Source organism: Momordica charantia (genome assembly GCF_013281855.1).
Source record: "Momordica charantia cultivar OHB3-1 chromosome 6 unlocalized genomic scaffold, Mcharantia_2.0 BLBB01000006.1, whole genome shotgun sequence".
NCBI lineage: Eukaryota > Viridiplantae > Streptophyta > Magnoliopsida > Cucurbitales > Cucurbitaceae > Momordica > Momordica charantia.
Genome location: NW_028275164.1, coordinates 15,563,638 through 15,635,726, shown reverse-complemented (window position 1 = coordinate 15,635,726; position 72,089 = coordinate 15,563,638). Strand labels below are relative to the sequence as shown.

Here is a 72,089-nt window from a genome sequence, read left to right as displayed (position 1 = left end):
GCTGCAACGTACTCAGCCTTCATGGTGGAGTCAGCGATGCATCATTGTTTGATGCTTCGCCAAACTATCGCTCCTCCATTAAGAGTGAATACTGACCTCGAAGTAGATTTCCTTGAATCCTTGTCTATTTGGAAGTAAGAGTCAGTGTATCCTGTAAAGATCAAATCCTTAGCACCATACACGAGCTTGTAGTCCCTCGTTCTCCTTAGATACTTGAGGATTCCCTTAACAACAGTCCAGTGATCATATCCTAGGTTGGATTGATACCTACTGACCATCCCAACTGCATAGCAAATGTCAGGTATAGTGCACAACATAACGCACATCAGGCTGCCCACTACTGAAGCATATGGTATACGTCTCATATCATCAACTTCTTGAGTTGTCTTAAGACATTGGTCCTTAGACAGATGAATTCCACGCCTGAAGGGCAATAAGCCTTTCTTGGAATTCTGCATCTTATATCGAACAAGCTTCTTATCGATATAAGTTGCTTGAGACAGGGCTAGCGTTTTGTTCTTGCAAAACCTTCGAATTTGGATACCAAGAACATACTGAGCTTCTCCCAAATCCTTCATTTGGAACTCAGTAGCTAACCATTTCTTTATGTCAGTGACGTATCCTACATCATTCCAAATGAGTAAGATATCATCCACATACAACACTAAGAAGGCTACAGTGTTGCTGACGATCTTCTTGTATACATAAGGCTCATCAACATTTTGGTCAAAACCATAAGATTTGATCGTAGTATCAAACCTTATGTTCCAAGATCGAGATGCTTGTTTCAATCCGTAGATGGACCGTTTAAGCTTGCAAACCTTTTGCTCTTGACCTTGAGCTATGAACCCTTCAGGTTGAAACATATAAATAGTTTCTTCAAGATTGCCATTCAGAAAGACAGTCTTGACGTCCATTTGCCAAATATCATAGTCATAATACGTGGCAATGGACAAAAGTATTCTTATGGACTTGAGCATAGCTACAAGGGAGAAGGTTTGTTCATAATCCAGCCATTCTCTTTGTGTGTAGCCTTTCGCCACAAGTCTCACCTTATAGGTTTGTACCTTTCCTTTGGCGTCTCATTTTCTCTTGTAAATCCATTTGCACCCTATGCGTCTTACCCCGTCAGGTTGGTCTACAAGTTCCCTAACGGAATTGAAGTATATAGACTCAATTTTCAGGTCCATGGCTTTGACCCATTTGTCATTGTCGACATCTTCCATTGCCTATTTATAGGTCAATGGATCCTCGACGCCGTCATCAGGTATGACAACTTAGGTTTCAGTTAAACCCACGTAGCGGTCAGGTTGTGATACAATCCTCCCACTACGTCGAGGCACCACCAATTCTTGAGGTGGATGTGACTGACGTGATGTGCTGGCTTCATCAACAACTCTTGTTGAAGTGCCAGCTTGATCAACAACTCTTGTTGACATATTTGTAGCGTCTTCGGAAATCTCGTTTATCACTACCTTAGTTCGTGGTTTATGATCTCGAACGTGGTCTTCTTCCAAGAAAGTGGCGTTTGTCGATACAAACACTCTGTTTTCTTGTGAATCGAAGAAAACACCACCTCTCGTCTCTTTAGGGTAACCTACGACTAGACATTCTTTTGAACGAGGTTCTAGTTTATTTGCGTTAGTCATGAGCATGTGTGCCGGGCATCCCTAAATGCGGAAGTGACGTAAACTAGCTTTACGACCTTTCCATAGCTTAAAGGGTGTTTCAGAAACACTCTTTGATGGAACTACTTTTAAAATATAAACTGCATTCTCCACTACGTAACCCCAAAACGAGTTAGATAACTGAGCATAGCTCATCATTGATCGAACTATGTCGAACAGGGTTCTGTTTCTCCTTTCTGATACAACGTTTTGTTGAGGTGTACTAGGGGCTGAGAGTTGGAACGTGATTCCATGTTTTATCATATATTCCTAAAATCTCAAGTCCATATACTCTCCACCCCCGATCGGATCGAAGTGTTTTAATGGTTTTACCTAATTGATTTTCAACTTCAGTCTTGTACTCCTTGAACTTTTCAAGGGCTTCAGACTTATGTTGCTTTAGGTATAAATAATCATACCTTGAATAATCATCTATAAAAGAGATGAAGTATTCATACCCTCCTCGAGCTTTAACATTCATCGGACCACAAAGGTCTGAATGTATAAGTTCTAGAGGCTCTTTGGCTCTCTAACCTTTTCTAGTAAAAGGTCGTTTGGTCATCTTGCCTTCAAGACAAGATTCACATGATGGTAAAGAATCGTCTTCTAACTCACTTAGAAGGTCATTCTTAACCAGCCTTCCAATCCTATTGAGATTAGTGTAACATAATCTTAAGTGCCAAGATAGATATTTTCTTTGTGAGAAACTTTTTATCTTTTATTTTGAGTTTTAGCATTTTTAAACATCTCGATATTTAAAACTGCTTTAGTTATGGTTGGTCTTAGCACATACAAGTTGTTTTCAAGCAAAGCAGAACAAATATTGACACCATTTCTTGAAATGAATGCTTCATTTAAATTAAAAGAAATGGAATACAAATGTTCTAACAAACAAGAAACTGAAATTAAGTTCTTTTAATTTTAGGAACTACGTATACGTTATCTAATAATATATACATATTCTTGTTTGTAAACAACTTGAGCTCCCCTACCGCCACAGTTGAGACGACCTCTCCCGTTCCGACCTTGAGAGTCATCTCTCCAGCGTCAAGCTGCCTCCAGGAACTAATTCCCTGAAACGAAGAACAAATGTGATTAGTGGCTCCTGAATCCAATATCCAGGCGGAATCATTGCTTTCCACTAAAATATGTTTCCAAAACAAGTAAATCAGATTTACCTTCGTTGGAAAACTTCTTTTCGGCCAGGTATTTCGTGCATTTGCGTTTCCAATGCCCGTTCATGTTGCAGAGAAAACACTTTCCTTTCTCTACAACCTTGGCCTTGCCTTTCTTGACAGTGGCAGTAGTGGGGTTAGGTCTAGGCCCCTTACCAGTGGTCTTCTTCTTCTTGAAAGTCTTACTTCCAGAAGAGAATGACATAGACTTGGCTTTAGAGGTCAAGCCTCGGTGGAACTTTTTCGAGGTGGCAATGTTTGCCTCCCTTTCCTATCACTTATTTTTAATAAGAGATTGGTAAGTCTGTAGCTCATTTAAGAGCGTGGTAAGAGTGTATTCCAGCTTATTCATAACCGCATTGCTGAGAAATTGCAGGGAACTCTTCAGAAGAGATTCCAGAATAAAGCTGATCTGAGTCTGCTCGTCTATGACGGCCCCGTTCGACTCCGCCACATTGAAGTGGACCATCACGTTAAGAACATATTCTCGCACTGAAGAACCCTCATTCATGCGGAAGTTGTAAACGAACTTTAAGACTTAATGTCGAGCCTGTGAGGACGATTGTCCAAACATGCTCTGCAGCGAGTCCATGATCACCTTAGCGGTAACCGTATCCTCGTGCTTCTTAGCAAGCACATCAGATATGCTCGCCAAGATGTAGACCTTGGCCTTGTCATTGGCCTTGATCTATCTGTCATAGACGTGAAGGGATGTGAATCCCGGAGCGGAAGCGGATTTTCGTTGCTGATTTTTGGGATATAAAATCGAATTTCAAAGAATAAAAATACAAAGGAAACTTTACCTTTGAAGAACGTTTCTTCAACGAGTTTCCCTTGAACACCACCACTATATCTTCTTCGCTATCCTCTTGGGTCTCGGGATCGTGCTGGTGGGAGCAATCCTTGATAGAAGAGAGGGAGAGTTTGAGAGATTTTTTTTTTAGAGAAAACCAAAAATTGGCCGTTCTTTTTCTCTGTGTTCTATATTTTGCAGAACTGCAAAAACAAAACAGCAGCAGTGACGTGGGGTAACTCCCCACGTCACACTAACCTCCCACTCCCCTGCAATTTTACAGGGGAGTTTAATATTATTAATATTAATAATATATATATATATAATAATAATAATAATTAAAATATAATATATATATATATAATAATTAATATATATATATATAAAATTAATTAATCAAATTAATTAATATAATTAATTATTAATCCAATTAATAATTAATAAATATATATATACATAAATAATTAACACTTAATTATTTATTATAAAATTAGAATCATTTTCTAAAACATTTCTCTCGTATAACCTATAGTTTTAATGTACATCTTATGCACATTATTTTTAACCTATAATTTTAATATGAATCTCATTCATATTAATTTTATTTGAATCTCATTTAAATAATATCTCTCATAATATATAGTTTTAATTTACAATTAACTATATATTATAATGTATCAATATACATATAATCCCTTAAGTAATTTGAACAATTCAAATTTTTCCAAAAATTTGATCCTCGTTTTACCCGTTATGAGCTAGCAAGAGGACCTAATGGACCTACAGATCCGAAGCTCCAACGATGCAAGATTAATCTGTCAAACTCATTGACCGAGTTAATCTAGATTCGTTAACTACGGGTCATTCCACTAAAGACCCGCAGTTGCACTCTTCTCACTGCAGAATGTTTTCGTGTCCATGGATATACGACCATTAATGACGGGTCAATCCTTCACGAGTGTTCGTAACTCAAGTTGGGTCAAATTACCGTTTTACCCTTGAGTTACTTCTTACTCCTTAAACACCACTACTCCTTTAATGAACAACCCGGTTATGGTCCAACCAATAACCGGAAGTCCCTCTCGGCCAATGAGAGGGTGGGGCCCCTTGTTCAAGTCTTGGAGTCAGCATTTAAAGGAACACTCATCTACTCCCTTAAAGTCGGGGAGGAGTGACTTGCATCTTGTGAAGTTATGTTCCCAGCTTCTCACTCCGTCTCGTCCCCAAAATGGTAGGAATGTTGAGTCGGCGACTCGGGCCACTCTCACCCATACAGATTAAGGAACGAGCCCTCACGGGCAGGAGTCCATAACTCACTCAGGATTGAGAATGAGTTGCCTGGTCATCCTAAGAAATGGCAATCTATTAGTTAACGATGTTACATCTAAAGATTGCCTATTTCGCGGTCCGATCTTATACAAACTCATTGTATAGGATACCCCCACTCGCATGTCTCCACACGAACGACCTGGATCGAGTCGTCTGTAACCTTTACAGAGCGGGCCGTATCCAAAGTGTTGCCAGGATAAGGTACCCAGCCTTATCCATATACTATAGACCCTTTAGGTTATTCACGGGCCATTATCCATTCATATATCAGGGGTATATCAAATATATACCCCGTATATCAACTATATACCCAGTATATATACTGTCCCGATTACATCAAAAATAACCTTGGATGTTTAGTTTATTGGATTTTGGACAATGCAAAACTATGATTCAACAACAAATTTATTGAATAAAACTTTATTAAATAGACATTTGTTTTTACAGAATACAAACTACGAGTTTAGGGCAACACACCCAACAAGACGTTGCGCACCCCCACAGTGGCGTTAGGCGCAGGAGCTTGAGGACAATTGTCTTGTGAGACGAACCTAAGATCACCTATCACGAGAATAGTGTTTAGATTTGATTTCCATTATTTGTAATTCTCGCCGTTAAGTTTTTCCGCGGATAGGAGTGCAATAATAGAAGTAAACATGCTGAAAGTAAAAACAAACCTATATTAGTTTCATGCATTAGCCTTTAAACTCAATCAAATTTTAGCAAAAGTAATTAAGCACCCTAACAAAATTGTTTTGCAACGACGCTTCAGTGATTTAGAGCAAGAGCCACCGTAGGGCAGAGAGTTACTCCTTCACTGAATTGAGACGTTCTCAACTAAATTTTATACCATAATAACTCTTATTCTTATAATCTTTAGTCATCATTCATTTGATCAGGAAATTGCTAACTAGCTTAACAACTCCCCGTAAGTGTGACCCACCATTTTCAAACCTCAAAGGTCCGCCCCAATAATCCTGCCATAGGAAAGGAAAATATCGGAGCAAAACCTAAAAGACCCTTATCCATTTCTGGAGTTTGCCTTGGTGTTGAATCCATACAATTAACCCTCTATATGGATGGTCGCTCCAGGACGACATGCAGGTCATCTATGAAACCTCATGGTGCAAACCAATGGTGGAGACCGAGGATGTGTTGTCACACGTCCTTCACCCGCTTACTATGAATACTATCTCCATTCACCTCGATATTGAACCATGCAAACACTTTTCGTAGGGAGGCCGCGTCCAGGACGACACGAGGCCGAGCATGGAACTCACAGTGTGAATATAAAGGAGAACGTGAGAAGGAGAGAAAAGTATGTTATATATACCTTGTACATTAAACATATACGTGGTATGTTACATATTCCTTTTTACTCCCACTTAGTATTCTAAGACTAGGGTATATTACTTAGATAAATTTCGACTAAGTGAAATTAACTAAGTGAATTTTTAGTCCGTCCAATATAACTATTTATATTGGTAGTTGTACATTAATGTTTTAGTTTATTAAACATTTTAATAAACTAACGACATTATTGCATGTATATAAAATATTGACTAATTCAAACCCCAGGTCGGTTCCTATGTAGAGGTGTTCCCTTACGGTCAGCTTAAATACCTCAACCTTAGATAGAACCTTGCTTAGACAGGGTTCCCTTATAGGAAATATTTTATATTTAGTCTTTTATCATTTCATTTTAAACCTAGTTAAAACAAAATAAAAGACTACCCCTAATCATATTAGAAGATATAACCTAAGGTCTAATTAATTTAACTTAGACCATATGTTCGCATGCAATTCGTTATTAAAGTAATGTCATGCTCAATTCAACTTAATATTCATCTAATTAATACAATAGTTATATTAATCATGAAATTAAAACATGTTTTCATACATTATAATATTTATAACTATATGATGCATGATTATCAATACATACTATATATCAAAAATACATATTATGAATGTAACCAATGGTTGGATTTTAAAACTATATGGTATACAATATGCAATATACATTTAATTAAAATACACATTCATAATGCATAAAATAATTAAATAGCAAGGTTGGATCGGATTTTGGCACCCTAAGAGACCAAAATTAAATAAACAAATAAAAGAAGATAACGCCCGAAATTGCCCTCAAACCGTGAACCAGAGCAATGGATCCATGTTGGAGAACACCCGAGACAGCGCCACAGCGCCTAAGGGCAGCACTGTGGCGCTGCTGCAGCAAAATAGCAGCAGCTGCAGCGCCATGGCACTTCATAGCGCCACAACGCTATAATGCAGTGCCTCGGCGCTGTATGCTATTCTTCGGCAGCACCATGGCACTGCTGCATAGCGCCATGCCGTTTTCTGGGCAGACTGCTTCGTCTTCTTTGCTGTTTTCTACAAAACTTCGCCCAATCCGACGCAACGAACCACTTTCGAGCGACCTAGACTTACAGACTCGATAAAGAAACATAATGCCCAAAAACATCAAGCCTTTACATGATCAAATCAAGAAGGAAAATGTTATCAAAATACCAAAATCCGAAAAACTCCAACCCGCAATACCCATATTTCGAAAATGATGAAACACCCACCAAAACACCGATTTTGTTCCAAAAAATTGAGAACGTAAACACCGCTCTAATACCAATCGATGGGATGTGAATTCCGCAGTGGAAAACAGATCGAGTTCTTGAATTTTGAAGAAAAAACCACATAGTTCTAAAGAATGAAATACAGGGGAAAAGAACGTTTTCCTTACCTTTGAAGAACTGTTCTTCATCTAATCACCCGAACGCCACCACCGATCTTTCGTGCTATCCTCTGGGTATCGATAACACGCTTGTAGGAGCATTGGTTTTGAACATGAGGGAGAATTGAGAGAATTTATTTTGATTGAGAAAGAAAAAAAATACTTGGAGTTTTCTTTTCTGTATTGTAAAACCAACTGCAAAAACAGAGAAAAAATATGACGTGGGGTAACTCCCCACGTCATAAGCAACTTCCCACTCCCTTGCATTTTTGCAGGGGAGTGTTTTATTGTTAATAAAATAATATTATTAATTAATAATAATTAATATATATATTTAATTAATTAATCTTATTAATTAATATTAATTAATTAATTATTAATCTAACTAATAATTAATTAAATATATTTAACTAAATAAATAATTAACACTTAATTCTTTATTATCAAAATAGAATCATATTCTAAAGCATTTCTCTTGAGTAATTTGAACATTTCAAAATTTTCCAAAAACTTGATCCTCGTTGTCCCCGTTATGAGCTAGCAAGGGGACATAATGGACCTACAGATCAGAAGCTCCAACGATACGAGATTAATTGGTCAAACTCATTGACCAAGTTAATCAACATTCGTTAACTACGGGTCACACCACTAAAGACCCGCAGCTGCACTCATTTCACTGTGGAATATTTTCGTGTCCACGGATATACAACCATTAATGACAAGTCAATCCTTCACGAGTGCTCGTAACTCAAGCTGGGTCAAACTATCATTTTACCCCTGATTTACATCTTACTCCTTAAATACGACTGCTCCTCCAATGAACAACCCGGTTATGGTCCGACCAGTAATCGGAAATGCCTCTCGGACCAGCGAGAGGGAGCGAGAGGGTGGGGCCCCTTGTTCAAGTCCCGAAGTCAGTATTTAAGAGAACACTCATTTACTCCTTAAAGTTGGGGAGGAGTGAATTTCATCTTGTGAAGTTATGTTCCCAGCTCCCCACTCGGTCTCGTCCACAAAATGGTAGGAATATTGAGTCGGCGACTCGGGCCACTCTCACCCATACAGATCAAAGGACGAGCCCTAACGGGCAGAAGTCCATAACTCACTCAGGATTGAGAATGAGTTGCCTGGTCATTCTAAGAAATAGCAATTCGTTAGTTAACGGTGTTACATCTAAAGATTGGCTATTTTACGATCCGATCTTATACAAACTCGTTGTATAGGATACCCCCACTCGCATGTCTCCACACGAACGACTTGGATCGAGTCGTCTCTAATATTTATAGATTGGGCCATATCCATAGTGTTGCTCGATAAGGTACCCAACCTTATCCATATACTATAGACCCTTTAGGTTATTCACCGGATATTATCCACTTGTATACCAGGGGTATATCAAATATATACCTACTATATCAGAGGTATATCAAATATATACCCAATAGATATACTGTCTCGGTTACATGATAATAACCTTGGATGTTTAGTTTATTGGATTTTGGATAATGCAATGCTATAATTCAACAAATTGATTGAATAAATTTTTATTGAATTTACATTTGTTTTTACATAAATACAAACCACGAGTTTAAGGCAACACACCGAACACTCAGCCTCTGAAAGACATGATTCCAATTTGGCAATCCTGGTGTCGCGGGACGAAGCTTCAACCCAAGCCATCTCCAAATTTTCCACGACCTTTCTTTGCACGAGACTTTGACTCGACAATTTATGTAGTGTGAGACCATGCCTCCCCTTCGAGCCCACTGATGCATGCATCGACCGTAGTTGACCGGCGCCAAGTGCGGTTTAATTTAATGCGGATGTGGGCTACCCTCTCCTTCGCCGGCGAAGCATCATCCCTAGCACTCTTCCTCTCAACCTGAAGATGCTCGGCCTCAGCACATGTCACAGTGGACTGGCTAGCCTAACTCAATAGACTGCGGAGGCGTTGGAGCTCAACCTTCCTGTCATGCTCCTACACCCTTCTAGGTGCTAACTCATCCTGGAAAGCCAAAGATAGGGCATGGAAGCGACCAGCAAACTGGTGAAAACAACCAAAGAAGGGCGTCAGTTCCGTACCTCGGAGGGAGGAAGAAAAGTAATGATAATGGTAACAGGAGAAAACTGAACTCACCGTCACTGCCTCAAAGGCCCCATCATCATTCATCTCGCATGCTAAAGGCATCAGGGACCTGTCCATGGTTAAAGAGCTTTAGAGTTATCTCCCCAACTGACTCCTGTATCTCCCTCATGTGACAGTAAGGGTTGAGGGGTGAAGGCTCGACAGGAAGATTGTAACAGGATCCTAGCACGTCTGCACCAGGGCGTTCGAACCACGGTGAAGATACGTCGGAGCACGCATTCTCCTCAGCACGAACCACGACTGGATCGACAAAGCTGCAAGAAGCTTCAACCTCAGCAAGGGCAACCTCTCTTGCCTCCCCATTTGCTCCGTCCAAACCTTGTAAAGCATCCAAAGCAAGCACTGCTCTGCACTGAGCCGTTAGAGAAAGGTATGAAGAGACGCAGTCGCTCGAAGTCGACTCGACAACATCCTCAGCTCGGAATATGGACTTATCGACGTGCACCCTCATCGAGGGGCCAGTCACGCCCAACCTCGGCAAGCGGTGACACTTTAGAGGTGGCACCACTTCTTTTAGATTTAATGTACATAACCGTAACAGAAATGGCTTAGGCAACCCTTGTAAGAACAAGCACCTCCTAAACACACATGGCAACACTTAGTACACATGCAAAGAATCACCCAAGGGGAAGAAGATGGGACTTACCTTGAAGGCCAAGGCTTTGGATAGAGAGAACTTGTTCTAGATCCAAAGTGAAACACTCCACAAATTTGATGACCAACCTAAACTTGCATGTTTCAAAGGGTTTTGTGCAACTAGATCAAGATGCACCAATGCTCATGGTTTTGAGAGCAAAGAGAAAAGCTCAATGGCTATTTTCATTCATCAATCATCCAACCTCTCAAATGTACAAGAAGATACCTATAAATAGGCAACTTGATTTTTCCTAAAATGAAAGGGAAAAGACTTTAACTAAACTTTGACTAAACTAGTTACAAAGGGGCATAACTAAGTTACACAAATTGAGGGGGTTTCTTTAAATGGGCCTCTAAAGTGCATAAAAACCCCATTCTTGGGTCTATGATCTATTAAATACATTATACATGAAGTCCAAAAGAAGGTTATAAGACCTAATTGCATGAAAACACTACTTTAAGACTCAAACCCCAAATAACCCTTAAATTGGAGCTTTCATGTTTGGTGTCATCATGTTCCCTTGCAATTCCTTTCTCCACTTGTTCTCCATCTTTATGAAGTTTGATAGTTCTCATCATGTTGGAGTGAAAATCCCCTTATTCATTGGTTGGCCATAATGCCATGATGTGCATTGCTTGAAGTATATCATCCCCACCGTCTTGAAAAGGATTCGTCCTTGAATCCAACTTGACACATACAAATAAAGGAATAAAATTAATACCTTCATAAAAAAGATCACGACATTCTCACCTTGTAAAGCAACTTTGATGTCTTGTGAAGATAATAGTCTAGCTTTTGGCCTTCCTTTGCCATCTCCATTGAAAATATTTTCCCTCTAAAAGCATTTCCACAACTATCCATTTGAGTTGTTGATTTTATGCCTGGATCCTTTGGACTTTCTTTTGGAGTTTGACGTTCGAGACTTCCAATTCATTACTTTACACTCTTGACATCGGATAATTTTGAGGAAAATCTTGTAGCTTTTTTTTGTCAATATGATGGGTTGTTTTGTTATTGTCTTGGCATCTTACCTCAAGCATTCGATAATTCTTAATCTCCTTTGAATCGTGCTTCAAGATTAGCACTTTAACTACATGCAAAAACTCACAAGAGAAACTAGGCAAACAAGGCTTGAGTTCACCCATTAAAAAACATTCTTTGATGTGAAGAAGTTCGAGTATGTTATGCTTTGTAAGCACAAGAGAATTAACTTCACAATTCCTTTCAAATGTTCTCAAAATTGGTTCTCTAGGCATAATGCTCATACAAAGGCCAAGTTTATTGTTCTTGTCATTGTCATTCATTTCTAGCTCACAAACACCAACAAATGATTTTCTATGCAAGATTGGTTCAATGGGACATGCATCTCAAAGTGTATAAATTTCTTTAGTCTTGGTGTTACCATGCTCTTTCAAATCATAAACATCAAAACATGGTTCTTTATACATGAGTGGTGCAAGAGTAGTGATCTCACATGGATGCAGTGCTTTTCTAGCTAAAGAAGTAGGAATGGCATACTTTGCATCACAAACTAACTTGTTTTCATTCTCACTAATCTCAATTTCTACATTATGAATACAATCATGCATTTCATGGCTATCCAATTGAAGAGATTTAGCATCACAAATAATTTCTTTTTCATTCTCAACAACAAGTGAAGGCAAACTAATCTTTTCTAAATTTGCATTATCATTACAGAATGGTTTAGGATTAGCACACCTTGTAGACATCCTTTGGATTCTTGTTTCAATCTTTTTGGCAATGTATGCCACATCCTTAAAAGTATCACATGGTTGAAGATCAAATTGTTGAGAAATCTCTCCATTAAGTCCATTAAAAAACCGATTCATATTGGCCTTCTCGTCTTCCCAAAGATCAAGCTCATCAAGAATTAAGCACGTCTCTTGGTAGTATGCTTTCACACTCTTGCCTCCTTGCTTCAAGGCTTTCAATTTTAGAAATTTTCTTACGATCAAAGTGCTTCCTCATTATGTGCTTGAGCTCATTCCATGAAGCAAATTTTGGCAATTGATTCCTCAACCTATGCAACATCAAAGAATCCCTTCATTCTAGAACAAAATCTTCAAAACAAGAGATAACAAGTTGTACCTTTCTTTCCTCACTACGATGATAGCTTTCAAAGGTTCTTTTAAATCTTCTCTCCCAATGGAGGTATTCCTTCGGATTGGTGCTTCCATAAAACTTAGGACGTGTAGGCTTGAAACTCCCAAAGTGGTGGATGACATGTTGATCTTCTTTTGGAGTTCTCCCATGATTGCTTTGTTCATAATATCTTTGAGTATTCATTTCTGCAAAAAAAAGTTAGACAACAAGGATGGACCTCTCCATTCAATTCCTCCCTCACTCATTCACTCATAAAATTAAGGATTCACTCATGTTTAGCACTCAAAGGTTGGAGGTCTCTCACTCACATACACACAACAGTTTTTAGTTGGTAAGGTAATCGTGAGTCTGCAAACATGTCGTTAAGCAAGCAATTCCCTTGAAACACCAAGCTAGATTGCTTGTGGCAAATCACAATGAAGTAAAGATAAATTAGAGTATAAAGAAGGCAAGATACAACAATGAATAACACATAGAAGCAACAAGGACCAGTCTAATACATAATACTACAAATAACAGTCAACACAAATTTATCCAAAATTGAGGCAAATTTGAATGCATCGGTGTTAACAATCCTCTCGTGCAAATTAAATTGAAAGGCATATTCAGAAAACTTATGAAGTCTAGTTTAACCATGTAAAATTTCAGAAAGAGATCAATTTTGGTTTGTTAAGAATTTAGGAAATAAGACAGACTACTCCAAAAATCAAAGTAACAGTGAAATTTAGCAGGTGACCTGACTCGTAGCTATTGGCGTGAGCAAATGGCTGGTGTCATTTCAAAAATAAAAGCACATTCATGCAAGTAATTGACCTAAGAACATTTACTAGGGCTGCACCTCAGGTTGGATCAGTAGATTTGGACGAATTTCTCTTGGAAGGTCAAAAGGTTAAAAACGAAGAAACACTGTTTTTGAAAACAGTAACGGAAGAGTGTTCACTTCTCTTGATGGCGTGAACCGGTCTTAAATGAGATTGGTTCCAAACCAATTGGAAATGAACTTAAACTCACAAAGGAATGTTATGGTAGGCTACAACTAAATTTGCTTGAGTGAGAATGGTTGTGCAACGTTTTAAAGTCAGACAACAGTGTTTATGGTTGGTAGCAGTACATTGTTTTTGAAATGTCAGGAGTTGCCCTCTGAATCAATCTTACTGGTTGAAGATTGATTCGTAGGCTAGGTCGGAAAAGCCGATGCTACCTTGGACCGGCTTCGCGGGGTCTCCTGTGAGGCGATGACATTTCAATCTCTCATCCGAAGTAATAAACGTGGGGACCCTCTGAGTGTGGGGGATATCCTAAATCCTCTGCAACACCTTCATCAAGTTAGGTAAAGGGAGCGCCACTCCACTTGGCAATGCTGCAAGAAAAAAAATGACTTCACAATACGGCTCGTCACTGGCCAACCACCGACCATCCACGAAGACCAGTGATCCTTCCAATGTTTGTTTAAGGATGACGAATTGAAGAGTCCCTGTGACAAGAGCTTAAGCTATAGAACCCTGGTAAGCCATAAATTGACTTCAACATAGTCAATGCAGCCAATAGGCCAAGGATCATCCTTTCACCGTCGCCGAATTCTGGCTAGAGGATGACCAATGACATTATCATTCCCCAAGCATTGGGGGCGAGCTGCGCCGATGTGATTATGGTAAAAAACAGGAAAGACTGCGCAATGAGGAAAAGTGAGAGCCGGACACCGTTCCAAAATGTTTGAGGGTAAAAACTCACCCACCCAAGCGGAAGGGTATGATCCTCTTGTCCTTTGCTGAAAGACACAAAAGAACTGAAGGGATCGGATCCTGTAGTGGAAGCGTGCGAATGCGTGTGCTTCGATCTTGTTTTAGAATTGCAACAAATAAAATACACATAAGCATGAATAATAAGAAGTTAGTGATACATACCTTTGAAGACACCTCTTCAATATAGATATCAACGCCACCACAAAGTCTTCCTTGCTATCCTCTGGACGTTAAGAACTCAATTTGTGAGAATCGTCTTATAATTGGAAGGGAAATCGAGAGAGCGAGAGAGATTTTCTCATTGGAGTTTAAGAAACTCAACAACCGAGGACCGGGGACCGTTAAAAGGAATTGGGAGAGCCTCTCTTTTATAGGGAAGGAGGAGTGAGGGGAAAGTCACCACTTCCCCACTCACTTCCCCACTTCCCACCGTTAAAGGTGAGAAGTGGGAAGAGGTTACCCCCCATTTTCCTTTTCTTTTTTTTTTATTTTAATTAAAATAATAATTAATTAAATCTGCTTTAATTAATTAAAAAGAAAAAGAATTATTAATTTCATTAAATTAAATCTACTTTAATTTAACCGAATTAATATATCACATTAATTTAATTAAATAATATTCAATTAAATTAAACTTAAATTAATCAACTATATTAGAATCAAATTCTAATATTCATCCCTCTCATAATTTTGAATCCAATTCAAAATTAACTTTATATTATAATGTATCAACATACATCTCATACAATTAACCTTAATTCCCTTTAACTAATTTGAATAATTCAAATTATTTTCAAGACTAACTGTTCTTAACTATCCTTTATGAGCTAGCAAGGGGACCTAATGGACCTACAGATTGGAAGCTCCAATGATACGAGATTAATTGATTAAACTCATTAACCATATTAATCAACATTCATTAATTGTCGGTCACTCCACTAGAGACCCACAGTTGCACTCTTCTCACTGTAAAATATTTTGCGTCCATGGATTTTAACTATTAACGGTAAGTAAATCCTTCACGAGTTTTCGTAACCATAGATGGATCAAATTACTGTTTTACCCCTGTGTTACATCTTGTACCTTAAGTATCGCTGATCCTCTAATGAACAACCCGGTTATGGTCCAACCAATAACCGGAAGTCCCTCTTAGGCCAGTGAGAGGGTGGGCCCCTTGTTCAAGTCCCGGAGTCAGCACTCAAGAGAACACTCATCTACTTACCCTGAAGTTAAGAAGGAGTGAATTCCATCTTGTGTAGTTATGTTTCCAGCTCCCCACTCGGTCTCCTCCCCAAAATGGTAGGCATATTGAGTTGGCGGTTCGAGCCACTCTCACCCATACAAATCAAAGGACGAGTTCTAACAGGCAGAAGTCCATAACTCACTCAGGATTGAGATTGAGTTACCTGGTCATCCTATTGAAATATTAATCTATTAGCTAACGGTGTTATAGCTAAAGAGTAATTATTTTGTGGTCCAGTCTTATACAAATTCATTGTATAGGATACCCCCACTCGCATGTCTCCACACGAACAACCTGGATCAAATCATTTGTACCGAACTTTATCCATATAATATAAACCCTTTAGGTTACTACTAGAACATTATCCACCTGTGTATTGAATATATACTGTAAATCAAATATATATGTTGTATATTAAATATATACTATATATCTTTTATATACTGTTTCAGTTACATTAGAAAACCTCGGATGTTAGTTTATTGGGTTTGGGTAAATGCAATTCTATTAATAACAACTTTATTAAATGAATATTTGTTTTATGTTTACAAAACACGAGTTTAGGGCATAAGACCCAACAAGAACATAACCGATGATCTGATACTTCGAACAAATGTCAAGAAGGTCTTGCTCCATTGCTAGTCACGGAATGTGGTCATCGACGGACGGTTAGCCGCAAATGGAGCATTCTCACAACCGGCCATGATATATACAAAAACACGAAGAAGTTGAGAAGGCAAGTAGCGTGTGGAGCAAGATGAATCATCATCACTCGTTACTGCAGAATTTAAAGTCACCTCAGGTGCCGCCTCAGATCCCAACGACACTAGGAATTATAATCCTCAACTCCACCGTTTCGTGTAATGCGCGAGGGACGCGATCGTACGCGAAACAGCGAGAGGCATGTGTCCCCTCATAAATGCAGCTGTCAGACCATCACAACTGCTGCTCAACGCGCGCCTCACATCTTGATTCGAAAAAGATTATCTACAACACGTGCCTTGCCACCACGCGCCCAGCCTTACTTTAACGCTTTCGGACCAGGCTAACTCTTGGCCGAGCAGTCTGGCATCAAACGAGAGCTAACTATTGAGAGTAATTCGAACAAAACACGTGTCCACATCTACGAGGCGTGAGACCACAGGTGGTTACACACTGTACCCTGCGATGACAGGAGAGCGCGTCTCCACTCCCACAATACGGGGAGCACGCCTAGCCCTGCAACCTACGAGCAGCAGGCGACAAGCTCTAAGCTTGAATGTGGAGGTGCAACCCACTATTTATCGGGAGTGTACACTCTAGTCAGGTGCCATACAGCTATACGTGTCGCTACCACCCTAACCGTCGTCCTTCCTGGTCGACCATCTGAGTTTATAAAAGGGAAGGACCCTCACCTTCACCAAGTAAGTGAAAAATATGTCAATAACAATAAAGGTGTCTTTTCCTATTTCCTACTCTAAGTTCTAACTTGAGTGTCAGACTGTATTAGGCGAAACAGCAAACCGACATCGAGTTTTCTGGTTGCAGGCTCATTTGATTCTTGGCAAAGTCACTCGTTCGAGGGACACGTGGACCTTTCAAAAATTCACCATCAACATATTTAAAAGGAATCATCTCAAATACATCATTCCAAATATAACAATTATACTCAAAATAATAATGTATGATACATGCAAACTCTCTTATGGTGGTATTTTAATCTAAATAAATACTTTATGCAACATTTAAAACAATTTAAACATACATCAAACAAGCATAATTTGATTAGAAAAAAAAAACTAGCAAAATTGACCGACGTAATTGGCTTCGATGGGTCCCTCGCATCGGAGAAGTGGGAGTGAGTAGCCTCTTTTGTATAGGATCTGGTCCTTAAGGAGGTAGTGGGCTGCTCGCCTCCTGAGAACATGCATATAACATCTCTAAATAATTTGCAATATGTGGTACTTTAGGGAAAATGTGAGAAAAACGTTGTCAAAGTTGGAAGAAAATCACAAAATTCTATTTTTCAGGAAAAGTGCCTAGCGCAATTTGACATGGTCAAACCTCCAAAACGTGCGTTTCACTCAATGAAGGGCAAGAGAGTCATTTCAAATGTGTTTAAATGAAGCAAAATCGTGAGTCTAAGTCAATGAGAGGTTGTTGGGAGAATCTTAACACATTTCCTCCTAAAATGGTGGGAAGTCTAACACTCTTTGAAGGACTATATAAGAGAACCTCTCCCCCAATACTTCATCATCCTTTTTCCATCTCAAATTCAGTCTCATATAGTTTTAGTTATCGTTTTCCAGTTTTGGAGTTCATAGGAGTTAGGTTTTAGTTGTTCTTTCTTTGTATTTTCAAACCTCTACTTGTTGTTTCTATTTTAATTCAAGTTCTTACTTTCATTACAACAAAGAAAAGACATATAAGCATGAATAAAGGGAAGTCAGTGATAAATACCTTTGAAGACACCTCTTCAATGTAGACACCAACGCCACCACAAAGTCTTCCTTGCTATCCTCTGGATATTATGAACTCGGTTTGTGGGAACCGTCTTATCATTGAAAGGGAAATTGAGAAATTGAGAGAGTGCTTTTCTCGTTTAGAGTCTCGAAAACTCTATCAACCGACGTTCGGGGGATCATCAAAAGAAATGGGAGAATCTCCCTTTTATAGGTAAGGAGGACTGAGGAGGAAGACACCACTTCCCCACTCACTTCCCCACTTCCCACCATTAAACGTGGGAAGTGGGAAAACCTCCCCACTTTCCACCATTTGGTGGAAAGTGGGGAGGTTTTCTCCCATTTTTTTTCCGTTTATTTTAATTAAAACAAATTTAATTAAAATAATAATTAATTAAATCTAATTTAATTAATTACCAAAAAGAATTATTATTTTAATTTAATTAAATCTAATTTAATTTAACCAAATTAATATGGACACTTTAAAATACAAAAAATATCAATAAATAAAATTAACTTTGTTATCATCAAAACATTAATTAATTAATTAATTAAAATTAATTAATTTGAGATTAAGGCCAAAAAGCCAACAATCTCCCTTTTTTTATGATGACAAACTTCCAAAGAAAAATACATAGATATCATAGTAAATCCAAAATATCATACTTACTTAAAAATCATTCAAAGATTAATTTCTCCCCCTCAATTGATACATCCATGGATTAATAAACTAATAAATCATGAAACATTTTTAGAACAATTTTTTCTTAAACTTCTCCCCCTTTGGAATCATCAAAAAGAACAAAAAAATAATAATTAATAACATAAAAAGCTCCCCCTAAAAATATGAACACAATTTTGCATAAATGGTCTCCCTATCAATATGCATTTTAAAAAAATAACAAATACAAAATCAAGATGCATCACAACGAATAATACCAAGTTCAAGTCTAATTTTGCAAAAACATTCTTCATTTAAAGGCTTGGTAAAAATATCCGCTAATTCATTATTTGAGCTTACAAATTCAAGAGTAATATGACCGTTTCGCACATGCTCCTTATAAAGTGATGCCTAATATCAATATGCTTAGTCCTAGAATGATGTATAGGATTTTTAGTCAAATTTATGGCACTTGTATTATCACAAAATATAGGCACATTTTCAAACTTTAATCCAAAATCACAAAGAGTTTGTTTCATCCAAAGAATTTGAGTACAACAACTAGCAACCGCAATATATTCCGCTTCGGTAGTTGATAAAGCAACCAAATTTTGCTTTTTACTAAACCAAGAAACTAAGGAACTACCAAGAAATTGGCAAGTCCCACTAGTACTCTTTCGGTCAAGTAAACTACCCGCAAAATCCGCATCAGAATATCCTACCAAATTAAATTCAACATTTCTAGGATACGACAAGCCTAAATCAATAGTTCCAAGCAAATATTTAAAAATTCTTTTAACGGCATGCACATGAGATTCTTTAGGACAAGATTGAAATCTAGCACAAACACATACACTAAACATAATATCGGGTCTACTAGCGGTTAAATAAAGTAAAGAGCCAATCATACCTCGATAAGTCTTTACATCCACACATTTACCTTCACATCCTTGTCAAGCTTAGTGGATGTGCTCATAGAAGTTTTGACAATTTTACCTTCATTGAATTTGAACCTTTTGAGCAAATCCCTTGTGTATTTCTCTTGACTTATGAAGATACCATCCTTGAGTTGTTTGACTTGGAGTCCAAAGAAGAAGCTAAGTTCTCCCATCATACTCATTTCAAACTAATTATGCATGCATTTAAAAAATTCTTCATACATAGAAGGATTAGTAGAACCAAAAATAATATCATCCACATATATTTGCACTAGAAGCGTATCATTTTCTTTAGACTTAATAAAGAGAGTAGTGTCAATTTTGCCCATTTTAAAACCATTCTCAATAAGAAAATTACTAAGTCTATCATACCAAGCTCTTGGAGCTTGTTTTAAACCATAAAGAGTTTTTTTCAACTTAAAAACATGATTTGGAAAATCAAAACTTTCAAATCCCGGAGGTTGTTCTACATAAACTTCTTCCATGATATAACCATTTAAAAAAGCACTTTTCACATCAATTTGGTACAAAATAAAATTCTTATAAGAAGCAAAAGCAAGTAACATTCTAATAGCTTCTAATCTAGTAACGGGTGCAAAAGTTTCCTCATAATCTATTCCTTCTTCTTGACAATAAACTTGAGCTACAAGTCTAGCTTTATTTCTAATGATATTTCCATTTTCATCCATTTTATTTCTAAAGACCCATTTAGTCCCAATTATAGAAGCATTAGAAGGCCTAGGGACTAATTCCCAAACTTTGTTTCTTTCAAATTGATTTAATTCTTCTTGCATAGCTAAAATCCAAAATTCATCACTTTCGGCATCTTTAAAATTTTTTGGTTCAATTTGAGAAACAAAAGCAATGTTATTAAATATATTAAGGGAAGAACGAGTTTTCACACCTTGTTCGGGATCACCAAGAATTAAATCCTTAGGATGGGATGGAGCATACTTCCACTCCTTAGGCATGGATGAAAAATCGTCCACCTTATTTTCGTTGATGCTCACTTCTTGCTTACTTGAAGCAATCTCTTTGCTTTTGTCACTAACAAGTAAATCTCCAAAATTTCTTTCTAAAGAATCACTACAAAAAAAATCATTAGAAACAACATTGCAAGATTCATCAAATACCACATGCATAGATTTCTCAACTATCAAAGTTCTTTTATTGAAAACTCTATAAGCTTTATTAGTAGAGGAATAACCAAGGAAAATACCAACATCTGTCTTAGAATCAAATTTTCCAAGCTTTTCTTTGTTATTCAAAATGAAACATTTGCAACCAAAAACTTTGAAGTACCCAATATTTGGAATTTTATTATGCCAAAGTTCATAAAGAGTTTTATCTAAAGAAGGTCTAAGTAAAACTCTATTTAAAACATAACAAGCGATATTAACGGCCTCCGCCCAAAAATAAGAAGGTAAACCATACTCATGTAACATTGACCTAGCAAATTCTTGCAAAGTACGATTTTTCCTTTCAACCACACCGTTTTGTTGAGGAGTTCTTGGAGCGGATAAATTATGAGAAAATCCATTTTCTTCACAAAAATTTTCAAAAGTATTACTATCAAATTCTCCTCCATGATCACTCCTAATTTTAGAAATCAAAAATCATTTTTCATTTTGAACTCTTTTGGCAAAACTAGAAAAACTTTTCAAAGCATCATCCTTATGTTTTAGCATCAAAACCCAAGTAAATCTTGAAAAATCATCAACTATCACAAAGGCATAATAGTTCCTTCCAAAACTAGCAATTCTAGAAGGGCCAAATAAGTCCATGTGTAATAGTTGTAGGGGTCTTGTAGTAGAGATCATATTTTTAGATTTGAAAGAAGACTTGGTTTGCTTACCCATTTGACAAGCATCACAAACTTTATCTTTTTCAAATTTAAACTTGGGAAGACCTCTAACCAAAGAATTCTTGGAAATATTTGAAATTAAGTGCATGCTAGCATGTCCTAGTCTTATATGCCATAACCAAGAATCATCATGCAAGACCGATAAACATTTATCACTAATAGGACAATCATTCAAATCAATAGTATACACATTTTCATCCCTATTTCCAACAAATAAAACTTTTCTATCACTAGCATTTTCAATTATGCAATTCTTTTTATCAAACACAACTCTAAATCCTTTATCACACAATTGACTAATACTAAGTAAATCATGTTTTAAACCATCAACCAAAAGTACATCTTCAATCAAAATAGAAGATTCATTACATATACTACCCTTACCTATTATTTTACCTTTCTTGTTATCACCAAAGGTTACAAAACCTCCATCCATTTTGGAGAAAGCGACAAACTTGGATTGGTCTCCCGTCATGTGCCTTGAGCAACCACTATCCAAGTACCACTTACTTTTCTTGGAAGCTTTCAAACAAACCTACAAACACAAAAATTTAAATTTGATCCTTTGGTACCCATACTTGTTTGGGTCCTAGAAGGTTAGCATTAACAAACTTGGGGATCCATTTCATTTTTGCATTTTTTATTGAAAGCATATGATTTAGACAAGTAACAAGAATAAGATTTATGTCCATACTTGCCACACGAAAAACAAACAACATTATGCAATGAATTATCTTTTACAACAAATTTATGCATTTTACTTTTCTTGGAGAAAATTTTTCTTGGAGCATTGTGAAACTTTGCTCTTTGAGAAAAATTTCTTCTAGTAGTTTAAGCATATTTTAATTTAAAGCACTTAGGTCTTATATGACCTTCAACACCACAATAATGACATATAGGCACAAAGTTAATTTTAGTATGTTTAGATACAACTTTAGGAGCAACAAGCTTAGGCATATTAGGAGATGCTTTAACAAAGATAGTTTTAGAATTTGACGGAGTAGAGCATTCATCAATATAGCCTAAACCTTTTTTATCACCATAAGGTTTACCTACTTCAATAATCTTGTCCAACCTTTGAGCACCTATTGTCAATTTTTTAATAGGATCTTTAGCCTTATCAAGTTCCACTAAAGCATTTGATTCATTTTTCTTAAACAATTTAATCAAATTATCTTTTTCACAACCATCATGCTCAAGAAATCTAATTTTATCAAGTAATGCATTTTTCTCATCACAATCAAGAACATGCTTATCACAAGAGATATTTACAACATCATACTCATTTTTCTTTAAGCAAGCAATATCATCAAGTAAAGACTTATTTTCACTAGTTAAGACATTGTATTTCTTTTTAAGCATAACATATTTAGGACCAAGCTTTTCTAAATCATTTTGCATATTCTCAAAAGCTTCAAACAACTCATCATAATAAAGGGGATCAAGAGTTACCTCATCATCTTGTTCATCCTCCTTGTCACTATGAGCCATGAAGCAAAAGTTGGCCACTTCTTCATTCTCACTTTCACTTCCACTTTCATCACTATCATCCCAAGTAGTCTTCATTACTTTCTTCTTGGATTTCTTGGATGATTTAAGAAGAGGACAATCGGTTCTAATATGACCCAGTTTTTTGGGTTCATAACAAATTACCTCATCCTTTTTGCTCTTTTCACTTTTTAACTCTTTTTGGTTGGAGAAATTCTTCTTGAATTGTTTCTTTCTCTTGATGAAATTTTTATACTTACGTGAGAGATAGGTCACATCATCTTCATCAAGGGCATTCTTACCTTCGGAGTCAACTTCTAAGGTGATGGCCTTTAATGCTATGCTCTTCTCTTTCTTTTTCTTCTCATCCTCCATGTTTTTCTTGATCTTTATCTCATGCGTCATCAACGAACCAATGAGTTCGTCCATGGAGAGAGTCTTGAGATCCTTTGCCTCTTGAATGGCGGTGACTTTAGGCTCCCATTGTTTAGGCAAGGACCATAAGAGCTTCTTTTGAAGGGATGTGATTCCCAGAGCGGAAGCGGATCTTCGTTGCTGATTTTCGAGATACAAAATTAAATTTCAAAGAAGGAAAATGCAGGGGAAACCAAATATCTTTGAAGAACTTTTTTTCTACGGTTTCCCACGAACACCACCACTACGTCTTCCTCCCTATCCTCTTGGGTCTCGAGATCGTGCTTGTGATAGCACCTTGATCGAAGAGAGGGAGAGATTGAGAGAATTTTGAGAGAAAATGATGGGAGTTTTTTTCTTTTCTGTTCTGTAAAAAAAACTGCTCTTCCCATTCTCCAACACTTGAAGAAGAAGAAGAAGGGTGACGTTGGGTAACTCCCCACGTCACAAAACCTCTCACTCCCTTGCAATTTTGCAGGGGAGTTTAATAATAATACATATTATTATTATTATATTAATATAATTAATATATATATATATATAATAATTAAAATATAAAAATAATTTATTAATTAATCATATTAATTAATAAGTTATTAATTATTAATCCAATTAATAATTAATTAACATATATATATTAAACAAATAAATAATTAACATTTAATAATTTATCATAAAAATAGAATCATATTCTATAACATTTCTCTCATATAACCTATAGTTCTAATGTACATCTTATGCACATTATTTTTAACCTATAGTTTTAACATGAATCTTATTCATATTAATTTTATTTGAATCTCATTCAAATAATTTCTCTCATAATATATAGTTTTAATTTATAATTAACTATATATTATAATGTATCAATATACATATAATCCCTTAAGTAATTTGAAGATTTCAAATTCTTCCAAAAACTTGATCCTCGTTTTACCCGTTATGAGCTAGCAAGGGGACTTAATGGACCTACAGATCAGAAGCTCCAACGATGCGAGATTAATCGGTCAAACTCATTGACTGAGTTAATCAAGATTCGTTAACTACGGGTCATTCCACTAAAGACCCGCAGTTGTACTCTTCTCACTGCAGAACGTTTTCGTGTCCACGGATATACGACCATAAATGACGAGTCAATCCTTCACGAGTTCTCGTAACTCAAGTTGGGTCAAATTACCGTTTTACCCCCGAGTTACATCTTACTCCTTAAACACCACTGCTTCTCTAATGAACAACTCGGTTATAGTCCAACCAATAACCGAAAGTCCCTCTCGGCCAATGAGAGGGTGGGGCCCCTTGTTTCTGGAGTCAGCATTTAAGGGAACACTCATCTACTCCCCTAAAGTCGGGGAGGAGTGAATTCCATCTTGTGAAGTTATGTTCCCAGCTCCCCACTTGGTCTCATCCCCAAAATGGTAGGAATGTTGAGTCGGCGACTCGGGCCACACTCACCCATACAGATCAAAGGACGAGCCCTCACGGGTAGGAGTCCATAACTCACTCAAGATTGAGAATGAGTTGTCTGGTCATTCTAAGAAATAACAATCTATTAGTTAACGATGTTACATCTAAAGATTGTCTATTTCGCGGTCCGGTCTTATACATACTCATTGTACAGGATACCTCCACTCGCATATCTCCACACGAACGACCTGGATCAAGTCATCTGTAACCTTTATAGAGTGGGTCGTATCTATAGTGTTGCCAGGATAAGGTACCCAGCCTTATCCATATACTATAGACTCTTTAGGTTATTCATGGGATATTATCCATTCATACATCAGGGGTATATCAAATATATACTCCGTATATCAAATATACCCAGTATATATATACTGTCCCGATTACATTCAAATAACCTTGGATGTTTAGTTTATTGGATTTGGACAATGCAATGCTATGTTTCAACAACAAATTTATGGAATGAAACTTTATTGAATATACATTTGTTTTTACATAATACAAACTACGAGTTTAGGGCAATACACCCAACATCTTTACCTTCTCAAGATTTGAATATTCTTTTCCAAGTCCTTCTAAAGCATTGACAATGTTAGTAAATCTAATAAACATATCGGAAATAGCTTCATTTTCATCAATTTTAAACATTTCATATTGATGAACTAACATGTCAATCTTTGTTTCTTTTACTTGACTAGTTCCTTCATGAGTAATTTCTAATTTATCCCATATATCCTTAGCGGTTTTACAAATCGACACCCTATTATACTCAACTTCATTCAAAGCACAAAACAAGCAATTAATAGCTTTAGCATTTAAAGAACATGCTTTCTTTTCAATTATAGATCATTCTTCTTTAGGCTTTACAGCTCTAACACCATCAACATCTTTTGTTGGAATTTTAAATTTTTCTTCAACAACATCCCACAAATCATAGTCAATAGAAAGCAAGAAAAATTTCATTCTATTTTTCCAATAACTATAATTATTACCATTAAAGAAAGGAGGCTTAGTAATAGATTGACTATCGGTAAAAGGGATGAAACCTAAAGTTGTCATAGCTAAAAAACAATTAAGTTTATCAAAGAATAGCAACCTCGCTCTGATACCAATTGTTGGATCAGTATGGCAACCCTAGAGGGGGGTGAATAGGGTTTAATTAACAAAGTATAAACTTTTTAATAAATTGGCCCAATTTAGACAAAAATAATACACTTTTTGAGATATGCAATTTTAACAAAGTAAAATAAAATAAATTTTAAGGCAAACAAGAGAAATTTAAAGCAAACAATAAAATTCTAAGATTAATTGCAAAAATAAATAAGAGAGAGGGTTAGAGAAATTTGACACCGGGAATTTTTATAGTGATTCGGCACAACTGTCCTACTCCACTTCCCAAGCACCTCTTGGGTTGTAAATTGAAATTCTGACTCTTTCCACGGTAGGAATCAAACCGGTACACTACTCTTCACGAGAGCAAAGACGATCCTCTCCACGGTGAGGATCACATGGTTACAATAAGTTGAAGATTTTGAAACACACACTTACAAACTCTCAAATAGAGTAAATATACAAATTTGAGGTCAAAAAAATTTCAATCCTCACAACAATAAAATTTCTCTCACAAATAAGATGGAAAGAAAAATTGAGAACTTGGAGAGATTAGCAAAATGAGAATTTTGAAGTTATGGAGGATTGAAAATAAGAGAATTGTTGTGTAATTTTGAATGAGAAGTTTAGTTTAAATAGAGGGAAGAAAATGGTAATAAAATCAAGTTTAATTTTAAACCATTAGATCTTAATCATTAAGAATGAATGGTTGAGATAATTTTGAAAAAAATAAATTAAGAATAATATATATATATATATATAAAGAGATGTGACAAGTTTTTTTAATTATATATAATATTAATAATATATATATATATGTGTGAGAAAACGGTAAAGTTTCAAAATTTTTTTTTAAACTGACACAACATTTAATGTGACAGTGACTTTTTTTTTTTAACAAAGTTACCGTTGGTAACTTTTGATTTTTTTTTGATTTTTTTTAATCTTTTTCTTTTCTTTTTCAATATATATATATACTTTAAAAAGAAACTTGTCACTTGTCACCTTACGAACTGTCCATGTCATCTTCTCGGGTATTTTTCCTTCCAATTTGTTTCGATCGTAACTTCTCTGTTTGAGCTCCGATTTGGATGATCTAACAGTCGTTGGAATCGTTGTAACGAGCTCTACACTATAGAAACTTTAAAATACAAAAAATGTCAATAAATAAAATGAAGTTTGTTATCATCAAAACATTAATTAATTAATTAATTAAAATTAATTAATTTGAGATTAAGGTCAAAAAGCCAACATTAGCTACCCTGATACTTCAATAACAAAAGGTGTTTCAAGAACACCTTCAATATATTCCCTTTCAACTGCAAGGGTCCCTCCACAGATACGTTCGTGGACAAAATAAATTTGCTTTTCTATCTGCAGTTGCCAATAAAATGTTAATTTATAGGCCACTGATCCCAAAGTAGAAAACAAAATTAGTTGGAAAAGAAAATAATTAGAGTTGACTCAATCCACAAGCCAAAGTATGAAGCACCATGGGAGGGTGAAGGAATAGGAGCTATCACGACACGACCATGTTCAAGGAATAGCACTTGTATGCCTCTGTACTTACTACTTACTACCAACTTCAGTGAGAAAGACATTAAATTGACCCCATTGGGAAAGATCGTGAGGGAGGGAGGTTAACGATTACATTGTTAATGTTATCTTCAACCTCCGTTTCAAGATGTTGTAACTCAAGGATTGCTATTGAAACCTCAAATTTAGAAGGAATTTTTACACGAGAGGTCATAGAAAGACTTCCTTTTCCATTGGCATCTTCTCACCTTCTATTTTGAGTTCCATTTCTACACACTTTCGTAATTGATCCCTGGCATCACCCCTAGTAACTATTCTGTTGGGAAGGATGTTTTATCTTCTCTATTTTACCTATTCTTTTTACTCAATACAATTTTATCCATTCTTTTTATTTAATACAATGTTATGCCCAACAATATACATATATACACAAACACACATGTATACAACGAGTTTACAAGATAGATTATTTTCATGCAGCATTAAAACTAGTAATTCTTTTGACAGGATTTCATATTCAACAGTCAGGTAAGTTCCAACACAATTGAATGACTATGCCTCCTCTCCAAGTATATCACCATGAATTAACCAAGTGTAGTAGCTGCCACAAAACAATAAAAGCTTATTTCATACAAACTCTTACGAGAGATTTCAGCACAGTAAAAAGTTACATTACAAGTATGAGGAATGCAATATAATTTATGCTAGGATCTTTTTCGGTGTAGACCAAAGCATATTGTTCAGACAATACAATTACGTAATTTCTTTGAAGATGACATTTGTAAATACCTGAGCTGATAGGACGTGGATATCGTAGATATAGGCTTGTTTAAATATGGTTCAAGGACAAATGTGATATATGGGACAAATCGCACCATTAGAGGTCTAGGGGTCATGAACTCGAGCTGGGTCTTGGTAGATATTGTTGGGGGTTGTTTTTGTGTCGTTCGTAATTGTCTTCGCAAGTTGTCTGAGGGGAAAGCTTCCCGCCGCTCCATCGATGTCGCGGTAATGTGTCGTCGGCAGAGATCAGTGGAGGAGGGAGAGAAGAAAGGTGGTTTGGTGTGAGTTGGGAGAGACCGGAGAGCGACATTGAAAGATGTGGTGGGAACTGAGGAGGTAAAATGTTTAAGAAGTATAAAATTTTTAAGTTAGGTTTAAAATGTGTCACTTTTAATGGCTGGCTATGGCGGGCTAAGCCCGACATTGAAACCTAAAAAAAAAAATTGTTCTGTTTTAGTGCCTTTTTTTTTAGCTTGTCTGATATTGTTTCCTCTGTATTTTTTTGTCTGACATTGTTTCTTCTATGTTCATTTTTGTCTGACATTAAAACTCATATTTGTATTAGTGTTTACAGCAAAGATTAATCTTAAGCAGTTTGGTTCTCTTTGACTTTTTCATCAGGTAGATATTATCTTTAAGCATGATAAAAAAAAAAGTTATACGTATCTATTGGGTGCATATATTACTAAAGCAAATAAAAACTACCTCGTCATCATCATCTTCTAAATCAGTGACAACATGTTTGTCCATCAGTTCCCTTCTTTAAAACCTCTTTATTAACATGAACCTAAATTCTTCAAGTTAGTACACATTATTATCAAAATTAAGCTTTAATGGTGAGATTCGCTCACCTTCTTTAGTATGATATTCTCCTTACATTTGTAGCATCTTTGAGGAAATATCATCATCAGATTCAGTTTTTGAATATTCTTTTATTTCTCTTCTCTTCACTGCAACTCATCATTCATCGTTCCATTCTCTTCATCAGACTTTGTATCATCATTTAAAACATTTGATAAATTCTTAAATTTAGAAGATCAATAAATGTATATACAAATAGAAGAATTATTAAACTTAGAAGGGCAATGCATGTATCACTATTTTTTTTTAACTCAAATCAATACTTGCATTAAATTAAATATGCCACAAGGGCTACAATTGAAAAAGGTGGGCCATTTTGATAAAGAACCCACGAAGGAAAGTCAGTATTCCATGAGGCACTAAGTTGAGATACAAGAGCATGTTTTGGCAATTGATTTGTCCAGACAATCATCTCCCTTTGCACATGGATGAAGAGGATACCTTGGAGAAGAACTTCTAGCCCCAAGAGTTCAAGAGTTCAAACACCAACACTGTCGTCTCATCTAATAACTCAAATTCCTGTGATAGCAACGCGATAGCCACAAGACAATCAAATTTCAGAATAACCCTTCCGAAGCCGGACCAAATACTTTGACATGCGCAATTTTGATAGATCAAATCTGCTAATTCAGGGTTTGTACAGACAAAACAAGTAGATTGATTGTATTATGTTGAGCCCTCTTGACATAAGCCCCTATTTAAAACAAGATTTCCAAGCGCAGGATCTGCGCTCGAGAGGAATGAGGGACGATCTAATTTATGAATTGTCACATTAATTGTTATGTTGTCCATGATTTTCTTTTTGTTTCCTTCTTTGGGAAACTTTTTTATTGTTTATCCTACAACTGTGAAGGGATTCTGAAAATCAGCAACTTTCCCCGTATAATTGACATTTTAAATGGGGTTGGATCTGAAACGTTCGGACCAGGATCTGCTCTGATGATCATCTCGGACGAGCCGCCACTCAGATTCAAATAGCTTAGACTGAGTTTCCTTATGTGCCATTTTATCGCCCCTTCCAAACTTGTGAATTTCACCTTCTTTATTTTCAGAGAAACACAACCATGTTCCATATTGGTTTGGTTTTCCTCTATCAACACCTATAATAGCATAACAATCATCACAAATCATTGGAAGATAGAAAATATGATCCAAAAAGGAAATGACATCAAATCTGATAACTCTTGTCAATAACGACTTTCCAATGAGACAAATGTCAAGCTTTTTCTTCGTGAAGATTGTAGAAGAGTCATTCACAGCAAACAGAATTGCATCTTCCTTCGAAGTTACTTTAGCCTATTTCCCCTTACGTCCCACTAAGTCTCCACTGCCCCACTTTTTGTCGATGTCATTCAATTTCTTATTTTGCCTTTTCTGAGCATCCTCACACTCTGCAGTATTCATGGCAACCTCCGCTTGGGTTCTTGATGATTGAGTCTGTATATTTAAATATAAGACATTTATCTTTGTAAAACCGAACAAGACATTTATAGATAACTATTGAAGTTATACCTCTTCTTTCCCTTTCTAAGGTGATTCTGCACGATTCCTTTGAACACCCTGATGTTATACCAGCAGCTTTTAATTTTTCACTTGATCGTCGAGATGCTCATCTTCTAACTTTGATCATATCTACTGACTTTATTTAGATTTTAATTTATTTAAATATAGAAAGTAGTTGGACTTATGTCGATATACTCCTCAAGTTTGATTTTAAAATTCTTTTTAAATTACGGGAAGGCAAAAAACAAGTTTTTAAACTTTTCTTTTGTTTGTTTTCCATGGTTCAAAGTCCAAAAATTAGAACAAAAAGACTGTTGGACTTACCTCCCTCAAACAACTGTTGAAAAGGCAGCTGGAACGACAAATCGGGGCATTGGACGATGGATTAGAGCGTAGGCGGCACGCAGACTTATGGATCTGGGTGGATCTGCAATTCGACGAGTGACAAACTGACACGTGGTGGATCTCGTTTGGGGTTCCCTCATTGGTGCGGTTGGCAGCAGGCGATGGTAGACGACATATCTAGGCTAGGTGATGCTGGACGTGAGGGTAGATCTTGATGTTCGACGCTGGAAAGAACATAACAAAAAGTTTCAGCGGTAGTGCACGGACTGTATATGGGAGGAGATTGAGTTCCAACAGCCTCAGTGCTGAACGAAATAGGACGAAACCGATCGAATAGGGACGGATGAACTAACCGAAACAGGACTAAGGCAACATAGGAGCTAACTAGAGACCTGACAGCGATGGTAGAGGACTATATGTAGAGATGAAAGTTGGAGGAGTTAGATGGAGATATGAGGCAAAAAGGAGCGGGCTGCTATATTACAAACCTAAATCCCTCCACTTCAAGACACAAGGTTATGGTTCTAGGTTTTCTTAAATTTCCATATTCATATTTACTCTTTCATTTCTAGGAATTTTACATTTAGATCTGTAAATTTCAAAATCTACCTAAACAAATTTTTAATAGTTTTAATATCTACTTTCAAAATCTGATTTCAAAATATAGAGTATCAATTTTAAATTAGATTTAAGTCGTTTAAAATTTATTTTTCATTATTTGATTGTTTTATTAGATACAATTGATTCCCTACGATTAAGGTTCGTTGTTTTTGCTATCCGTTCTATCAAATAAATTCCTAAAATTAAGCATATATATTTAATTTGTATAGGGGTATATTGGTATAAAATATTTATTTATGATTAAAAAAATGACACTTAGCCATTTATGCAATATCTGATATGTTTGACTATTTTTAAAATGCGTTATTTATTTTGGTCATTCCTGTAGTGAAACAAAACTGAAAATATTTATGGAAATCCTGGGTAATGGCCAAATCCACAGCACACTAATGAAAAATGATCGTAATTTTTATAATTTTAATGGCAACACATCTTTTACGAAAATTATGAAAGGGGTAATTTTTCATTTTTACCGAACACATCCGCTGTCCCTGGGTTCACGGAGACTGCCACTACGTCATTTGACAATTTTATCGGCCCACATTTCAGGAGCCACAAATTCTGTATCAAACTCAAAACTAAATCCCTAAAATTATCTCTACCCTACATAAATGGAAAATAAAATTTAAACTAATATAGATCATGTTTCAAAATTAAATCAATCTCTCTATGCCCAATTAGGATTTAACTCATTCCAGCTACCTTATTTGCCACCATCCTGTCTCGCTAATCTTCTATTCCATTGCATGGGTCCTCTCACTAATCTTCATCGTGCATCAATCTTGTTTTCCATGGAAATTCCTCTAGAATGAGTTAAATCCTAATTGACGTTGAGTAAGGCGGTTTTGGCCTTACCTAGACTTACAAAGTGCCACATGAGAGTGAATCTGATGATGATAAGTGAGAATGAGTAGATGATGAAGGATAATGTCGAACATGGATCAGTCCTTCCGACCATGACGTAATGCTAGTAAATAATAACGTTGGCCACGATGTAGAAGACAAAGAGTGTACCAATGATCTCCAATTTCTAGGCTATGCTCTAATGAAAAAGCAGTCCACTCTTTTTTAAAAGCAAATCTACTTATGATCTTCTTCATACTGTTATGACTATTTTTTGTTGTGAAAATCCAAATTTTAGAGTACATTTTAGCAATCGTAGTGGTGTGGGCCCTAATTTTGTTGAGTTACATGGTCAGTAACTTTGTGCATAGATACCTTATAGATAGTTCCACATACAGTGGAAGTGAAAGTGTGAATGTAACTCAGGTCATATAGACACACATTCGCAAACTCTATAGATACTCTATAATGGAGAGCACACACCAATTCTAGATGCACCAGAATATGTGTTCTTTAAAAAAATGGAAAAAGTAGAAGAGGGTGACATTATAAGTGGAAGCACAACATGTTCTAGACGCACCAACAAACGCGTTCTTCAGAGAATAGAAGAATGATAAGATTTGTGGAGATAGTTCCATATACAAAGTTTGAATGACGTATGTTGTATTATGTATATGCCCTATAGCCTGCTGTATAGTTGTGGATACAGACCCCGTGGATAGTTCCATATACAGAGGAAGCGAAAGTGTGACTTTATAATAGGGAGCATATATCCGTGCTAGACACACGACAAAACACATGGTATGATTATTTTAGTTTCCAATATACTTAGTCTTTTTATATTCCAAAATCCCTTAAACTTCGTCTCAATTAAATCTTCTTTAAGTTTATAGTTCATATTTTAGCTTTTCTATTTTTCTTGTAAATTTAGGATTTTAAAGAATAAAATAAAAAATGATCTTCAAGTTATTTGTAAAATATTTATTAGGCGTATAGATCGTCGATTTCCTAAAATTATTATCCATCTTTTTAGGTAGTATAAGTTGGTTAAAGATTTCCTAAAATCAATATGTTTTTGTTTAAGATATATCTATCGTAAACAAAAGGTAGAATTGTACCATATTTTTGCTATTTGGTTGAAGGGGCATATTTATCTTAAATAAAATTGAAAATTAAATCATAATTGAAAGTTAGTCATTATCACAATGTCAGATTTATCATTTAAGAATAGAGGCAGTGCCCACACCACACTAAAATCAAAGTTCAAAGGCCCAAACCTACATGCAAGGCTCACCCATTTGGACAATTCCCAGACCGGATCCCACATCCCAGTATATCCCACACGTGCTCGCCCCACAACCTGACCCACGCCTAGCCCAAACCTGTGTGCCTAGCCCCTTCGCACGCGTGCGATTTAACAATCATGCCGAACCGACTAACCCGTCAGTTCATCGGCCATTTCGGCACAGGTTTAGTATATTCCTTCGGGCTCTAATTTTTCTATTCCTTCCATAAATTTGCAGTTTGGAACCGGCTCGGCCCCAAACCGAGTCGAACTGAACCGTTTACACCCCTATACCAAAATATCGATCCCTTCCCAAATGCATCCTATTCGAAAATTCTTTTGATCCAATTTAGTGTTATAAAAATTGAAATAAAAAAGAATAAAACTAATTGAAACACACCCAGCAAAATAGGAAATCAACTTAGATTTTGATTCAATAGTGATTAAAAAGATATATGTATGAGGGCAAAAGAGAAAACAATTGTAATATGCTTCACAAGTTGAGTAGAAAAAAATTCAAAAAATAATTATATGGGTGTAACGTGGAATGATGTGAATATTTTTTTTAAAGGAAGATCTACTTTTCTCCTATAAAATAGGGTAAATTTGGAACTTGTTATGTTTTAATTTCAGACCCTTCAAAATCCGACTTATTTGGAATCGAAATTTTTTAACAAAAATCGTGATTTCAATCGCTTTTGATTTCAAATTTCCTCCTTTGGTTTTCAAACCAAACTACATAAATGATTTAAAAATCATTGTGTTCATTTCAAATCAAGTTACAAACAGAGTGTTAAAGTGTGTAATAGTGTGGTTATATGACAAAGTGGTGACCATCACAATCCATGAAGGAAAACTATAAAAAATGACATACTTGGCCAATAAAACAGCCTATTCTAGGAACTGGAATATGAAAAAAATTTAACCTACTGAACACCTTCTCAAAAGTCATGGGGATCCTCAATTAATGAAGGTATCTCGACAATTATGGCATCCCTATTCACAATTGGAAAGAAATAATTGCCTCCAAAGCTGCCTTATTATTCTCCACCTTGACATGTAAGGAAGAAGTAGGTAAATTCCTCAAATAATGCTTATCACAAATTTTAATACAATTAAGATCGATAGCCTCCCCATATTCCAAAACGGTGTTTGAATCGATTGTTGTTGCTCCTCCGCCCACCTGCTGCTCCGTCTTCCTTGCCCTTGGACCATGGAAGTTCTCTGAACCAAAACGAAATGAAGATGAAGAGTCATCCCAAAAGATGACTGGCGGGTGCTCTCTCCAATTATGTGTTTAACAACTCTTCAAAGTGCCCAAATGACTAAGCCACGGACCATACATAACAATGTTGTCTTTGATTCTATCAGCCACAACAACATGGTCAACATCCAATAGGGAGATCCCCAACACCCGATCACCGTCCACTATCACATAAACCAGCGGGGAAGAAAGATCCTCCCTGAAAATTGCCTCCACACCAGCAAAAGAGATCCTTTTTATATTTAGATCCATACTACTTACTTGTTGAAAAAAACCACGTTGTTGAAAAAAACCACAGAAGAATCAGAGCAAAACAGAGAGAAAACACTGTCTGAAAAAATTCAGTCAGAAGATTGAGAGAAAAGGTACCCCTTTCACGGAGGAGGAACATAGGAGGAAAGCAGGCCACTCCTCACCCTCCCCACTTTTTGTGGAGAGGGTAAAGTAGGTCTATTAATAGAGAAATAAAATAAATAAATATTTCTAAAGTGGGGTGCACATATTTGATTTAAAATTACTCTACCGGAATCTACCTTCTCTTTCGTATGTGATTATTGATTACTTTTTTTTTCTCCTTTTTTAAACATCTTCACTTATCTTTTGCATTTTCATTGGCAGATTTCTTCTCTCTTCAAACTAATTTTTTTAATTCTATTTTTCCTTTTTTTCATTGTTATTCAAATTTTTTTTTGACATCTTCAGTTTCTTCCTTCCTTAAGGTATTTAAATAATTTTTATCTTCTTCTCTATTTTCATTCCCAAATTTTTTAAAAATAAGAAGAAAAGTTTGTTTATTTTAGTTTGATATTTTCATTTTATTTGTAGTTTTATTTCAAATAATTGTTTTATGGGCCCATTTAATCAATATTATAATTTTATTTTATTTTTTACTCATTTTGATGTATTCTTTTTATTTGTAAATTTATTTTCAAATAATTAAATAATTGTTTTATTGTTCTAATTTGAAATAATATAAGTAAATTTTATGTGTTCCCAATATGCATTAAAGAAATTTTAAACATCACTAAATAAAAACAAAAACTAAAAGAGTAGATAGTAACAAAACTTTAGAATAAGACAACATATATCTTTTTTTCCACAAAGGATAAAACAATATTTCATTAAAAAAAAAACTTTAAATGTGCAAATGAGAAAATATTAATTAAGAGAGATAATAAGCAATGTTGGGATCATATAGTAACTTTTTTCCTTATATTATATTCCTACATCAAAATCATTTGATTTTCCAGTCCTGTCTATTCTCATGAAGAATAATTGAAGTTGTATTTGCTCGAGTGAATGGGATGGTATTATGGTTTGGAATTCAATTTGGGTAAATATCTATAGATATTGAATAATCAAACATAAGTGATAAATTTAAATATGTTGAAAAATATTTCATGAACTTATTGAAAATTCAATGTTCTTTAATTATATGTTATGAGCTAGCTATTGATTGGACAATAAAATTTTTAACTAAACCTACATTTCAAGAATATTTTTACTCAAATGTTGAAAATTTTTAATTGATGCCTGTCTATGACCAAGAAGTCGTCAGTTCGAATCCCTCACTTCACATGTTATATTAAAAAATAATAATAATCAAAATTCATAAAAATGATGAATTTAAGAATTAAAAAAGAGCAAATAATTAATTATAACATACTTAGACATGGGGATGAATAGATACAAATATTTTCCTGCATTCAAGAAGAAAATGAAAAGGATATAAAATTGTTAGAAAGGAATAGAAAAACAAAGTAATAAAGAAAAGGGAAAATAAAAAATAGATGAAAAAGTCATACATATTTTAAGAAAAAGAGAAGTACGCCAAGATGCCTATTTTTTTTAAATAGGAATAAGAATAAAATAAAATAAAACAATGAGTAATTTTTCTTTTATTCTAGGTGGGGATCAAACTCAGAACCTCCTCGTTTGAAATATATGTCAATTAGCCTTGAATTATATACTCGTTTGGACAAATAATCACTAATTAACAAGAAAGAGAATGTAGCATTAACAAGGGAGGGAAGGTAGAATATTTGGATAGAGTAGTTTTACTTTCAACTATCTTGACCCACTCAGAAAATATTTATTTTTTTTTATTTTATTTTAATTGTATAATATAATAGACATACTTTCCACCCCGCACACCTTAGATGAACGAGGTAAGTAAAATTTGAAGATAGAGAAAATTTCCCCTTAAAGCACAATCTTAATAGAAAGTGAATGGAAATAAATATTTTATTTTAAAAATTTTGAAAATATTTAATATATTTGGAAATTACCAATACTTAAAAAAAAAAATCAAGTAAAAAATATATTTGACATCGTTAATAAATTGAGACTCTAGATTGGTAGTATTTGTAAACGTTATTCCCAAATCACAATTTTCCTAAAACTTAAACTTCCTAAACCAGCAGTTCAAATATAAGCTTTTTTAAACCCAAATTTATCCAAATCTATACCTCAAACACAACTTTCTTAAACTCAAGTTACCTACAACCCTGCATCCTCGGGTGTTGGCGCAGTGACAAGAGACTTGGGTGTTGACACCCAAGATCCAGATTTACGTCAAGATATGTTTTGGTTAGTCAAAAAGTACTTATGAGATATTAAATAAAAGTTATGCACCTAAGCCCCTACAACTCTCTACCACATTCAATCACACATTGAAAAGGCCCATTGATTATATAATAGAGGGTTTTGAAGTACCACCATCCTAAATTTAAATCTCCAAATTCCCCAACAATACTTTTTTTTCATAAAAGACAAAGGATTTCAAACATGGAAAGGATATCATGTGACATATAACCTATGGGGTATTGGACCTCATGGATTGCCCTCTTAGTAGGGTATATTTTTTTTAGGTCAAAGAGAAAAATGAAGAAACTTATGGCTGAAAATCTATAGGAGATGAATGAGTTGTTTAAAACTAGAGCACATCAATTTTATCTTTTTACGTTACAAATAATGCACTAAGAAAAAAACAAAATTTGATATGAATTTTGGAATTATGAAAAGTGACTTTTTCAATAATTAAAAGTACTTTTAAAATTTTTTGTAATGTTTGAGTTCTTATATTTGGAGTTTTTTTTTTTAATTTTTCGGAATTGATGTCGTGTGATTTATGCTGTAGATCCATATAATTAGGATTTATTGTGTGGAATGAACGATACTGTTGTAACCAGCGTAGGACTTAAACTTGAGACCTTAAGGTAGGTGGTACCACAAGGCTGCAAGTACTTATCACTTCACCGTTCCAAAGACTACCTTCCAATTCAAATTATCATAGGATTATGTTTAGAAATAACATAAAAATACATACTAAAAAAATTAAAATACCCTTTGGAAAAAGTTCAGGGCCTTATGTACTTGAAAGGAGATGCCTTTAATATAAGTGATTTATCAAAAATACTTTAATTAGTTTGCAAGTAATCTTATTATGCTTTTAAAAATGGACTTTGGTGGCAAGCACTTGAACCAAAAACATTCTACGAACGCATTTCACAACCACTTTCGGAGCTTTTAACTAATGAATTTTCAGGGATCCAATTCCACTCCTGAACATGTCATAAATACTTTTAACACAACTACTTCAGTTATAAGTACTCGATAAAAAAAATATTTAATAAAATCACTTTAATGTTTAGTTTTATACTCTTAAACTCGTGACTTTTTCCCAAACAACTCTATATTTATTTCCAAACCATTAAAATTTCGAACGAGAAAGTACTTTTGATACTGTCAAAAAGCCAAAACCCAGACCAATACCTCTAACCAAAACAAAAGAGGTCAAAATTGCATGATTCCAAGTAGCAGTTGGAAAGTCCATTGTTGGGAGTTTAAAGACTTTTTAAACCCCTTTTCTTATTGTTGCTACTAATAGCACTATATTTTATGGTGGGGAAATTTATGAGCCTCAAAAATCAGTTTCCAAAATTTTCACCCCCATTTTTTTTTTTTTTTTTTTTGGAAATGGAAGAAGCCTGTGGTAATTACATTAGGGGTTAGTTCAACTGTTTTTCCTACCAGAGTAATTAATTGGTGTGGAAGGATATGGTTGTAGCTGTAGTGGTTGGCAACCATAAAGGCCCTCTCTTAAATTTTGAAAATTTGTCTTTTCATTATTGAGATTAAAAAAATATGGTCAATAAATAAGAAAGCAAAAATTTGAAGGCTTAATTTTGTTTGAAGGCTTGGCATACCCAACTTGAAGGTTAATTGTCTCTAAGTCTCAAAGACAGATATGAAATTTAGATGAATGGGTCCTTATTTGTCATTTCCAATTTTAGAAAACATTTCTAAAATTGTATATAATTTTTGGAACTAAAAATATATATTGATCCCATTTGATAATAAATTTATTTTTAGTTTTTTCATAAAGAAATAAACTTTGGCTTGTTTTCTTTCCTTTTTTTGTTTTGTTTTTTTTTTATAAATATTTTGCATTCTTAAGCAATTTTAAAACACAAAAACAAGTTTTGGAAAAATACTTTTTATTTTTAAAATTTTTGAGTTAGAATTTTACACAATAACAAGTATTGGTGAGTAAATAAGTTTATTTTTCTTTGAAAATAAAATGCTTATAAAACAGATATATTATCAATTACCGTCGAGCTATATTCGCTTTGACGACACACATTGCTTTTTGTTTTCTTTTTAAGTTTCCAAATTTTTTAAATATAAATGAAATTACTATCTTATCATTTTTACTCATAAATGCATAATATATATTACAAATAAATATATCATAACAATTTTTAATATTCTATATATACTTCAAAAAAATTCAAGTAAAACTCTAAAATTTGAAAGCCATCAACACTTGTTTCTTGTTGTCTATTTTTTATTTCTGACTTTTAGTTTTTATCTTTAAAAAAGAAATTAGAAGTATAAGGATATGTTTAGTCATTGTTTTATAGTTTTTGTCCTATATTTTTTACGAAAAGAGAAAAAAAATTGTAATCATTTATCATTTCTTATTCTCTAAAATATTAGATTAAAATGTTAATTTTACTTAATACAAAATTTTCCAAAATAAATGTTAAATTATTATGTGATTTTAAAATTTTCAATATTTGTTATGTATTTTATAATCAAATAACAGTTCTATTAATATTTTTACAAAATAAGAGTAACAAGATAGGGAAAAAACTAATTTCTCCTATCTAAAATTTGTCCACAATATTAAAATACTTCTAGAAAAATGATAAATAATAAATAGAATAGATTGACCAACACATAAATACACCTAAAAGAAACTAACAATTTTATTGTCTTCTTAATTTCTTAAGAGTATTATATTTCAAAGAAGTGTTAGAGTTCAAAGCTATGATTTTTTAAGGAAAATTATTGATTACTAATGTCTTCACCAATTGAACTATATTCAAGTAGATTAAATTGTTTTAAGAGAAGAACTATAATTGGTTCAATGTAGTGTTTTAAATATTTTTTATCACGATGAAAATGTCGATTTCCCAATTTTAAGAAAATGTTGAGAGGAATATAAAAATAAAAATTCATAACAAACATTTAAATTAACAAATAAGCATTTTATTATTTTTGAAATAAACTAAAAAATTAATAATAATAATATATTATTATTATTATTATGTCTACCTTAGTCTTAGTGATATTTTAGTGATGTTTTTCAAATTTTATTAGGTTTTTTTTTTTTTTTTATACTGTGGAAATGTCAACAGAAATGTGAATGATATGCTTGACAAAATTAAAATTAACCTAACCTACGCATGTGTGACAAGATATCCTTATATATGACAAGGTTAGTTAACTATCATATCCAATTCATTAACAAAAGAAATCTAACTCCATCAAGATTTTAAATATATTTTTAAAATGGACATATATATTTACCTTTTGATTGGAGATATATGTCAATTATTGTTGAGCTATGCTCGCTTTGGCAGCGGTTAAGAATATTTGATTTGGCAACCCACCAATAATCATTATTATATATATAAACGTTAATATAATTGATGGAATTAATAAGACATATATAATGGGAAATTGACAAAATAAATAAGATATATATAATTGGAACCGTTGTAAATATATAAAAAATGTTTAGTAAAATTAGCAAAATAACAATCACATTCAGTTTTTTTCAAATATAGTATTTAAAAAAAATGAAGGTTCAATTTTAAACTGACAGTTTTACCCAAATAATATATATTTGTAGTGTATCTATATTATATCTGACTACTGATATATGTGACTATTGATATATGTATGTGATATCCATCTGATATATTACTGATATGAGTGTTTGAAATATTTGTAATAGGTATGTGATATAAATCTAATATACTACTAATATGAGTGTCCGTGCAATATGTATGTGATACACATTTAATATACTACTGATATGAGTGTCTGATATACTATTGATATAAGTGCAAATTTTTGCTACATTTGAAATTTTAAAAAATAGGTGATATATTTTAAAATTGATAAAAAAATTTTGCTACCCACCATAATTTTCCTATATTAATTGGTACCAAGTTTGGGTTTTTATTGAAATGTAAGTATTGGAGGTTAACATAGATGGGGATGGTGGGTAGAATTTAATTCAAATTTGCTCTGTCTCCTCTCTTGGTCACATTCACTACTTTCTAATAATCACATTCACTACTTTCTAATAATGCTTCTTATGAAATTAATGTTTATATATTTGCCTTCTCTTTTCCCTCAAAAGAGAAAAAAAGTTCGGTATATCTATCGAAAAGGTGAAGAATTTATTCATTTTTTTTTTAAAATAAGACTTGTATTTCCCTTGCTTTGAAAGAAAGAGAAAATTTCATGGTTATTTTCAATTTTAATCTATCATGGATGTGGAGGCGAACCAAGCCATCTTGGCCTGGTATGGAAACCAACCTAACACGATTGAGTGCACTCCTGATAATAAGACGGTCGCTGGCACCCTGTACCCAAACTTATTGTGTGCTACCAAAGATCGTACAAGATGCTGCCAAGCCCCTCACCTACACAATAGTAGGAGATAGAAGATGTCGGTGGTTCCCACAAACCCTCGATGTGGTATACCTCTCCCTTGTGAATGCCCATGAGATGATGAGAGTGGAGACCTCCCCTCACATCCTCTCCATCTCATATATAAAGAAAGAGGCAATGCTAATAGAGGTAAGCCGTATTTTCCCTGCACCCTGTGAGGACTCGACACACACATTGAAGCAAACTCTATCATTGAGATTCCTGCTCCTTCATTATTTTTGCTCGATAACTGTTTGCCCCTACTTGAGTTATAATTTAAGTATCAGAGTGCATTTGTCAGTGTACACACCAGTGTAAGATTTATATATGCGTGTGGATGTAGAACAGTATCAGAGACGAGAGTGTACGTGACACTCGAATGGCACCTACGTGAACCTCGGAATCGGCATCAACAGAGTTCCTAAAATATTTATGATAACAACTAATCAGTGTAATAAAAAATTTGCAAAATTTTTAATGTTTACTATATTATTGTACCTACCAGCTTTTAATTGTAAAAATTTAAAACCCTTAAGTGGTAGGACATGTCAAATTGAAAATGAATTGCACTATAGGTTATAATGGGTTTTGCAATTATATATATGGTTTATATATATTATTGTTTTTATCTGTTTAGTTAGTTACTAATAAGTTATGAATTATCAATTGTCTTAATTTTAATTGAATCAATAACATGGTCCAATTTTCCTTATTATATATGTAACTTTGAAGATTTAATTTTTAGATTTAAATACGTTTTTATCATATACTTTCGACTTTAGTTCATTTTGGTCAATGTAATTTCAAAACGTCTATATTAGTTATTGTATTTTGAAATTCTCATCATTTTAGTCCTTGTACTTAACATTTGTTTTGATCCCTTACTTTTAAAATGTGTGATCCCTTCATTTTCACTTTTAATCTCATCTTCTTTCGATCATATTCTTTGCATGACATCTCACTTGTAAAATTTATTAAAATATAGTCATAATTTTCTATCAAAGGATTCTTTTAGTATAAAATTTTTCAAATCAAGATTAAAATATTCACTTTTTAATAGTACAAACATTTTGAAAATATAGAAATTAAAATGAACCAAATTTAAAATTACACCGACCAAAATAGACTCTTGAAACAGACACAAATAAATCAATGTAACAAATAAGATGAAAATATTATTTAAATGAAAAGAAAACAATAATCCAAATGGGCCAACTTTTGTATAATAATTACCCATCAAAAAACTCTAGCTATTAAATAAAACCACAACCTTTAAACTGTTTAAAAGTCACTTGCTTCTTTTGCCACATGACACCCAATTTTTTCAGCTCTCACAATGCTATGCCCTTTTTGAGCTGGCAGTGAAATGTAGAGAAGAAAACAGATAGAAAAAAACAGCCATTTATTAAATCACTATGAAGAGATATCAAACAACTCCCATCCTCGTCTTCCTTTCTATATAACATCCTTTCAACTCCCCTCCATTTTCCACCCCATTCCAAAACTTTCACCTCCAACCTAGCATCTTTCTCGTCCCGGTCAGGTTCAATGGCAGCTCGCTCGTGGCTCGTTCTCGGCCTCGTGTTGGCGTTGGGAGCTCTAAGTTCCCAAGCAGAGGCCGGGCGAGCTTTCTTCGTGTTTGGGGACTCGTTGGTTGACAATGGCAACAACAACTACCTTGCCACCACTGCCCGGGCAGACTCGCTGCCGTATGGCATTGACTTTCCAACACACCGTCCGACTGGCCGCTTCTCCAATGGCCTCAACATCCCCGACTTCATCTGTTTGAACTCATTCTCTCTCCTTTTTCACTCGAGTTTGATCTTTTATATATATTCTTAACATATGGTCTTTCAGGTAAGCACCTCGGTTCGGATTTTTTGCTTCCGTATTTGAGCCCCGAGCTCAATGGTCGGAAGTTGCTGGACGGGGCGAACTTTGCTTCTGCTGGCATTGGCATTCTGAATGACACTGGAATTCAATTTGTATGCCCAAATTTCCTCATTTTCTTTGACTGAAAAAGCTGAACTTGTTAACATATTACTCTTAGCCTTATAGAAAATATGGACATGTGGCGGTGCAGATCAACGTAATAAGAATGTTTAGACAACTAGAGTACTTCGAAGAGTACCAGAAGAGAGTGGGCGGCATCATCGGAGCCGAGAGAACAACCCAGCTAGTCAACGGAGCTCTAGTTATCATCACCGTCGGCGGCAATGATTTCGTCAACAATTACTTTCTCGTCCCCTTCTCTGCCCGATCGAGGCAGTATGCTCTCCCTGATTACGTTAAGCTTCTCATCGTCGAGTATCGAAAACTTCTTCTGGTAAATTTCTTCCACTTACCACTTACACCTAGACTTCACAACTTTAACACATTTATTTTCCTTCATTTGTTAAGACTTTTATGGGTAAACTTCACTCTGAATAAATCTATTTTTTGTTCAATATTTGGAGCTTTTAACCATTTTAATATCAACTTTTGTTACTTAATTTTGGTCTTTATATTTTCAAACCATCTATTTTATTATTCAATTTTTTTAAAGTGATTATTTTAATTTTTTTTTAACTTCTAGAAATATTGCAATAGCTTTGGTATTAAATGAATTTTGTTGGGTACATAATTTGTTTGTTTGAGTTTTGCAAAGAGCACAAAATGTTAACTATTTAAAATAAACGAACTAAACCGAATAAAAGCTAAAAATATGACTACTAGACTTGGATAAATTAATTTAATATTATAATTTACATGGAAACTTTGTGTTAAAATTAAAGAAACAAATATAATAAATTAGATGAAAGATAATATGTACACGTAAACAAAATATATGTGAACTGAAAGATTGATAAAACAATAAAGAATAAAGGTTAAAACATTTTTATTTTAAATTTTTATTAAAGTAACGCTTTAGTTAGTCGAATACGTCCATCTGTCTGCCAACTACTATTAAATTTTTCAAGTGGGAGAGAAAAATACGAAATATATATTTTTTATTTTACATAAATAATAAGCGGTCAATTTTTTTAATATAGTACTTGATTTGTGATTATGTTGCAGAGGGTGTATGAACTTGGAGCGCGGCGAGTTCTAGTGACGGGAACGGGACCGCTCGGGTGCGTTCCAGCGGAATTGGCGATGAGGGGTGGCAACGGCGGGCAGTGCTCGACGGAGCTGCAGCGGGCGGCGTCCTTGTATAATCCGCAGCTTCTTGAGATGATCAAAGGACTCAACAGTCAAATTGGATCCAATGTGTTTGTGGCTGTTAATACTCACCTAATGCACAATGATTTCATCACCAATCCTCTGCCATTCGGTATCTCTCCTTTTTTATCAATTCTAAATTCTAAATTATTGTAATTAAATCTCATTTTAATCCACAAACTTTTAATTTATTTTATTTTAATTTCTTAATTTTAAGTCGTTTATTCGAATCTCCAAACTTAAAACAAAATTTTAAATAATAAATAATAATAACTATTTTATTCATGATTGTTATATTATTTTGTCATCTAATATTTGCTCACCCAATATTCGTTTTCAATCAATATAGTTTGAATACGCACATGCTCACATTAATATATTAACGCGTATACTCAAAACCACTACTGAATTTGTTAAAAGAAAATTAAAAAAAAATACCAAAATGATTATTTTTTGAAAAGTCTATGGAGTGAAATAGACATTAAAATAAAACAAATCTAAAAGTTCATAAACAAAAATAGATATTTTGAAAACACAAGTTAGTTTGTAAATACTTTTAAAGCTTAGAAACCTTTTAAACACAACTCTGAAAGTTTAGGAGCTAAACTCGTTTCATAATAATCTTGATTTGATGATGTGGCAGGGTTTCAAACATCAAGAGTGGCATGTTGTGGGCAAGGGCCATTCAATGGGTTAGGGCTTTGCACAGTGGCATCAAACTTATGCTCCAATAGAGATGACTATGCCTTTTGGGATGCCTTCCATCCTTCCCAAAAGGCAAATGGGATCATAGTGAAACAAATATTCCAAGGCACAACCCAATATATGTACCCAATGAACCTTTCCACCATCCTTGAATTGGACTCTAGGACTTGAAAACTAAAACCCCCACCCAAAAAAAAATAAAAAAATAAAAAAAATTAAAGAGAGAGGAGAGAGAAAAAGGATAATCTTATCTCTCTCTACAAACACCTAAAATGTTCTTTATGCTCCCTTTCAAAATAACCCTTGTGGGTTTGAATGCCCTATATAAGTCTATGTTAATACTATATAATTTGGTGTTTGTGTGTAGTTCGTGTTTTCATTCTTTGTCCCATCAATCCAATGTGTATGTTGCTCACAAATTTAAAACCATAAATGTGTGTTGAAAGTATTAACCATTTGGTTTTGTTAACCAGCTACAAAGAAAGTCAATTGGATTTTCTTAATCGACTCAGTCGTTTTGTCTGTTGGATCAAACCTTTAGATTCCTTAATTGGTTCGATAAGCTGCGTTTAAGTTTGATGGGCTCATAAGTGGCTTTCCTCTCTGGTCTGTTTACAATTATGATACACTTGGAGATCCTTAACCAGCTCAGTAGGCTACAACTAAGTCTATTGAGCTCAAAATCGACTTACTTCTTCGGCCTACTTACAATTATGATACCCTTTGGAAATCCTTAATCGGCTCAATATGCTACAATTAAGTCTACTAGGCTTATAATCGACTAGGTTGTCTGGCTTGATTACAATTATATGATACCCTTGAAGATTCTTAATTGGCTTATGAGCTATAATTAGGTCTATTGGGCTCGTTATTAGCTCTGTTCTTTCACTTGCTACAATTACAATACCCTTGAAGTTCCCTAATTAGCTTGGTTGGCTACAATTAAGTCTACTCGGCTCATTATTTAGCTTGCCTTTTTGCTTGTTTCAATTATGCTCTTTACAGCGTTCCTTAATTGGCTTGACCTTAAGTAGTTGTAACTAAGTCATCTTTTAGGTTTTTTAGTTAGTTGGAATTCTTTGTTTTGGTACTACTTACCTAGGGACATTCTTGGTTGGCCATTATTGGTCCACCATTCGTAGTCTACCATTCTTGGTCTGTTATTCTTGATCGACCTTCTGGCTCATTAATCTTGATTGGCCTTTTGACCTATTAATCTTGCTCTACCTTTTGACTCGTTGATTTTGATCGACCTTTTGGCTTGTTGATCTTGATCGGTCCTCTGGTTTGCTTTATCTTGATCAGCCTTTTGGTATGTTGATCTTGGTCAGCCTTTTGGCTTGTTGATGTTGATCAGTCTTCTAGTTGTCTTCTGGTCTATTGATATTAATTGGCCTTCTTTTTCCTTTTTATTTATTTATTTATTTTACCCATACGAGTGGCCCCACTCTCTTGATGAAATTTGGCTCGATTGAAGGTCATAATGTGGGACGGTTTAATCTTGAGAGTAGTAAGACTTTCATGTTGGGTCTAACCTTTCTAAATCAGCGAGACATTTCATTTGATGTGATTTTCCATAGTTTTACCCTAGGAGTTGATGTCTTGTTTAATCCAGCGTTTGGATAGAGGTCATAATGGTGACTTTCTCTGATATCGTGGATCCACTCTGTTAAAGTATTGTTGGCGAGGAAATCCATAAGCTTGGATTTCATGATGTGAGGCTATTACTACTTCTAGAAAGAAGTTATGATATTTAGACCTACTTGCTTCTCCGTTGAGATAAGAGTAGGGGAATAAGTTAGTTTTTTTCATCTACTTATTCGGGGAAGATCTGAAGAGCATCTTTACTAGCCTATTCCTATTTGGGAAAAGCAGGAACTCGATGTAATGTTGCTTCACCATCAATGTCGAATCTGTTTGCTTGCCTCTTATCGCCTTTGGAAGGATGTAATTATTTCCAACCTAACTGCTTTTCTTTTGAGAGTAAGACAAGACGAGCAAGTTGACTTTTTTATTCGTTCATCCATGGAAGAGTAGATGATCTTTGAATGGCTACTCTGATGTATTCTCCCGAATGGCTACCAAGGGCTGCTTCTCTTGAAAAAATTTTGCATGTCCAAGTCTTTATTAGGTTTGCTTGGTTGACTTGACCTATAGAACTATGATGTGACTAAGCGACCATTGGTGTTGTTTTAAAGGAACTTGATGAGACTCCTAACGATTAGAATACCAAAAAGGAGACTGGGATTAAGGACAATTATAAGTCAAAATGGAGGGGCTATTTATCTCACTTTTTTATGCAAAGCCACCACTGTGTATGAAGTAGATGTAGCAGAAGCCATGACAGTTAAAGAAAAGTTTGTATCAGCCATGAAACAACTAGGCTTGCAAAGAACAAAGATCTATCGGGTGCATGGTTGGAAGAGGTCCAAAAGTCGTGGATCAAGTTTTGAACAAGGATCGACAACATCTACCCCCTTTCGGTGTCGAAGGCGTTAACACCTGAGTCGTGTTGGGTGATTGAGGTCTATTTTGCTTTGTTCTACTTATATTCATGAATTTAAAGTTTCTTAAAATATAATTGGATTATCATGTGGATGTTCTAGGTATATTTTCTTAATGTGATATTTTGATATTTTTCGACGTTCCTACTTTTGTTATATATATGAATCTACATCATCGATTCTACAATTTTTTGAACCTTTGATGTAACTTTACTTTCTAATTTTATCCTACTAAGTCATGTTATAGTAGGGATATTCTTGACCTTTTATCTAGCGACATGTGGCAGCTTTCTCTGTTTAGAGTTCATTTAAATTGTTTAAATTTAAGGCACAAAGCCAAACACTTTTAGGGTTTCTCTTAGAGTTAGCCAAACCCCTATTATAAGGCTTCTTGCTCTTTTGGCAGATTTGATTTTGAATAATTTGAATAATTAAAAAAAAATAGTATCGTTGTTTGCATCAGCTTACATCCTTTGCAATTTCTTGCTTTAGAATTACATACTTAAAACATTGGTTTAATCCATCAATTTGTTAATTATGGCTCATTTGGTAAAGTTCTCGTTTTCCGTTTTCCGTTTTCTGTTTTCCGTTTTCTATTTCCATGTTTCCTGTTTTTTATTTCTTATTTCTAATTATTTTAGAACTAGAATAAAAGTTAGTAAATATACCTTAAGTTAAATAAAAGTTACCAAGAATACCAAGAATACCTTAAGTTAGGTTAGCTTATTTTTTTAGTTAAATAAAAGTTAGTAAATATAATATTAAAAGATATAACATATACTCTGTTTGATCCGAAAAAGTCCAAGCTCGGAATCCACGTAGGTCGGAGTGAAAGAGATGACCTTCTTGAGCCTTCGAAGAACCTGCAAAACAAGGTTAGCACTCCGACGAGCAAGTTAGCTCTTATCCAATCTAACTCAATGAATGCAAATGGATTCGCGTACCTTGTATTGAAGGCAAGAACATCTATTTATAGAGATTGGATCCGACAGAAGTTCCGACATGAGGCTAACGGTCGTCCGACCGCCCGTAAAACGTGGCGTGTTGTCGGATTTTAGAGACATAGATCGACTCGGACCATTTGCACAATAATATAATAGGGGAAACTAGCTCAGCTCGTGCCATGGCTTCCGACCTGAAAGGACTTGAGCAAATTGTTATACTCTAAATGTGTTCTAATTCAAGTACCTTTACGATGTTGACATGTGGCAGGTGAAAATCTGCCTCCAACATTGGCCCCCACTTCGACGAGCGGGAAGTCAGCTCGGTGAAGTATTCCGAGGTATCTGAAGTTTGGGTAGATTCCATGTGTCAATGCATGACGTCACCAATGACGCCAGCCTTACTGTTTATCTCGAGAACTCAATCGTCGCCATGAGGAATAACCTGTCGTGGGCGAATCTTGTCCATCGATCCTTTCTTCATCGTACGGTCTCTGCGCTTTCAGACTATTCTATAAAAGGCGGAGTTTTTCGCTTCATTCTTTATTTTGAAGTTTCTTGAATACCTCGGCCATCGTCTAAATTAGGTATTTTCCCTCATTTGTCGGATAACTTTTAGGTATTTCATTCATTTTAAGTATGAGTAGTTCGCCTCATGATTTGTCATCCCAATCTAGCAGCTTTTCAAGCTCGGAGAGTGCCTTAGGAGAGCCAAACTTAGCGTCTACCTCAGAAAACCCGAACTTAACGTCTACCTCAGGAACTCTCGTAGCAAACTCTATAGTCGAACTTCCTCCCTCAACCTGCTCGGTAGGTAGATTAGCCGAGCTTCAGAAGAAATACCTCATCCCTGACTCCATAGACCTCAGGGTCCCTAAGGTCAGTGAACACCTTGAGAATCCCCCTCATGGATTCGTCAGTTTTTACCCTCAGATGTTCAACAGAGGGGTTAGGCTTCCTCTCTATCCCCTCATCCAGAGGTTTCTTAGTGTTGTCAACCTTGCCCCAGCTCAGCTCTCTCCCAACGGATGGTCTATCGAAATTAGGGCTTACATCCGAGAGGAGGAGGAGGATAGGATTACCGTAGATCAGCCTTTAGTCACCCACACCGTCAAAGCTTCAAACAAGGGAGAGGGTAGGTATTACCTCTCTGCTAGTAGAAACATAGGTCAGCTCATTAGGAATCCTTCTTCTAATAAAAATTGGAAGGAGTGTTGGATCCTCAATCTGGTGATTGGCTCGTGAAAAATGGAGATGGTGAGCCGATCTGTCACGTCCCAGTAGAGTTCGGAGATGTAGGTGAGTGTCGTAGGTAAGAGTTAGGTTCTTACGAGTTTTAGTGCTTTATTTTCTGATAAAACTTTGTGGTACAGCTCTACCGTCTCCCATACCAAGGATAAGCAACAAATCATGGGAGATCCTCTAGCGTGCCTAAGGTCGGAACCTGAGATACGCTCTGTGTGGCGAAGCTCTTGTTTCCAATTCTCATCTATTCTCCAGTGGTCTTAGTCCGCACGACCAGCCAGACAAGTACAAGAGGTTACCCAAGCCTCGATAACGCAAAGCTTTAGTGAAACGCAAGGCTTCCTAAGGTAACCTCCGTTTTGAATGCCTGCTCAAATTTCAGCACGTCTTATTAACGTTTTACTTCTGTGCAGGGATGGCTTCTAAGTTCTTCGGTCTCTGTAGCGATAAACGACAACGCGCCTCATCCTCGGCTGCTCAACGTCCAACTGCCCAAGCTCATCAGCGCACGAGCAGTGCTGACATTCTGGTCCCCGGGCTCGCCAACTTGGCTAAAGTCCAAGCTTTGCAAGTGCAGCCTCTGCAAACTGTTGCGGGAGGCGAGGGGTCGGTAGCTCATTTGAAGAGGAAGAAACGAACGAGGGACTCGCTCCGATCCCAGGAGTCACTTCCAAGTCTCCACCGCTTCCCATTGAAGTTGACTCAAGGGAAGGATCCCTCTTAGCTTGGCAGGTTTAGATTCCCTTTCAAGCTCGAGTTCTCACTTCCGAGCATCCACGATGTCGCGACAAAGGTGAGGTCTTCTAACTCTCGCCGAGTGGAGTGATCTGTCCAGACACCTAGGAATTTAGGAGATGTGCTGAGGAGGACAATGGCTCCTGCTGCAAAGGTAACTTCATATATCTTTCACCCATTTAACATATTTCGAGGGTCGTCTTCTCTAACATTTAGTTTTTGTAGCTGCACTATCATGCTTGCCTATCTGACTCCATGGTGTGCTCCGAGCTTGAAGAGCGAGACCTTAAGGAGGAGGATACTCGGACTTCATATGAGCAATGAATCGCTGACCTCGAAGCGGAGGTGGAACGAGTCTGAGCTGAGAAGGAAGCGGAGGCTGATAGGTCTCGAGCCACAATCTCGCAGGCTCGCACCAACCTGTAGAACGCGAGAGGGCGAGTTGCATCGGCAGAGAAAGGTTGGAGGGAAGCCCAACAGAACTTGACGAGCTGGGCTTACTTAGAGAAGAGAGTGAAGGAATTCAGCAAGTTCGACGGCATGGCGCACGAGCTAGCAGATAAAGGTTTCTACTATGCCATTGGCAAGCTCGAGACTACTTGCTTGGAAGAGGCCGTTGCAGCTGTTGAGCAAGAATACAAGGTTGTCTAGGTTGATCGTCCTGTTGATGCTAGTGAAGGGGCTGAGACGACTGATGTTGATGCAAAAGCCAACAAGCCTATTGAAGACGACACTATGGAAGAGTAGCTTTTCTCTTTTCGCATCTTTTGTTTGCCTTTTCCTTTTTTGCTTTGAGGGGAAAAAGAAACATTCTACTGAGCTGAGGCATATATACCTCGGCTCAGCTTTCACATGATTTTACTACATTGCAATTCTTTCGACTTTGTTATGTTTTCCGAGGTTTTACACTTTGAGAATTTCAAATTTTAATTTATTGAGTTTCCCAAATGATCCTCTTCTCATCTGCGCGACTTACGAATCGAGATAACCCAGTTCTGCGGTGGGCTCATACCATCATGGATGACCAGGTTTATACGAGTTGACCGGTGCTTCCAAAGTTTGAAAGATGCGACGATCTTTCTTATCATGGTTTTTCATAGGTCATACCATGTAGTCTTCCTTGGCCCCCATTTGAGCTCGGCAAGAGTAGACGACCTTAATGAGTAGTCAAATTTTACACAAGTTACCGGAGTTCGGCTTTTATTAATAAGCAATGAAAATTTACACCTCCGATTACACAACTGAGTCCTTGTGCCTTACTGATGATAAGGCCGAAGGTACTCGACAATCCACAGATAGGGAAGCTTCTTCCCATTAAGATCTGATAGCAGGTAGGCTCCAGGCCGAACTACCTCTAGGACTATGTACAGTCCTTCCCAATTTAGTTTCAGAGCTCCGATATACTGCATCACCTTCTTCATAACAAGGTTTCTAGGCTTGAACGTTCGGATTTTTACTCTGGAATTGTAGTACGGAGCCATTCGATTCTGGTACTCGGCCAGCCTGAGCTGGGAATGAGCTCTTTTCTCTTCGAGTAGGTCGAGATTGAGGAGAAGAGCTTCGTTGTTGGTATGTTCGTCGAAATTTTCTACTCGGAGTGTTGGCATGCCGATTTCAACCGTAATGACTGCTTCCGAGCCAAAAGCTACGCCATACAGCGTTTTGCCCGTAAATCTGCGCGGCGTGATTCGATAAGACCACAACACTTCTGGCAGGTTCTCTGCCCATCGACCCTTCAAAGACTCAAGTTTCGTCTTGAGGCCGCGCTTGATAATTTTGTTAATTGCTTCTACTTGTCCATTTGACTTCGAATGAGTTGGCATGAGCTAAAGTATGGTATGTCGAGCTGTTGACATAATTGATTGAAACGTGCACTATCGAACTGTTTGCCGTTGTCGGTGATAAGTGCGTACGATATGCCAAACCGACATACTATGTTCTTCCACACAAAGTTAACGATTTTCTCCTTGATAATGGACGCAAGGGGTTCGGCCTCTACCCACTTGGTAAAATAGTCTGTCGTGACCATGGTATATTTTACCTGCCCTTTCGTCGTCGGCAGGTGGCCGATCAGATCTAACCCCCACTGAGCGAACGGCCAAGGACTCGAGATCAGCGTCAGCATCTCTAGGGGTTGTCGTAGGACGTTCGCGAAGCGCTGGCACTTGTCACACGTTTTTACGAACTCCTTAGTATCACGGTCAATCGTAAGTCAATAGTAACTCTACGTGACGATCTTTGCAGCCATTAATCGAGGTCCAACATGATTTCCACAAACCTCCTCATGAACCTCACGAATAACATAACTTGCCTCCTCAGGACCAAGGCACTGCAACAACGGCAGAGAAAATCTCTTTACAGCTTGCCGTCCTGCACGATGTGATGTGCTACCTGACGTTGGAGTTAACCCGCTATGAAAATTCTTGATTGGTTCCATCCACGTGGGCTGAGTTAACTGGACCTCCATCATCTCTGGTTGATTAATGGAAGGTTCGTTGAGAACTTCCACCAATACCATCCTTGGAAGCTCGGTTTCATATGCTGAGGCCAAGCGTGCCAGTGCATCAGCGTTGGAGTTCTTTGACCGTGGCACTTGTCGAATCACATAATCTTGAACTAAGCGAGGAGCTTTCGAACCTTGTTCAAATATCTTTCCATCCAAGCATCTTTTGCTTGATACTCCTCTGTGACTTGGTTGAGAATTAGCTGTGAATCGCTGATGATTAAAAGATGTTTCACGCCCATTCCCCTAGCAACCTTGAGTCCAGCTATCAACGCCTCGTACTCAGCTTCGTTATTCGAAGCTCGGAAGCTGAACCGGAACGCGTATTCAAACTGAAGATCACCCGGGCCGAGGAGCAACATACCCTCCCCACAGCTCTTCTTGTTGGACAATCCATCTACGTATAGAGTCCACTAGCCAGGGTTAGCTCGGCAATGAAATCCACAGCGGCCTGACCTTTCATCGTCGTTCTGGGCTCGAAACCGATATCATATGAACTGAGCTCCAGGGCCCATTTCATCAGACGACCTGACGTTTCGGGCATGTGAAAAACCTGTCTTAGAGGGAAGTTCGTCAGAACGACTACTTAGTGGGCTTGGAAGTATGGTCGTAGCTGACATGCAGATGTTACTAACGCTAAGGCTAATTTGTCGATACAAGGGTATCGTGTCTCGGCCTTGGTCATCGACTTACTCGTATAGTAAACTAGGTTCTACTGTCCCTCCTCTTCCTTCACAAGGACCGAGCTCACCGCCTTCTCTAAAACGGCTAAGTATGAATATAAAACGTCACCAGGTAACGGCTTCGACAGTAGTGGAGCCTTGTCGAGATACTGTTTCAACTACTGAAATGCGGTCTGACAATCGTCGGTCCACTCAAAGCAACACTTCTTTCTTAATACTTGGAAGAAATGAAGACACTTATTAGTGGAGTGAGACATAAAGCGACTTAGGGCTGCCTACTTGTCTACTCCCAGTAATGGTACAAATTCTAACTCTTTTGATGGTGTGCTGCGGACAAGCTCCACCCCGGTCCCCTGCGGCGATGCCGCTTGTCGAGCTAGATGATCACTGCATAAGTGGCGGACCCCTGCAGAGCAGCTACGTAGCATTTGTTGGCTTTTTGTCCCTTAATATCAAAATAATTAATTTTAGATTAATTAATTAATTAATGTTTTGATGATAACAAACTTAATTTTGTTATTTGACAAGTTTAATGTTTTGAAGTATCTACAGTGTAGAGCTCGTTACAACAATTTCAACGACTATTGGATCATCCATATTGGAGCTCAAACGAAGAAGTTATAGCCGAATGAAGTTGAAAGGATAAATTCCCGAGGTGGATGACGTGGCAGTTGAATCATACATGGACGAAAAGAAGAGAAAATGAGGCGAGCTGAAATTTTTTAGTTTATGAAAGAAATGGAAAAGAAAAAGAAATGAAGAAAAAGAGATGAAAAGAAAAGAAATAAAAAAGAAAAAGAGAAAGAGAAAGAGAAAGAGCCGTTGAAAAAAAAAATCAGCAAAGGTGCTAACAGGAAAAGAAAAGAAAGTAAAAAAAAAGAAAAGAAAAGAGGTTTGAATTAGTTACCGTTTACACATCTTTAATCATTTAAAATCCAACGGTCCAAATTTAATTTGGATTTCAAAATCTTTCCAACTCTTTCCCTTCTATTTAAACATTCCTCTCTTCCAAATTTCAACAACTTTTTCCCCACTTTTCTCTCCAATCTCTTCATGTTTTTCTCTCTAAAATTTCAACGTTCTTATAATTTTTAGTGAGAGAAATTTTTAATTTGAGAGATCATTGAGCTTTCAATTTTATTTTTCTTAGCCAAATTGAGGGCTTTTATTTGTAAGATTTTTTCTTACAAATTTGTGAGCAAAAATTTGTATACCCACTCTTTGAGAGAGCTTGTAAGCTTGTGTTCTCAAATTTCCACATTCTTTGCAAGGGTTGTTCTTGAGCTCGAAAAAGAGGATTTGTAACAGTTTGATCCTGAACCGTGGAAAGTATCGGGTTTGTTCTTGCTCCTGGAAAAAGAAAATTGTACCGGTTGGACTCTAAGCCGTGGAAAGAGTTAAGTTCTTCAATTGAACACCCAAGAGGAGTTTGGAAATGGAGTAGGCCAATTGTTGCCGAACTACTATAAAATTTCCGATGTCACTTTCTCTAACCCTACTCTATTTAATTTTTGCAATTAATTTTCTTTATTATAAATTGCATAAAATTAATTGCTATAATTTGTTATTCATATTTATGTGCAATATTTGGGTGGTGAAATTAATTAGGGTGTTTGTATTTCTAATTTATTGTTTAATTTGTGATAAAATTAATTGTTCTTAAAAAGTTTACTTTGTTTAGATTTGGACCCACCGTAGTAAAAAGTTTTAAAAAGTTTCATTAAACCCTATTCACCCCTCTAAGGTTGTCATACCGATCCAACAATTGGTATCAAAGCAAGGTTTCGCTCTTCTACATATTTTTTTTTTCAAACTCTATCTTGATACTAAGTATCTTTTTAATTTTTGAAAAATTATTTGAAAATTTTAATTGCTAGAGCTATGACAACTTTAGATTTTCTTGAAAGTTATTGCATTGATAGATCTCCATTGTTTGATGGTAGAAATTATGGTGTTTGGAGACATAGAATAAAACTTTTTTGTTATCTATTGATTTTGATATTTTGTATGTTTGTGAGAATGATTTGTCAAAAGTAAAATTAAGTGCTGAAATGTTTTCTTTTAATTCCCAAGCTCTAAATATCATATTTTGTGCTTTAGATAGAAAAATATGTGATAAAATTTCACATTTTACATATGCATATGATATTTGGAATTTTCTTGATAATATGTATAGTGTTGAAAATTCTCCTTGTACTACTAATAATTTATTTAATGTGAAGGAGAATTATAATTCTCAAAATCAAGAAAAATTCCATGAAGTGGAAAAAGAAAAATATGATCAACTCCTTGTGTTTGATGGCTCATTCGGACAATGAGAGCGATCTTGAAAGTGATGACAATGAGGTAATTCATAAACCTCATTCATATCATGAATTGTTTGATGCTTTTGAAAGTATGCAACATAATTTATAAAAAGTTAGCTCTAAATATGTGAAGCTATCAAAGAAGTATAAGTCATTGTCTATTAAAAATAAATCTTTGAGAGATGAAAATTCTTGCTTGAAAAATAGTGCTACTAAAGATATTTTGCATGATGATTGTTGTGGTGAGAAAAATTATGTGAATGATATGATTAAATTTCTTGAAAAGGAGAATAAGGGGCTCAAATCATTAGCATGCGAATTAAAAATTGATTTGAATGATTTGAGAATAAGAATGAGAAAATTAAGTATTTTTCTTTGGAATGAAAGGATAAGATTGCTAGCTTGAAAAGTGAAATTGTTATTTTGGAAACTAGCAATACATCTTTGGAGAAAGAAAAAATTTTCTTTATTGACAAAATTAAATTTCTTGAGCTTGATGTTTGTGAGAAAAATGATCTTTTGCATGTGCTTAAGGAAAAAGAATTGCTTGCTAGTAAGGAGCATGAAATTGCAAAAGATTCTACTAAGAAGTTGACAATAGGTGCTCAAGGATTAGACAAAATAATTGAATTAGGAAAACCTTATGGTGATAAGAGAGGTTTAAGTTATATAGATGAATGCTTTACTCCTTCAAGTTCTAAACTATCTTTGTTAAAGCATCTCCTATTGTGCCTAAGCTTAATATGCCTAAGGTTGTGTCTAAGTATGCTAAATCTAGTTTTGTATCTATTTGTCATCATTGTGGTATTGAATGTCATATTAAACCTAAGTGCTTTAAATTGAAATATGCTCCTACCACTTCTTCAACAAGAAATTTTTCTCAAAGAATAAATGCTCACAATGTTGCAAAAGAAAATTTCTCAAAGAAAAGTAAAGTGCATAAATTTGTTGATAAAGATAAGTTCTTGAATAATTTTATTTGTTTCTCATGTGGCAAGTATGGACATAAAAGTTATTCTTGTTACTTGTATAAATCCAATGCTTCAAATTTCAATACAAGTGCTAAATTTATGCCTAAACATGGAAATGATAAAAATATGTATACAAAATCAAACTTTGTGCCTAATCGTGCTTGTGGTAGAAGTAGTTATATGCATAATGCTAAGTTTGTGCCTAAGCATGTTCATGTCAAATATAAATGTGTGCATAGTACTAAATTTGTACCTAAACATAAAAATGTTAGAAATAGGAATGTAAAATCAAAATTTTTACCTACTTGTCATTTTTGTGGAGTTAAAGGTCATATTAGGCCTAATTGCTTTAAATTAAATAATACTCCAAGAAATAATTTCTCCATGAAAAGTAGAGTAAATCAACATGTTACGAAATCAAATGTCGTGTCATATGGCAAAGTTGATTATAACTTCGATATTTGTTTGCCAAAAACGAATACTAAAAATATTGTAACAAATTTGAAATGGGTTCCAAAATCCTTGCTCACTAACAATGAAGGACCCAAGAAATGGGTACCAATATCTTTTGGTTGAGCTTTAGTTTTGTAGGTGTGATTTCAAGAAGCAAATGGTTAATTGGACTTCAAATTGAGAAATTAATTCAAATGGAGCAACTATTATAGTTTACTTGCATACATTGAAGGAAAATGATTTTTCGGTATCTTTAGATTATTTTTTTTTTGTTAAGATTATTATTATGCTATTGATATACTTTATAGAAAATTTATCTCTTTTATTAAGATTATTATTAACCCATAAAATTTATCTCTTTTATGGGTTAGAAAAGATTGAATTGGTTGATTGAATTGATTTATTGAATTTTATTGTTGATTGGATTAAATGTCCTTGAGTACATTGGAAATATTTTTGGCATTAATCTTTTTACTTGATTATTTATGAATTAGTAGATTAATGCTATTGAAAGTATGTAGTAGATTTTGTTGAGATTATCCATAATATTTATTGGTCTCTATTTAAAATATTTGATTATATATCATTGAGAAATTATTGAATATCTATTTTAGCATGATATTGTGGATATTGAGATTTTAGAAATATTGTTGTTGATAGTTGAGATATATTGTTTATTTCTCTTGAGAAGAAATGTGTATTGTTTTGTTTCTTAGATGAATTTAATTAAAGTGTTTAGATGCTTTTTTTTTTTTACATGAAGTATGTACTTAGTCTATTAAAATAAGTTGAGTATATTACTTGTCTATTCTCTTGGAACAAATTGTTTAAATGCTTTTTGGCATGAATTATGTATCTTTCATGGAGATAAATTTTGTGTTTTGATAATTTTTTTATGGAGTATGTTGTGAAGTGAAAATTAGTTTAAGTATGTTATTTGTCCTATGTTCAAAATAATGTGCTTTGTAATGTTTATTAAATTATTTTTCAGAAGGGGAGTATCTATGAAAGTGATTCATATTTGAAAATTTCATTAGCTTGATGTACAAAAGCGTTTAATTGATTTTTTTATTTTGTTTGTCTATATTTGATTGATATTTTTTGTAGAGACATAAATCAAATTAGACCAATGATCAAGTACATTTGGGATCAATGTTTGTTTGATTAATATTTTTATGATGTCATTTGCTTATATTTAATTTGTAATACTTTCTTGGTGGTATAATTGGTGATATTGTTATTTTAACAAATTGATATCAATGTTGGTTTTTCTTTTGGTGCTTATTTTATAACATTTGATATTTTTGTATCATGATGGTGTTTTAAATCTTGCATGGATTTGTTGTTAATTTATTTTTTTAGATAAGTTGATAAGTTCATTTGAGAGGATCTTTCATGTATGTGATTTATTGAGCTTAATCATGAGAATTAAATTGCTATCTTGAAATTGTGCTTATTTTATGTCATATTTCATGAATGAAAATTTTGTTGAATATTTTGATAATTTGTTTGAGATAGGTTGAACTACCATGATTTTTTTTAATATATCTATCTTGTACAAATTTTTGGGATAATTTTGCTTGTATTATTTTTCTCTCTTTGATATTTATTGATATGTCTTTTTAAGAGGAGAATGCATATCTTTAGGGGGAGTTATAATATTTCATTTATGAATTTCATAAAATTGTTTCTACATATTTGTTTTTATTGTTTATGTGATTTTTGTATAAGTATGTAAAGTGATTTTAACATTCAGTATGTTGGGAGAATTTGCTGAAAATTTTCAAATTATTAAAGCTAAAATTGCAAAAACTCCCATGAGCACCTTTACTAAGTTTGACAAGGATTAAACGCTAAATGTGTTGATCTTAAAGCTTATTGAGGTATATTGAAACTTTACCTCTCTTATGCATATTGTTTATCTATTTAGGGGGAGCAATTCTCTTCGAAGTAAAATTTATTTTAGAATTGCTTATAATTGATGCCTCTTGTTTTTCTTGATAATTTATTTATAAGGCATCTTGATAGGAGGAATTTCATAAAAACTTGTGCTAAATGCCTTTTTGTCCCTTATTTAGGGGAGCTTTCATGTTTCTTAATTATTTTTCTTACTTGTCCTTTTTGATTGATTCCAAAAGGGGAGAGGTAATAAGAAAAATGAATGAATTTGTGAGAAATTAATGTTTGAATGAATTTCAAGTATGAACTTTACGGTGATTTGTTGCACTTAATGTTTTTATTACTTAATGTCTATGCATTTTTCGTTAGTATTTTGTCATCATCAAAAAGGGGGAGGTTGTTGGCTTTTTTGCCCTTAATCTCAAATTAATTAATGTTTTGTTAATAACAAACTTAATTTTGTTATTTGACAATTTTAGTGTTTTGAAGTATCTACAGTGTAAAGCTCGTTACAACAATTTCAACGACTATTGGATCATCCATATCGGAGCTCAAATGAAGAAGTTATAGCCAAATGAAGTTGAAAGGATAAATTCCCAAGGTGGATGACGTGGCAGTTGAATCCTACATGGACAAATAGAAGAGAACATGTGGCGAACTAAAATTTTTTAGTTTATTAAAGAAATGGAAAAGAAAAAGAAATGATAAAAAATAAATGAAAATAAAATAAATAAAAAAGAAGAAAAAGAAAAAGAGAAAGAGAAATAGCCGTTGAAAAAAAAAATCAGCAGAGGTGCTAACAGGAAAAGAGAAAAAAAAAGAGGTTTGAACTAGTTACCGTTTATATATATATATATATATATATATATATATATATATATATATATATATGCTATTTTATTATATTATATTATATTTTCAAAATTCCAATCTCTTCATGTTTTTATCTCTAAAATGTCAATGTTCTTATAATTTTTAGTGAGAGAAATTTTTAATTTGAGAGATCATTGAGCTTTCAATTTTATTTCTCTTAGCCAAATTGAGCGCTTTTATTTGTAAAATTTTTTCTCAAAAATTTGTGAGCAAAAATTTGTATACCCACTCTTTGAGAGGGTTTGTAAGCTTGTGTTCTCAAATTTCCATATTCTTTGTAAGGGTTGCTCTTGAGCCCGAAAAAGAGCATTTGTAACGGTTTGATCCTGAATCGTGGGAAGGATCGGGTTTGTTCTTGCTCCCGGAAAAAGAACATTGTACCAGTTGGACTCTAAGCCTTGGAAAGAGTCAAGTTGTTCAATTGAACACCCAAGAGGAGCTTGGGAAGTGGAGTAGGCCGATTGTTGTCGAACCACTATAAAATTTTCGGTGTCATTTTCTCTAATCCTAGTCTATTTAATTTTTGCAATTAATTTTCTTTATTATAAATTGCATGAAATTAATTGTTATAATTTGTTATTCATATTTATGTGCAATATTTGGGTGGTGAAATTAATTAGGGTGTTTGTATTTCTAATTTATTGTTTAATTTGTGATAAAATTAATTGTTCCTAAAAAGTTTACTTATTTGTTTAAATTTGGGCCCACCATAGTAAAAAGTTTTAAAATGTTTCATTAAACCCTATTCACCCCCCTATAGGGTTGTCATATCGATCCAACAGCATTCTCTCGAGGAATTTTGTTCACCTCGGATTGTAGCAATCCCAACCGGGGTTGGATACTTCAAAACTTGATGATATGTAGATGGAACTGCCTTGAGGTGGTGAATTAAGGACCACTACAACAAATCTTAGTTTTAATGTCGGACAAAAAAAATGCGGAGGAAATGATGTCGCACAAGAAAAACACGAAGGCAACCATGACGGACACACTAAAAAACACGCCCAATTTTAATTTCAAATTTTTTTAAGTATCCATGTCGGGCCTAGCCCGACATTGTAATTTTAATTTTAATGGTGGGCCTGGCCCGCCATGAAAAGTGCCCAATTTTAACCATAAATTAAAATTTTCACCCAAAATTTTTACTCCCGAAAATTTTTGCCTCCCCAGCTCCCTTTGTCGTGCGAACCCTCTCTACCCTCTCGTGAAACTGACGCAAACCTTGTTCCATTGTTGTGGGAAGGGGAGCAAACGACTACTTATGGGAGGCGCGAGCGAGACTCAACGGTGAGGAGCAATTTTTGACGGCAAAGAGCAACAATTTGCAGCGGTGACCTTCGATTCGGTGACAGGGAGCGAATATACGGCAGCGGCGACAATATCGAAAGTTTTTTTCATCTTCCCTTATATTCGCTCGTTTTCATCTTCTTCTAATTTGATCAGTAATTTTCTTATGGTTTGAGTTTGGATTATTTATCGATTTGGCTCTTTTTCATCACGAATGAGTTTGAGTTTCTACTTTAAGTTTGAGTTTGTGTCGTGGGTAAATGAAATTTACTCCACATCTAAGTTTGTGTAGTATATATATGTTGAACAATTTCTCTTTCTCTTTACCTTTTGAGTTCTACAGATTTTGTTGCTCCTCGGTTCTTGAAAAGTAGAAGAAGAAGAAAAAAAAATAAATGCAGAGCCTCAAAATTTGGATTTGAACAGATAGTCCAATGACTGAACTACCCTAATTTTTCAATCTGGTTTCATTTTCCCCGAAAATATAAAAGACAAAATCTCAAGTTTGGTCTTTCAATGTGGTGGGAGGGGTTTGTGTAGCCCAGATATTACAAAGTCGTGAAACTCTTGTTTTCTGCCGAAAAATATTATTGGGAAACTGACATTTACGGGCTCTCATGTGGGAAACATGTAATATAGCAATATGCTTTTGAGTTTTGATTTTATTGCACGTCTTAGATAAAATGCTCCGGCACCCCGATATACTTGCCTTTTGTTTTCAACTTTCTGATCAGCTGTCTATTTTTCTGATCTCTGTGTGTTTGTGTAACTATTTTGGTTAATTTTTTTTCTTGGAAGAATTAATCTGAATTCTTAGGTGATTTATGCAAAGAATGAATTGAACCATCTATAACTGTGGAATGTTTCTCTTATCTAGAACAGGTTGAGAGCCCTAACATAGACTGGTCATATGGTCTAACAATTCAATTCAATACAGTACAACTCAATGACCAAAAATCATGAATACACACTTTGTCTTGACCTCTGCGTGTGAAAGAGTCTTAATTAATGGTCAAAGGTATTAAATTTCCTTTAATTAATTGTTATGTGCATAATTTGAGATAATTCTATATACTCTCGTGATAATAAATAATAATAATTGATTTCTCAAGGATTTCTTAGAAGAAGATCCAACTCTGTGTTTTTTTTTATATGGAAAGAGCATAAATTTTTTAAGAAAATAATTATGATGTTTGAATGCGAAAATGATTTTTACATATTGAAGTTGTAAAGGAGAATCATAAACACGTAAGTGCCTTGAACTCTTGTAATTGAAATTTTTATAATTATGTTATTCTAATGTTTCAAATTATTTAGATCATTGAAAATGTGGCAAGCAAAACATTCTACTCAACAATCTCGCAGTAGTACAATTTGGAAACCTGTGAAGGTAAATTTGCATAACTCATATCAATGTCGCAGTAAATCCTTTGTATAACTCATAGTTATGTTATTTTTCAAATTTTCTATATGTAGTGTCCTCGACAATCAGATTCTATCGAGTGTGGAAACTATCTGCAAAAGTATATACGAGAAATAGTGCGGAACCCTGATACTCCTATAACTGAACTTGTACGTATTATCATATACCTGTATGTGTTTATATATGATTTGTCCTTATATTAGTATTATTATTTTTTTTGTAGTTTAATACAAAAAGTGCCTATCAACAAGAAGAAATCGACGAAGTTCGAATATAATGGACATCTTTTGTTGGGCGATTTGTGTAGTACCTATGGATTCATTAGTTTTGTTTATTTGATGTAAGTATTTGGTTCAGACTACTTTCTATCTAGTACTTGGTAGATTAGAACTGCTTTTGTCTTGTTTATAATAGGTAGAAGTTTGAATTTTGTATATATGGTACTGCATAACAGATTAGTTTTGGATTATTATAGAAGTATTTGACTGATGTTGAATATGTTGGATTGTTTTGTTTATAATATATAGAAGTCTGAATTCTTATGCTGAATGTAATTTTGTTGGAGGGATGGACGGTCTCATTTGCTCCCGTGTGGAATGGTGTTAATATAGAAGTGTTTGATTGTTGCTAAATATAGTATATTATTGCTTTCCAAGTTAGTGTTGAGTTATTCTAAAGTAGAGAGGCCATGTTGGAATTTGTACTTGTTTGATATACTCTTAAATAATTGTGTTGTGAGTTTAAGGTTAGTTCTTAAGTTAAGTTTTAGAAGATCATGATGTTGAAATTAGTTTTACTTGCATATTAGTTTTTGAGTTTCAATAATATTGAGAATTATTTTCTGTGAATAGGTTGGAAGGAGATATATTGATTGATTAGTTTTGAGTTATATTCTAAAGTGGAGAGGGTCATGATCGAAATTTGTACTTACTCTTGATTATTTGTGCTTTTTGTTGAGTTTTTATAGAATAGGTTGGAAGGGAGAACCCTCTCTACCTTCTCGTGAAACGGGCGCAAACCTTGCTCCATTGCCGGGGGAAGGGGAGCAAACGACCACGTACGGGAGGCGCGAGCTAGACCCAACGGTGAGGAGCAATTTTCGGCGGCAGAGAGCGACAATCGACGGTGGCGGCGGCGAATATACAACGAATATATAGCGGCGGCGACAAATATCGAAGGTTCCTTTTATCTCCCTCATATTCGTTCGTTTTCATCTTCTTCTAGTTTGATAAGTAATTTTCTTGTGGTTTGAGTTTGGATTATTCATCGATTTGGCTCTTTTTCATCTATATTGCATGAATGAGTTTGAGTTTCTGTTTAAGTTTGAGTTTGTGTAGTGGGTAATTGAAATTTGTTCCATATATGAGCTTGTGTAGTATATATATATGTAGAACAATTTCTCTTCTCTTTGCCTTTTGAGTTCTACAAATTTTGTTGCTGCTCGATTCTTGAAAAGTAGAAGAAGAAGAAAAAAAAAGATTCTTGCGGAATTTTGAGAAACAAGGGCTTTGTTTTGCCTTCCACGACTGCTGTTTTGAAGCTCTCATTTCTTCTTTGAATCTTGTCTCATCAGATTTTATACTTTTTTTTATTTCTTTTCATCTCTTATCCTTTTCTTTTGCTCTCAGTTTCTCAACACTCATATTTGTTCTGAAATCCACCCTTACAAGATTTTCCTCAAATCCACCTCTGTGTACATTTGTGAAACCACCGTAGGCAAGCTTGTGAAAATGTTTGAAACAAGAATTTTGTCGGTGAAAAAAAGCAAAACAGTAGAACACAACATAATAGGAAAAAAGCCCGACAAGTAGAATAACCCTTTATTTCTTAATCATTCCTATTTTACTTCTTAAGAACCCAACGAAGTACACAAACTTAACTATTGTTGTTGTTGTTGTTTTTTTTTTTTTTTTGTAGATCAAACTTTCATAAATTTAATTATGGATAAGTCGTGGATGACAAAAAATAGAATGTCAACCGAGTATAGTTTAGGGGTTGAGATGTTCATTGAAAATGGATTACGACATTCAAAAAGATCAAATGTATCTTTTGAGGAGGAGACATGTAAGAAGTTCTTGGCGGTTGACCCAGACAACATTGTACCACAAATAATGTCTCAAGAAACTTGTTCCAGACATCTAGCCAACAGGTTAGACATGGGTAACTTAGAACAAGTAGTACTCATCCCACATAATAGCGGGTAAGCTAGCAATTTAACTTCATTTTACTTATTTATAGTTTCCTTTATCCATGCATGAATGATAATATTATCATGTTGGTTATTAATAGTTTTCACTGGAAGTTGTTTGTTATACATCTCCGAGAGAATTGTGTTTATGTATTGGACTCTCTAAGAAGAAAGATTGAAGAAAATTATAAGGGAATCATAAACACGTAAGTGTCATGAACTCTTATAGTTGAAATTTTTACAATTATGTTATTCTAATGTTTCAAATTATTTAGATCATTCAAAATGTGGCAAGCCAAAAATTCTACTCAACAATCTCGCAGTACTACAATTTGGAAACCTGTGAAAGTAAATTTGCATAACTCATAACAATGTCGCAGTAAATCCTTTGCATAACTCATAATTTTGTTATTTTTCAAATTTTCTATATGTAGTGTCCTCGACAACCAGGTTCTATCGAGTGTGGGTACTATTTGCAAAAGTATATACGAGAAATAGTGCGGAACCTTCATACTCCTATTATTGAACTTGTACGTATTATCATATACCTTTATGTGTTTATATATGATTTATCATTATATTAGTATTATCTTTCTTTTTCTTTTTTTGTAGTTTAATACAAAAAGTGCCTATCAACAAGAAGAAATCGACGAAGTTCGAATAGAATGGGCATATTTTGTTGGACAATTTGTGTAGTACCTATGGATTCATTAGTTGTGTTTATTTGATGTAAGTATTTGGTTCAGACTACTTTCTGTGTAGTAGTTGGTAGAATAGAAATACTTTGTCTTGTTTATAATATGTAGAAGTTTGAAATGTACTGCATAACATATTAGTTTTGGATTATTATAGAAGTATTTGACTGGATGATGCTGAAGTCTGGATTCTTATGCTGAATGTAGTTTTATTGGAGGGACGGGCGGTCCCATTTGTTCTTGTGTGGAAGGGTGTTTATATAGAAGTGTTTGTTTTGTTTATAACCATGCTAGTTTTGAGTTATTCTAAAAGTGGAGAGGTTATGTTGAAATTTGTACTTTTGATTATTTGTGTTTTGAGTTTAAGGTTAGTTTTTTAGTTAAGTTGGAAGGAGATATATTGGTTGGTTAGTTTTGAGTTATATTCTAAAGTAGGGAGGTCATGATGAAATTTGTACTTACTCTTGATTGTTTGTGTTTTTGTTAAGCTTTTATAGAATAGGTTGGAATTGAGAGATATATTGTTGGCTAGTTTTGAGTTATTCTAAAAGTGGAGAGGTTATGTTGAAATTTGTACTTTTTGATTATTTGTGTTTCGAGTCTAAGGTTAGTTTTTGAGTTGTGTTTTAGAAGATCATGATGTTGAAATTAGTTTTACTTGCATATTAGTTTTTTAGTTTCAATAATATTGAGATTTATTTTGTGAGAATAGGTTGGAAGGAGATATATTGGTTGGTTAGTTTTGAGTTATATTTTAAAGTGGGGGAGGTCATGATGAAATTCGTACTTACTATTGATTGTTTGTGTTTTTGTTAAGCTTTTATAGAAATAGGTTGGAAGGGAGAGATATATTGTTGGCTAGTTTTGAGTTATTCTAAAAGTGGAGAAGTTATGTTGAAATTTGTACTTTTGATTATTTGTGTTTTGAGTCTAAGGTTAGTTTTTGAATTAAGTTTTAGAATAGATATTGTTTTATAATGGATGAATGTGTTAAAAGTTTTAGTTGCATATTTAGATATTATCATAGGTATGAAGGAAATATATATAGTTGGTTAGCCACGTCTGGGCAACCAACTATTTTTTTAATTTATTTATTCGCAAAATAATGACGGTCAATATCTGTCACGAAATATAGTCATTCTATGACGCACATATTGATGTACATACAGTGACGTACAAACAATGTCACACAAAAGATGACGTACAAACAATGGCGTACAAACATTGTCGCACATACAATGACGATCACAAAACAAGGACAGTCATAAAGATGCCGGTCGTCACCCATCATGGTTATTATTTCATGACGGCACGTCCGTCATGGAAAATGCTATACATGACAGGCAATACCCGACCTTAAAAGGGTCGTTTCATGACTGCCATGTCCGGATGGAAAGAAAATATACATGACGGGCAATGCCCGACCTTAAAACTGTCCGACATGAAAGGGAAACAAGGACACTCGTATAGATGTCGGTCAGTGACCGACATGGTTAATGTTTAATGTCGGGCAATGCCCGTCATGAAATAGCAGATTTGTTGTAGTGGATAGGCCAAGTATGATGTTGTAGGCCGAGCTGCGGTCTATCACGACGAACTTAGTGACTTTCGTCACCTGGTGCTCCCTTTCGCCAACGGTTACAGGGAGCGAGATACGCCCTTCCGCACTGACCGATTCCCCCCGAAGCCGATCAGAGGTGTAAGGCTGGGTTTTAGATGCCTTCTCTCCACCCTAGAGCTGAGTACGTCGAGAAAGACAATACATTGGTCGAGGCCTCACTATCAACGAGAACTCTCCTGGCCTTCACATGGTCTATCAGAGGGCAATCACTAGAGCATCGTTATCGGGTATACGTATCCCATGGGTGTCTTGTTCGTCAAATAAGATCTGCACCACAGGTTCCTTGGAATACGAGGTGCAGACCTCATGCGTGGCTTCCCGTACTAAAGTCTTCCTCTTATGCCCTGACTCACCTCCACTCGGACCCCCGTGGATGGTGTTTATGACTGGAGAACGATCCTCCTTTCGTCTCGGCGACTGCGACCTTTCTTGCTTTTCTTCCTTGGTCGACTTTTAAGGCTCTGCTCGCTCTTGTTGCTGACATACTTCTTCAGATAGCCCTATTGAATCAAGTCCTCAACTTGCTCCTTCAGATGAAAGCAGCAAGAGGTCTTGTGACCGTGATCCTTGTGGAATCGACAGTAAAATCGCTTGTCTCGTTTTCTTGAAGGTCGGCGAAGCTTTTTAGGGGCTGCGAATAGCGCCTCTATGTCGGTATCTTCGACCCGGCGTAGATCTCAACAATTGAAGCATTCAGCAAAGTAAACTTATCGTACCTAAGCCCACGACGATCGGAGGAGCTTTTGTCGTCTCGCCGATCTCCACTCTTGTCGTTACCGGCTCGCCAAGACAAGCTCCGATCATCGTCGTATCGCTTCTTGGAAGACAGAGACTTAGAGCCTTTGTCTTTGCTGCGGGTACTGTCCTTGGCTCCATTGGCCTTCCATAGTTCGAACCCATCAATATATTGGCGAGCTCTGGCAAGCATCTCGTTCAAGGAGGCCGACGGACGGCTCCCGAACTCAATCGTCAAGTTCCGGTCATTCAACCCTGTCGTAAAATACATCATGGCGATGTCATCGGTGCAACTCACCACCTTGACATGCTCGTCCATGAACCGGGTGATGTACTCTATAAAGGACTCGTTGTCCCGTTGCTTCACTGTTCCGAGGTGGGAGGGCGACAGCTTCAGCAACTGCCTAGCCGAGAACTGGTTGATGAAAAACCTCCGTAACTGCTGATAACTATCAATTGACTTTGGCTTCAGCTGCCGATACCACAATCTTGTCGAGCCTTCCAACGCTATCTGAAATGCTCTGCATTTCATATAATCGCTTGCGACCAAAAATTTCATCTTCCCTTTAAACACCTCCACGTACGACATTGGATCTCTGGACCCATCGTATGAGCTCATAGTAAGAGCTTTAAACTTCGGTGGGATGGGTGCATCCAAGATCGCTTGGGAGAAAGGAGGCTCCTGCTTCATACGATGTGGATCTAAAGGTCTGTACTACTTCTTGAGGTCTTCTATCTCTTTCTGGAACTAATCTCGGAGATGATCCAGATCGGACCGGATGTTGTGATCACCTTGGGAGGACTTCTGTCGATCATTCACCTCCAAGCTCCTCTCCCTCAGTGTGTCGGGCTGGTACTTTTGACCCTCAGGTGTTGTCCACTAACGTCCCGATGGTTCCCCACCTCGACCCTGACAGACGTTGTAGTTGTCGAGTGATGCCTGATAGGTCCGAGGAAGTCGGACCCTCGGGCGTTGATCTCCCACCTGATCGTCTTGTTGGGGGTGACCTAGCACCGGGGCCTCCGGGGTACTACCCAACTCTGGGCGTTGAAGCCTTGGCAAAGGCGTTCCAATTCGGATCACTCCCGCTGGTCGAAAGTGATACTTTATCTTCTTGGTCGGGTGCATGGCTCCTTTCTCTTAGCAGGATCCCTAGAGACAGAAGAGTCTAACATCTCGTTTCCCTTCTCGACCGCCTCCAGCTGCACCTTGAGCTCCGTCAGTTCGGCAATCACATTTGCCACAATGGTGGGATCCACACCCACATTAACACTTACTCCGGAACGTGCGCCCGTGTTGCCCAAGTTGCAAATGCGAGGAACGCGAGGTGGTAGACTGTTCCTCTAAGCTTGGAGCGGTGGAAACTAGTCCGGGGCAAGGTCGAAGTTCCGATCCACTATGGGGTCAACCACAGTAGGCTGACCTTCATTTCCTGTTACAACCCCAGCCAGGAGCTGGAGTTCGGTCACATGTCCCTTGGGTAGCTGGCCTACAGGCAGGTCAACCATGGGTGGCTGGCCTCGTCTAGTAGTAGAGTTCCCGCCACATGAGAGTATGTGCGGCGAGAATAGGTGTTAGGGGCAGTAGCAACTGCCCTGGAAGCGAGTTGACATGCGAGAGACAGCTGAGAGCGTGTTTGGGCCATTAGCTCGGTTTGTTGAGGTAGGACTGGCTTCGCAATTGTCGTTCCCCAAAATCGGAGCCAAATGTTTGATCCAAAAAAGACCAAGCTCGGAATCCACGCCTTCTTGAGCCTCCGAGAACCTGCAAAACGAGGTTAGCACTCCGACGAGCAAGTTAGCTCTTATCCGATTGTTGTGCCTCTGCTTAATAGCAAAAGGGACGAGTGCAAGTGCACACTGTCACAAGTAATAATCTGGAAATATTCCAAGTTCGTCTCCACAGGGACTAGTTTTCTTTTAAAATTGATTTTGCAAATTGTTGGAATAAGCAATCGAGTTTGGGAATAAAAATAATTGATTGGTTGAAATGCACGTTTTATAATTTAATAAAATAGAGTTTTGAAACCAACCCTCATACTACTGACTAATTTGAAGAGAAATGAATTACACCTATCATAATCTCACACTAAATTTACTCTCTAATTGCAAACTGGTTCAAGTCCTATGCCATACCGCTTGTGGTTTGTTTAGAAGATTAGGCCAGTCTTTAAAACATGTCTGTAAAATACTAGAAAAATCCTAAGTAATTAAAACTTCAACTTACGTTTAATAGGTAAGAGAGTCTATGTCTAGGATCTTGTTTAAGTTCTTATGTCTAAGTAACTTCCCATTTTATCTTGATGAACTCCATTGACTCTAACCTTTTCAGAATTAAACTCAAGTGTTCTGATTTAAACAAGTGGCCAGCAAGTAAAATCAACTAGATTAATTAACTCAATCAAGATAAGCAAATTTGAGCATAAACGCCGTGCTATCTAATAGATGTAATTAAAATGATAGGAACTAAGTCATTCGTAAGAGGGTTGGAAAAGCAAATTAGCTACTCATAAAAACATGAAAAATAGAAATAATAAGAAGTGGATTGAAATAAAATATCATATTAAATTTAAGAAGTAATTACAAAAGCTAAATTAAAATCGAGAACCAAAATCTAAAGAAAATGATAACAACAAAAAGGAATTGCGATAAAAATAATTCAAGGAATGTTGAGCAAAATTAAAGACAAAACAAATTCTAGAAACTTAAATTCTAGAGAGGAAACAAGCTGGAATTTTAAATGTCAAGTGAGCTCCCCTTTGAAGCTTGATGGAACTTGGTATTTATAAGCTAAACCTTACAAGTTTGTGGAGAAAATCTTGGGTATTTGAGTGGAGGAGCTACAATGGGGCTTTAACAGCATTTGGTTGCACGGATCAAGGGATGGGTTGAGATTTCTTCCAACTGCCCGGTCAACAAAATCCCTTTTTTGTAGGTGGAGAATGCGCCAAGTGCATTGCTGAAGTATCTGGAGTGTTGGCGATGCGTCAGACGCATCGCTGCTAGCTTTAAGATAGCCTCTGTGTCATCTGCAGCAGGTGCATTGCTGCTTTTTCCTTCCTTTTTTCCTATAAAACATATATA

General features: G+C 35.6%; 2 protein-coding genes across 3 annotated transcripts; one reads left to right on the top strand and one right to left on the bottom strand.

Moving 5' to 3' along the window:
* The first annotated feature begins 43,448 nt into the window (after window positions 1–43,448).
* On the top strand, window positions 43,449–46,309 carry LOC111019605 (GDSL esterase/lipase At5g33370). Of its 2 annotated transcripts, none has more exons than XM_088125839.1 (5): window positions 43,449–43,820; window positions 43,895–44,022; window positions 44,088–44,363; window positions 45,095–45,350; window positions 45,882–46,309. In XM_088125839.1, exons 1-5 carry the CDS (start codon window positions 43,586–43,588, stop codon window positions 46,112–46,114), a joined length of 1,128 nt encoding a protein of 375 aa, XP_087981965.1. In that variant the 5' UTR covers window positions 43,449–43,585; the 3' UTR covers window positions 46,115–46,309. The 2 variants fall into 2 exon arrangements, with proteins under 2 accessions (XP_087981965.1, XP_022151690.1); XM_022295998.2 differs by having other exon boundaries at window positions 43,461–43,820; window positions 44,121–44,363.
* Window positions 46,310–52,624: 6,315 nt separating this feature from the next.
* Window positions 52,625–53,191, bottom strand: LOC148210770 (uncharacterized). Its single transcript, XM_088125181.1, has one exon. It carries the CDS (start codon window positions 53,189–53,191, stop codon window positions 52,625–52,627), a length of 567 nt encoding a protein of 188 aa, XP_087981307.1.
* Between the last annotated feature and the right edge of the window lie 18,898 nt (window positions 53,192–72,089).

Coding starts and splice junctions, on each gene's coding strand:
- LOC111019605 (XM_088125839.1), top strand. CDS start 43,586: ATGGCAGCTCGCTCGTGGCTCGTTCTCGGCCTCGTGTTGGCGTTGGGA. Junction 43,821..43,894: donor CAACATCCCCGACTTCATCT/GTTTGAACTCAT, acceptor ATGGTCTTTCAG/GTAAGCACCTCGGTTCGGAT. Junction 45,351..45,881: donor CACCAATCCTCTGCCATTCG/GTATCTCTCCTT, acceptor ATGATGTGGCAG/GGTTTCAAACATCAAGAGTG.
- LOC148210770 (XM_088125181.1), bottom strand. CDS start 53,191: ATGCCAACTCATTCGAAGTCAAATGGACAAGTAGAAGCAATTAACAAA.